We start from the raw sequence: 72,089 nt of genomic DNA, 5'->3' as shown, positions 1-72,089 counted from the left end.
CAGGCTCTCAGATGGAAATGGTTTCTTGGTCACTTTGGGAGGTTGGTCACTATCTGGGCAGACATTCCTATTCCCTAATTAGGCAGACAACAGCAGAGCTGTTCACCTTCAAAGGACAATAAGCAGGTCATCAATAACCAATGTGGACTAAAGGCCAAAGGCCCTTTCTAGAAACCTGGACTAGGTAAGGCCTCCAAGATTCTTACATGGCTCTAAAAGAAAAAAACAGCCTTCCCTAAACATGTCATGATAAACATTATACTTTTGCAGTTACCTTGACCAGTGAGGGTTTAAAGCAGATTGAATTTTTCTTAAAACAAGTAAGCGTTTTACGCTACCTTAGATGAGAGTAATAAAATACAGTGTCATCTAACACCTTCATCTTTCCTTATCCTACAGTGACTACCATACTGACTCTCTGGTTCATAATGGCTGCCCAATATATCTTTTGGGTCACTGTTTCAGGGATCGCAAGACCAACTTGAGTTCCATGATTCACTAGAAGGACTCATTATATTTATAGCTAAGGTTTATTAGAGCAGCAGGAGAAGGATATGCATTGGGTAGAGTCTACAGAGGTCAGACATAGGCTTCTGAATCCTTGACCATGTGGGGCTACACAAAACATGCTTTTTCTCTAGAAATAAATTATAGGTGCATGTGCAGAGTGTCTCTATCTAGGGAAGTCCATTCTAGTTTCAGGGACTGAGGCTTTTAGGGGGGGCTGATAATGTAGGGACACACTTGTATGTGACCAGTCATAGTAATCAAAACCCGGGACCCAAAATGAAACCAGGTACGTCATGAATCTTGGTAAACAACAATGACAAATCTTGACATGTACAGCATGCCCCCTTCTCCAGGCATACACAATATGAAAACACCAGGGGCTAGCCAAGTGTGAATCATGGTTTTAGGCCCTCTAGGGACATGCAATGACTGAGCACCCGGTTCTGCTGTGTTAATTCTTTCCTCATAGTTTCACAGTAAACATGTGAAATTTATAAAGATATATAAAGAGAATTATAAAATCACCAAATATTTAAATACCACAATCTCACTAGCTGTCTTTCTGTTTGAGGTCTCTTTACATGCATAAACACACGCACATATACAATTTTTAAAATTACTTCATTGCACACCTTTTAACCTTAGAGAACAACAGAGTTTTATCGAGATGTGTTGCTGACATCAAACATGCCACCTCAGTCTCTAGGTGACCCTCACAACTGCATTTATTACCCTCCCAAGTGTATTCATGGAACTTTATACTTTTATCCTACATCTTATCACTTTGCATAATCAGTGCCCATATATTGATGCTTCCCCTTATGCAGAAGGGAAGCTTCTTGACTACCTAGACTAAATATTACTCGTAGATATAATCTCAGTGCCTGGCTTATGACATGAGAGCTACTGGATAGTCAATAAATGTTTTTCAAATGAATGAATGAGTGAATGAATAAATTTTTGTCTGCCAACTTCGAACCTCCAGTTAAGATTCGTTCCTCAGCAAAATGTCTTCTACCTATTATGCTACTTTGCTTTTCAACCAGAACTGAATATTACATATAAAATCTCCAGGCTCTACTGCACTGTTATGTTGAAGTCTTCTCCCAGGCATTTTACAGTTGGTAGGAGAGCTACTAGATCTTTACATAGCATTAGGATGGGAAGATTTAGTCTCAGCCACCTTTTCACATGCCCGGAATGTGATAAGTCTGCATAAGATTCAGCCCCAAATTCAAGCATAGTTCCCCACCACCCTATCTCCCCCACATTTTATCCTCACTGCAGTGGGCAGGTGATGGCAAAGCTTTTGATACTTTCCTTCTCCCCACCCCATTTTTCTTTTTCTTTCTTTTTTTTTTTTTTTTTTTTTGACTCTATCTTTTTAAAACTTTGACTGTTTTCTAACATTTCTTTTTCCTGTTTCCTCATATATATATATATATATATTTTTTTTTTCAGTGAAGCACCCATCAATTTCCCCTTACTCTAGGGATTTTTGTGCTTGTTGTGGCCACTGCTCCCAAAGTGACTATAATACAGAGGATCCCATGACCCTTCAGAGCAGGCTGGACACCAGCACCAGAAACTCTGAAAACCTAAAAGTCAAGAATAATGTTTTTGCATTTTCCTGTCCCTCCCAAAATTTCATTTTTAAGTGGTGAAATCTCTTTAACAAGAGGTTTCAAAAATAATGTAAAAAGTATTGCTTGCAAGATTTGAAAATAAGCCAATTCAACAAATCCAAAATAAAAAGCTAAAAAAAGAACCGGTTTATTTTCTGTTCATTTGGCATGAGGGGGAGATAAGGCAATATACTTTTAGCTTCAGAGTATCATGAACTTGGCCATATTTCATAGGCCCTGACTAAAATATATTCAAAGTATGCTTACAATTCGCCCCTAAAGTTCAAGGCAGAATAGAACAGTCTGTGGGCCTATTTTCAGTTTTTAATTTTTTGAAAAAAAAAAAAAAAAAAAAGAAGGACAACAGATAATAGAATCCATATTAACTTAAGAAGTTTATTTTGTAAATATATTTCCCCACCATCACCACCTCACCACACCGAAACCCCAAATATATTCCAACACATTGCATTCAAAGCTCAGCCTTTCTAAACCAAGACCATTTTTAATTGGGTAAACATTTATTTTTATTTTATCCAATGTATAACCTTTCCTAAATGAAGATTCTTCATACATAATGATCTCATATTTTTTTCTATCTAAATCTTGGACTTCCAAGAAATAGAATCACAAAGACTCCTCTTGCCTATTTTAACCTGCTCAATATACAGATATCCAGTGGAGTGGATCATAGTAGCCTTTCTTGCAAGAAAACTGCCTAAGTCGTTATCATTTCATTATTTATGAAAAATTTACTTTGTGTCCAGCCCGGGCTGGAGGCAGCCTAACGGAGTAGGTGGATGGGCATTTGAATCCCACAGATCTGGGTTTGGGTTCCAGTTTTGTAATTTACTAGTATTCTCAAAGTTGGCCAAGATACTTAGCTTCTATGAGCTCCAGCTTCTTTCTTTGTAAAATGGATACAATAATAACTATTTTACCAATTAGGGTAAGAATTAAAATAAGAAAATGTATGTAAAGCTCTTAGCTCAGTTCCTGGTTCCACTAAAATGTAGTCAATAATTTTTAGTTATTGCTACAATAAAGATGAAATGAATTTCAAGGGATAATGTATGATTCCCACTTTTAAAACACTATTCTCATCTCATTCAGTTGAGACCAACATTCACAAAGCATGAAGAACACTAAAGGATAATGTTGAAATAAATACTAAATTATTTGATTTGGTCTGTATGGATTAAAAGTTTTGTTAATAGGATTGGAAACTCAAGCATACCAATACTGAAGATTTTTGTGGACATGAAATACACAATTAGGCTAATTACATTAATTAAAAATAAACTTATTATAAATTACAAATTAAATACAAAAAGCTTTCATGTATTTTTTATTCTAGTTTGTGTATTTCTGAATTCTTGGACAGCTAATGAAAGGAAAGGGGACGACTCTTTTCTGCCTATTTTGAAAGGTTAGCTATTTGTTAGTGCTGAGGGCATTGGCAGGCTGATGGACTAAAAGGTAGCTTTTTTGAACAGTTTTCTTGCTGGTCTAAGTCAGTGTTATGCTGTTGGTCCTAGCTTCCAAGGATGGATCACAGAGAAGAGGCAAAACTGCAAGCCCGGCTGCAACCCATAATCAAGCCACATTCCTAAATTCAGGCTCTGTTTCCAAAGTGAGTTTTTGTTGGGTGAGGGTTCAGGGAATATATTCATCAAATGCTCCAAGCACAATGTCACCCTCCCCATAATTTTAGAGTAAACAAAACCTCAGTGAGTGGCAGGTATGAAATATTGTAGACAGGGTCAAGACCATTTCAGAGGCTCTTGCAGCCCCTCATGTACTCAGTAGGATAAGAGGAGTTGTGGCTGGCCCCTGCCTGACAGAGAGGTCACTGCCTTGAGACATGGGACCAAAGCGCAGGACAAGACTTGGTGATTACAGCATGGTCAGGAATACAAGCTCTGTTCCCCTTTCAGGCTTCGACTTGGACTTCAGTTGAGGGCGAAGAAATTTCTGAGAAGAAATTTAGAGCTAGAGATTTGACATTAGAAGACATCTTAAAGATGATCCAATCCCAGAAACATTCTGAAGCTTGAGTTCCTTCTGTTCCATCTTCCCAAGCAGTTGATCAGCCTTTCTGTGAGAACAGCTGCTGATGGGAAACGGATCCTTCTCCACATGCAGACATTTCTTTCTCAGGATTTTTCTTGCAGATATTGATTTACTTTTAGATTAGAAAGTTCCTGAAGAGTGACTGCATCCTATTTACCTTTGTAAGCCCAACATCTAGTACAGAACCTGGCACATAGTAAGTGCTTATTGAATAATAATAGCTAACAGTTATTGTGTGCTTAGTATATGCCAAACCCTATACCAATAGCCATCCCTGCATTGATTCGTTTAATTTTCAAAATAGCCCTTGGGATAGGTATTATTTTTATCTCTATTTTAACAGAATTGAACAAAGAGACTCAGAGACTAAACAAATTGCCTAAGGTCACATACTAGCTAATGACAATGTAGGGACTTAACGCAAGTATGTAGCTTTGAGTTTGCCTGCTTAATTGCTATTTTAGATAGATGAAAAAAATAAATTAATAAATGAGAAAAATCAGCACACTTGTAATTTCTGCCATTGATCTTAATTTCCTTCTGTGGCTAGCTGAGTCAAATTCTTCTTCCACATGACATGAGTCATGTTTAAAGACAGCCTCAGGTTATCTTTCCCTTCTTCTTCCCTTTTTCAGGCTACACATCATTGTTCATATGAATGGTTCCTCATATGAATGGTTTCAGGTACCTTCATCCTCCAAATACCTTATATGGACTCAATAAATGCATTTCCTTAAAATTATTTTTTGGCTATTAATATTGCATCTTTTACCGGGGTAATAAAGTTCTGCCCTGATTACCTCCAGCACAAATGCCTGGCTTCTGTGCAGACGCTGCAGTAATGAGCCCCAACACCCTCCCTCACCTCATGGCCCTGGACCCAGAGTTCTGTCTGGTCAGCATGGATCCTCATAGACAATTACATCTCTAACAACTCTCATATACTTTGTATACTCTCCAGGGTGCATTATATGTGTGTATGAGTATTCATAAGTTTAGATGCTAATAATATATAGATAGATACACCAGTGCATAACTGATCTCTCTCTCTCTCTCTATATATATATAGCTCTCTCTGTATATATGTGTATATATAGAGAGATATATATGTGTATGTGTACATATACATATATATGTGTGTGTGTGTGTGTGTGTGTGTATATATATATATAGAGAGAGAGAGAGATCAGTTATCTTATCAGATGCTCATAACAGCCTTTCCTAAGGCAGGTGGATATAAACACCCTAACTCATGCTACATGACTTACAAAGGAGACACAACCAATCCCTAACAGATCAAGAGCCTGAACGAGGACTGGCTCCCAGTTTCTGGCCCCTTGTTTAGGGCTCTTTCTGTTGTACCATGCAGCTTTGTAATCTAGATGCCTCGAAAGCTACTTTCCACTCTTAGCCCTGCAGCCTTCTCAGTTGTGGATCTAACATGAAGGGAGTCTGAGAGCTAAGTTATAAGTAAGACTCATGTTGGCCCCAGGAAGGAAGGAAGGAGATAAATGGTCTGCCAAACCGCCATTCCTCACAAGGCCCCAGCCAGTGCACTGCATCTCAACAGCCCCTGGTTTCTCAAGGTAGAGCTCTTCTTTCCCTTGCCCTCCTCTCTTTTTTCTTAATGGGTGCTGCAGTCAGGTGCTTTTATACTTCTATGGATGCATTTCTATTACTTTTATATTTACATTGATGCATCTCTACTGCCACATCTCTCTCTTACCATCACCATGCCGCCTATATCTCCTATGAAGCTAAAAGGAGAAAGATGTCTGGAGAAAGCATGCTCTGCATATCCACAGCACAGGTAAACATTTCAGTGAGCATTCGCCAGCCAGAGAAACACTCTGATTGTTTACAATAACATCCTCCTATAAAGCTATCATCCGTACAGCAGGCCCTGTAAACTTCTATGCCGACAGAGTGGGTTAATGAATGGAGCAGTCCAGGTGTAAGCAATGGATGGAGGAAGGTAGGGACTGTGCCACATTGAAAGATGCATGTCCCATCCCAGAGGCAGCTGTTCACTCCAGCTCAGTGTTGCTGCCAGACCTTCTGACTTGTCAAAAGAAGCCAGAAATCTAGGTTTCATAGAACATTTCCCAAATGTTAAGTGTCTGTCATGAATTCAATCAATTAAACATGATAAAGACACCATGTGAGATGTGTGAGTCTCCCAGCTCTCAGTCTGTAGCCTCTGCAATACAAAGAGACTCTTACTGACACAGCAGAGGCTGCTATTCCATTGTACAGATGAAGAACTGAAGCCACGAGAGTTTAAGTATGTTGCACAATGGTACAATTTGTACCTGGCAGAACCAGGTTTGGTCTCACTGGAGAGCCCAACTCTTTCCACCAGGTTGTATTGATTCCCTCACAAAGAAGGGCATCAGAGGCCGGGCACGGTGGCTCACACCTGTAATCCCAGTACTTTGGGAGGTTGAGGTGGGTGGATCGTGAGGTCAGGAGATCGAGACAATCGTGGCCAACATGGTGAAACCCCATCTCTACTACAAATACAAAAATTAGCTGGGCGTGGTAGTGTGTGCCTGTAATCACAGGTACTTTGAGGCAGGAGAATCCCTTGAACCAGGGAGTCAGAGGCTGCAGTGAGCCGATGTCACGCCACTGCTCTCCAGCCTGGTGACATAGCGATACTCCTTCTCAAAAAAAAAAAAAAAAAAAAAAAAAAAAAAAAAAAAAAAACCAACGGCGTTGGAACAAGACACTCAACAAACCAAATGAGGTCTTGATACATGAGTCCTAAAAATAAACGATATGTCTACAAGTAACTGCCTCCCAGAAATGCCTTGTTTTGGTCGGGCCTTGGTGTCCTCATTTGCTAAGCAAGGCAGCAAGACTACAGCATAGCGAAGACTTCTAGAACCAGATAGCGAGTCTTGGAGCAGAGGCTTTGCCTGCTTTGTGAGGTAGTGTCCCTGGAACTCAGCGCAGTGTGTGGCATATAAAAGACCCTCAGAAAAGAATTCCTGTCTGAATGACAATTTTATAAAATACATTATAAAGTACCCCCAATGTTGAAAAGAGTTTCCTCCATTCTTTCATTTAAATCACAGGGAGGTATTGAGTACCTCCTACGAATGTAGTAATGTTCTATTGGCTCCATGAAATTGATTAAATGAATCATACCTATGTAAAGAGGAGAATAATAATAATAGCTAAGCTTTGCAATGCTGATTTTGTATAACCCAGTACTATTCTAAGCAGGTTGCATTCAGTAATCTAGTTAATCCTTATAATACCCTGTTGAAGTAGGTGTGATTCTTATCCCCATTTTATAGAGGAGAAGGCTGAGGTGAACAGAAGAAATGAATATAAGGTCACATAGTTATAGTAGTTTAGCAGAGCTGGATTTTAACTTAGGCTGTCTCAATCCAGAGTCCACACTCCTAACCACAGTGCTACGTACTAGTCAAGAAAGAAATGGTATTTATTAAATCCTCTGTGTGCCAGGTTCTGACCTAGCTAGGCTCATCTGTAAAACAGTAGCTATTTATTCCTTCTAATAATCCAGTAGGTTAATACGTTTATCCTCATCTTCTTATCAAACAATGTAAGCAACTTACTCAGTCACCCAGCTAGCAAACTGTAATAAGAGCTGGAAATGATGGCAGAGCATTTCCAGAAAAAAAGAAAAAAAAAAAAAAAAAGCCAGGGGCAGAATGGGGACAGCAGAGCAGAGGGGCAAGGACAGGGGGAGTTTCAGGAGGGAGATGGTGCTTCCAGATGGGAGAGAGAAAAGCCGGTTCTCTGCTCCTGTTATCACCTTCAGCTTCCTGTGGCCTTGGCCCATGGGCAGGGTCATTGTTGAAGGCTCAACCCTCTCTCTGTGGCCCAGAGGGCAGCGGTGGCCAGTTGTGTGTCCTGCACCTCAAGCCCCTTACTTGTTTATGCTTCTAGTAGATTATCTGGGGCAGATTCAACATGGCTTATCAAAGGCTCATTTCAGTATTATCTGGCATTTCAGTGACAACAGAGAGGAGCCTGAATTCCTAACACAAGGGTGGATTTTCTGTGAGACACACTTCCATGGAACTGGAGGACTGCTGCTTCCTCAAGGGGGAGGAGGCACCACAGGAGTCTGGTCTTTGAAGTCCTGCTGATTGCAGGTTTGGGGCAGAGAGGAAATGGAGTTCACCATCTGTGTGGCAGAGGAGCATATGCCCCAGGAGCCTGGCCTGGGCTTGTGCAGTCTTCGGTGTGGACAGTAAGTGGCAGTGGCAGGGCTGTCTCTCAGAATTAAGCTGTGTGAGTGGCCCAGAGGCTGTGACTTGGGATGGCAGTGCCCTTGGTCAATAAATGAAACAGAAAGCATTGCTCTCTGTGTCCCTCTGACACTGTGACTTGGTTGATTTTTCCAGAAACAAATCCAAACTACTACCAAAACCTACATGCAAATGGTTATCTCAATCCTAATACTAAATGCAAAAGTCATTTTGTCTAAATACTGACCAGATGTGTGACAAACGTATTTTAATGAAGGGCCTTGTGACTCACAAAGCAATAATGCATGGGTTCTGCTGTTTTAAATTACCTTTTGATGGTTTGAAAAATCCATGCATTGTTCTAGTGGGAAGCCCACAGTGGAACATTGGAATCTGAGTTCATGGTATGATTTTTCAGATAGAGTTCTTCTGTGCTTAAAGATCCCCACTCAGGGGCTTAGCAGGGTGACACTCTGCCCTATGTTCTGTCCTTTTTCTTTTTCTTTTCTTTCTTTCTTTTTTTTTTTTTTTTTTGCAGTCCTCCTCATGTCCTATGCTTTCTGTCCACTCCTTCTGCCACGAAACTCATCCAGGCCTCATCCTCGTGTACCTGTACCCTCAGGTTAACCTCCTAACGAGATTCCCTGATCTCCATTTCACTGTCACTCCAAGAACTGCTGCCACACAGCTACTCCCTGCCTGTCTTCCTACTCTGCCTATGTCCTTCCATTCTGCCTTCTTATTTTTTGTTTTAATTTTTCTTTCTTCCTGATGGATGCCCCAAACCCTGTGCCAGATATTCTGTTGGGGTTTTCAAAATGAAGAAGAGTGAGTTTCTGCCTCCAAAAGGCTTACAGAGAAAAGGGGAAGAAGGGCATGTAAACCACTAAGTGTGATGTAGATGCTGAAAATTCTGTTATATGCCAGAAATGTATACAAGGTTAAGGTGTAAAACTCAAAGAAGAGAGTGGCTAGTTATATTTAGGGCAGTCATGGGAGACTTTATGGTGGAGGTAATATTTGAGTTGAGTCTTTACAAAGCTGTATGGGTAAGAGAGAAGGCAGACAAGGACACTCCATGCAGAGGAGGACCTGAGATTTATAGGGACTTTTCACCTAACAGGACTTGAGGATAAGATGGTGAGAGACAGGACCAAAGAGTTAGAACAGGGCTAGATGATGTAGGATCTTACATGGCACACTAAAGGCCTTTAGGCTTAGGCCTCGGGGTGCCAGAAATGGATTTTATGAGGGGAAAGTATACGTCATTTTTTATTTTGATAGATTACTACACTTGTAGGTTGGAAGATACCTGAAAAGAGCAAGACAGACAGTGGATTTAAGACTATTAGTCCTGTACCCCAGTGGTCCATGTGAGAAATGACTAAGTCCTGAGTCAAGAAGGTAGCTGTGGATTTCAAGAGAAGGGACTGGATAAGGGAGGTGAAGAAAAGCAGAATCAGGCTGGGCGTGGTGGCTTATGCCTGTAATGCCAGCATTTTGGGAGGCCGAGGTGGGTGGATCACCTGAGGTCAGGAGTTCCAGACCAGCCTGGTCAATGTGGGGAAACCCTGTCTCTACTAAAAATACAAAACTTAGCCGGGCATGGTGGTGCATGCCTGTAGTCCCAGCTACTCGGGAGGCTGAGGCAGGAGAATTGCTTGACCCTAGGAGGCGGATGTTGCAGTGAGCCAAGATCACGCCACTGCACTCCCGCCTGGGTGACAGAGCAAGACTCTGTCTCAAACACAAACAAACAAACTAACAAAACAACAACAAAAACAGAACCAACAGGACCTAGAGTGTGATTGGCATTAATACATAAAACAAAGAGAGGAACTGAGGTCAACTTCAAGGTTTCTGGTTTAATAAATGCCACCAGCTTCCACTCAGCCATGGGAGGTAAACAAACAAGAGAGGAAAAACAGATTGAAGGAAAGAGAATCATGGATGGATAGAACCCGAGGGCCTCAGCAGATACTAGGCAGACATGTCCAGCAGGCAATTGGCAAAACAGAAAAGATACTCTGGTAAGCTCTGACCTCTAGCCATAGATTGAGAATCCTGGTACAAAAGTTGTGTTGAAACAAGGAGAGTGATTGAGATCCTCAAAGAAGAGCATAAAGAAAAGGTAAAAAGGGCCAAGTAAAACCTAAGGAATGTCGGCCTTTAAAGAGGCAGTAGAGAAAGAGAACTCTGCAAATAAAACTGGGAGGAAAACCAAGAATGAACTCTGTGATGCAAGCAAACAGAGAGTAATAATTGATGAAATGACCAAAAAGTGTCATAAAACTAAGAAATCATGGAAAATGAAGGCAAACTTTTTTATACCCTCTGCTCTTATCATTTTCAAGTTCTTAGAACACTTAGAACATCAGTCAAGGTCAACTATGATTGATACCAATTATATTGCCCAAAAGTATTCTTCAGTTTTTTCTTAGGCTGTTTTTCACAATGGTGCCTGACTCCTGGGGTCCTTACTCACACTCTTCTCTTCTGATGAAGTCCCAATCTTCTTTCAAAGTCCACTCCAAAATTATCTTTCTTGAAGTCACCCATGACTGAGACATCTCCCCATCAGATCTTCAGTGACTCTTTTCAGAAATTGCCATTAGGCAAAGAACTGCCAGGATCTTTACTAGCAATGGTCATTCTTCCTCCCAAAAATGTGGAAAGTCTTTGAGATAAAAGCACTTATCTTTACACCTGCAACGACTAGGACAAGAAAATCTCACTGTCAGCAGTTAATGCATCACCAGCGTGTTGTAATATATGATATACGTTTTACTTGTGGACTCTCATTTAAATTCCTAAAACATACCCATTAGGTCAAATAACATCATCTCACTTTGCATTGGAGGAAACCAAGTTCAGATAGGATAGATAGGATATACACCATTCAATGACAAGAGGCTAATAAATATTGATGATGATAAAGAAAAATTATTTCTCCTTAGCAGCAAGTACTAAAACTTTTTAACTGAGAAGATGTATTTCTTTTCTATTGCTGCTATAAAAAAATTATTGGGCTGGGTGTGGTGGCTCATGCCTGTAATCCCAGCACTTTGGGAGGCTGAGGTGGGTGGATCACGTGAGGTCAGGAGATCAAGACCAGCTTGGCTGACATGGTGAAACCCCATCTCCACTAAAAATACAAAAAATTAGCCAGGCAGGGCGAGTGTGTCTGTAGTCCCAGCTACTCCAGAGGCTGAGGCAGGAGAATTGCTTGAACTTGGAAGGTGGAGGTTGCAGTGAGCCAAGGTCGCACCACTGTGCTCCAGCCTGGGCAACAAGAGCGAAACTCCATCTCAAAAAAAAAAATATATATATATATATTTTTTATATAAAGTTATGTATATTATTTTATATATAAAATATATATTTATATATATAAAGTTATATATATATATTTATTAGTTCAGATGTGGTGGTTTAAAACATGTATGGTAGATACACCTGACAGCAATCAGTTAACTTAGGCATCCCCTGTGTCGCAGGCACACCTGGTGGATGATAGACACACCTGATAGCAATAACTTAAGAAATGAGGGTTGCCACATGGAGGTGGCCAGAGGAGGGTGCTAACTGAAAGTACTATATAAACTGCATTCTTTTTGCAAGCGCCTTTGGTTCTACCATTCAGTTTGCCACCACTTGACCGTCCCTGTATGTAAGTGCCCCTAAATAAAACCCTATGTCTCATTTGCTGGCTCCAGGTCTCTTCCTCAGCCTCTTGAAGCTGGTGCCATCCCTATTAAAATAATAGGGATCTGGCCTGACAACACAAATTAATCTTACAGTTGTTAGGTTAGAGGCCTAACACAGGTCTAGGTGGCAAACATCAAGTCGTCACAGGACTGTGCCCCTTTCAGAGGGCTCTAGTGAAGAATCTGTTTCCTTACCTTTTCTGGCTCCTAGAGGCCACCTATATTCCTTGGCTCATGACTTTCATCCTTCATCTCCAAGGCCAGCATTGTCACTGTTCTTCGAGCATTCCTCTGTAGTCATATCTGCCTGTGACCACAGCTGGGAAAGGTTTTTTTTTTTTCTGGAGACAGAGTCTCACTCTGTTGCCAGGCTGGAGTGCAGTGGCGCGATCTTGGCTTACAGAGACCGCTGCCTCTCTGGTTCAAGCGTTTCTCCTGCCTCAGCCTCCCGAGTAGCTGGGACTACAGGCGCCCGCCACCATGCCCTGCTAATTTTTGTATTTGTAGTAGAGACGGGGTTTCACCATGTTGGCCAGGATAGTCTCTATCTCCTGACCTCGTGATCCGCCCACCTCAGCCTCCATAAGTGCTGGGATTACAGGCATGAGCCACCACACCTGGCCGGTTCTCTTCTTTTAAGGATCAATGTGATTAGATCGTGCCGACCCAGGTAATCAAGTATAATCTCCTCATCTCGAGGTCTTTAACTCAATCACAATTCTAAAGTCCCTTTTCCTATGTAAGGAAATGTATTCACAGGTTCCAGACATGAGGATATGGACATCTTTGGGAAGCTGTTATTCTACCTACCAGAGAAGACTCTACCTGGGCGTTATTTAAATTCTTAAGCTGTGAAAAACATGAAGGACAAAATAATGTCACTTTCTCCAGATCTCAGGTACCTTATATTAAGAAGTGAAATATTTTTATATTTTATATAGTTGTTTAGATACTTTTTAATGAAAGCTGGGAACCAGTGAGCACATTGTAATATTGTGCTCAAATGTCTTCCAAGTCTCCAGGCCAGATGTGACAAATGGCTTAAGTGCCAGACCCATATTTCCAAATGTCTTCATCTGACTATGAGCTTGCGAATCCAAACTATGTTTAAAGAGCTGCACATAAATCCCAAACACAGCAGGTCCAAAACTGAATGCATCATTCCCCAGTCCTATTCTCTTTCCCCATTTCCAAATCCCAGTTAGCAGTGTCATCATTCCCTCAGTCCTCAAACATTAAGATTAACCTTAGCTCCTCTTCATCCCACACAGCTCATGGACCAATAAATCCTACCATTTCTTTAGGTCTGTATCTGGAATTTGGTGTTTCTCCCATTCCCAGTTGTTGTTATTATTATTATTATTAAAGCATCTTCATTTTATACCTGAATTTTTTCAGTAGGATCCTAACTTATTTCTCTTCTCCAGTTTATTCTTCTTTTTAGCCATGCCTTCCCTGTGCTACCAGCATTAACTTTCCAGAAAGACAAATCTGATCTTATCGCCTGTCTTCTGAAGAAACTTCTGCAAGTCCTCATAACTTACACAAAAGTATATACGGAAAACAATTAAAAAGCATACTCCAAAGAAAATGGGAGAGGGGGAGACAATGCCTCTCTTCTTTTCAACCCATATATCTGTCACAAGTGCTATGTGACTATAATCCCTGCAGATCTTTATGTCCTTGCCCAGGAGAAGACAAACTGTCTTATAATGGTAAGTCTGAAACTCGGACAAATGTGTCATTTTCTACTAGCTCCTCTACAGGCACAGAGACACACAGAATTTCAGACCCATAAACACCCCAGATTTTTGGATTACAAAAACAGCAAATATATGTAAATCAGCAGTACCAAATGTCTACACAGGGAATAACTCTCCCCTAGTCCTCACTTATGAGCCCACACAAGAAAAAGGAGGGCATCCGAGGGCTTGTTTATCCTGGCTGCCACATGCAAAGGAAGTATGCAAAGCCAATAATGACTAATGTCCTCAAATATTACTTATTACTCATATAGCATAATCACAATAAATACTCAGAGGCCCACACACTATTTGTTTGTTTTGCTGTTTGAACCACAATTTAATGTCTACTCAGTGTGGCATCTCCATAAAAGAACTATTAGCTTACTGAGCTAAACTATATTTAAAGAGCAGTCAATTCTATGGATTCTTTGCTCTTAATTTGCAGCTAAGTTCCAATTAAACCTGTGTTGTATTTAATCAAGTTAAATTGCAGAGACTGTTGAGATAGAAATAAATTTAAAATGACTGTCTGGAAGCAGTTAGACGGTGACTTCACCGATCCTGATTAGAGAAGGATGTAGAGATACTTAATTACAGAGCATAAATCAATACTCTTTCTATGAGAAGGTACCACTATGTATGTCTAGACAACATGTATTTATTGAAGGCTCACTGCCTGGGCATTGTGGAGATAGCTAAAAATATATACGACACAGTTGATTCCAATAAGAATTGAGCCTGCAGAGAGTACCCTTGCTGAGGGATATACCAATGATGCCAGAGACAGCTTAGGTAATTCCCATTGCCATAATGATCAGTTACCTAAGAGTAAACCAGGTTGCTTGATAATTGATCTTATTTCCATCTTGTAAAGGATAGTAACACTTGCCCCTTTTCACCTTTATAAGTCAGTTATACAATGGTTAACGTCCATAGAATGCCAAATGTGTCCCAGCACTGTTCGAAAGACTGTATACATATAAATTTATTCAGTCTCTGCAACATCCCTCAAAAGTAGGTATTGTTCTTCCCATTTTGCAGATGAAGAAACCAAGGTACAGATAGTTTAAGTCCTATGTTTATGGTCACACAGCACTTCCATTGGTGGAGATGGCTTTATGAACTGCCCATATCTTGTTATATAACGCTGATGATTAGAGAATTCTTCCTATGTTAAGTTCAAGTCTCCCTTTAACTTCTACCCAGCTGGTCATGGTTCTGTCCTCTAGATCCAAACAAAATAGATATAACTGTTTCTCCCCATGTCAGCCCTTTGATATTTCAAGACAGTGGTCGTATCTCCTCTCCAGTCTTCTTTATCCTAGACTAAGAAACCCAAATTCTTGAAACCATTTCAAATCTATCTAGTTTGGAGAGATCCTCATTCTGCTGTTATCTGAGTGATGGACACTTGGCTCTCGTTGTGCAAACAACAAGAAAGTAGCCCTAGTTAGCATTAAACAGACCATTCCCCAGCTATAAAATGGAGGGAAAAGGGCCATTTTTATAGATAATGTTTCTTTGACCTACTTATCCCATAGTCAAATTAGCAAGACCCATAAACACATTATCATATTTAATAAAAACAGCTAGTGTATATTATGGCTTATTACCTACCAGTCACTACTCTAGGATTTATGTTTGAATTTATCTAATTATCACAACAAATATATGAATTAGAAACTATTTTTATTTCTGTTCTGATGAAGAAACAGAGGCATGGAGAAGTTATGATTTGATACTATATTCTACCCCATATGACCCAATGAATAGCTCTTCATAAGGAATAATACCAGAGAAGTACCATAGTGACTTGAATAAGGACATATTTAAGGAACTAATAGAGTGTGGTCTTTAATAGGCTCTTAAACTTTGCCTTCTGTGTCAAAGCAACATCTTGCTTCATGAGTATCTCACAATTATCAGATTTTAAGTTGTGTATAGCAAGAATGAAACACCTCCTCAGACTCAGATGAGACCAACCACTCATGGGCCACTAGTCAATTTCCACCATCCTGGCTGATCAGAATCTGCCCCAGTGATGGGCCATGGTTCAGCTAGAGAATGAGCCCCAGGTCAGTGGGGAACAGGCTGTCAGCCAGGAACAGTATTATAATGTGGGTATGAAATGTTTGCCTTTGCCTCTAGGCTTCCTCAAGTCTGTTTCATGATAGCAACGGTGGCATTTTGTTGCTGCAAGACATTCAATATCCTGGAAACAGTATGTATATATGTGTGTGCATGTGTGTATAAAAGTCTGGCCTTTGTAGTTAGTGTCTATTTCACCCACAATGATGGGCTTTTAAAGTGAAAACATTCCTGTAGGTTGGCACAATTCCGACCTCGTAACATGATAGTACAGGGAGAAAGAGGGAGACTAGAATTTTAAAGACAAGTCCTTGGAGTAAAAAGTGAGCAAGGAGAGTGTTGGAGGTGATTTAAAAAATGAAGTTAGGGGTAGGAGGAGTATGGAGAGAAAGAAGAAAATGAGACAAAATTGGACAATCCTAGAACCAGAGAAAAGGGTAGCAAAATAAAATCCAGGTCCTAAAAACACAAAATGTCAGGGTCCTAAACACACAGCAAAACTTCAGTGCCCATAGGGCATGTGGCATGATCATGGGGTGGGTTAGATAAAAACTACAGATGATGGCAAACATACAATGTGGCTGAAAGAGGATGCAGAGATGACTCCCCTGCCAGTAGAATGGTAAGCCACGGATTCCAGCCTATTATCGCTATTGGTTTTAGGTGAAAGCCTGCTATTTAAACCAACGGGGAAAGAAGTTTTCACAAGGTATCAAGTAAGCACCTGCCAGGTGACATGATGGATTTTTTTCAGGCAAGGTAGAACAGTAGTAACCATGTGTCCCAATGATTCCACTCCAATATGGCCTTTACCCCCAGGTGCATGCATCTTCCCATTTTCCTTTTTCACTGGTTCTCACTGTTCTCTTCCCTGTCACCCAAGAAGAGAGGCTCCTCGTGGGGATGTCACATCATAGACATTTTCACGGTATGCCAAAAAAGGGAAAGCCACCCTTTTCTCCTGGACTGTACCTCTCAGCAGTATCTCCGTTGCTTATTCTAGATGGATGCCATTGGTGTTGGGTGACTACAGATGCCATGGCAATATATTTCCAGGCAAGAAAAGCCTATCACACTTTGCCTGGAGGCATCTGATCTTTCCATGCATTAAGCACTCAGCACAGCCTCACTGTGCAAGAGGGAATTGCATCTGTTTCTTTTCATGGCCACCCAAAACCAAGCAGTCATTCCATCTCAGGGCCCAAGCTGGCCAGCTGATAGGAGAATTGAGAATGAGCTGGGATCTGCTCCCTGAATCGTCCACCAGCTGTCTGCACAACCTCAGAGGCAGACCTGACCTGTTTTCATGACAAACCATGATGTTAGGAGAAGGGAAATCCAGCTGGGTGAGTCAGTCCCAGGTGGGCTTCTTAGCACCATCTGGAGGCTTCATCCTCCGGGCTGCACATGGAGCACGCTCAGTCTGGAAGTCATTAGGAGAACATAAGCCCAGAAAACTCTGATGTCATCTTTAAAAGTGTGAAAAGTTGACCCTAACACTACTCTCCCAAACTATACGCTTCTGGTTGACCCAAATTTTCCAGCATATGCACTAATCTTTTCACCATGGAATTGTCTGTGTGGCGCCAAAACACACTAATGAGATGCTGCCAAGCTTAACTCCAGCCATATTCAGCTATTTTGTTGTAGTCTCCAGGTAAATTTTACTGGCTTATTTCTATGTAAGCTGGGGTTACAGGGCCAGCTCTTTTCCACATTCTTGACACAAAATGGATGCTAACTATGGGCATCAAGAGGGCCTCTGGGATATGGTCAACAGGAGCTACCAAGAATGTGCCCACACCTGAGTTCAGATTGCTGCATGTTCCATCCATCTGCTGGCTCTTCCTTTTGGCAGGAGACCCACTGGAGCCTCAGCACTCTCCACGGGAGGCCCACTGACCCATCTGCCCTGGTGACATTGACCTTGCTGTATTGACCATCCCAGGGCTGAGGGACAAGTAGAACCTGGCAATCATCAAAGTTGACAATTTGAAGTTACCAAGTAACTTCAAAGCAATGCTAGCAAGTTTGCTGCAAAGGGAAAGGGCAATCTGCTTTTTTTTTCTTTTCTTTTCTTTTCTTCCTTCCTTTTGTTTAATACAGATTTTCAGGCTCTATCTTAGCCCTATTGATTTAGTTTTAATAAACTCTTAACTATTTAGTTTTAATAAACAGATTAGTAACCACTGGTCTAAAATGGTCTGAAATGTTTTACTTAGTTTTGATCTAGTTGTAAGCTTATGAATATGATTGCAGGTACAAACTTGGGTCTATAATTCTCTGATTGTTTTATTCCCTTGGCTGGGTTGACATTCTTCCTTCCCTTTGCCTCTTTGTAATGATTCAGGCATGAGAAAAAGTTGTGCTTTCATTGCTGTTGCACTTTTGCAGGCTAAGCATGCATGGAGGAGGTGACCAGGTGTCTGCACTTGTGCTTTCTCATTTGTAAAAGCAAGCTCCTAGAGCTCACCTCGGACCATGATGTATCCACAGACGTTTTCATGGAAACAGTGTAAGAGAAAATGTTGGTGATCAGTAAGTTCCAGAAATTGAGAATTTACTAAGAATGTTATGGCACATCCTTCAATGCAATACTGTGCAGTTTTAAAATTATATTTTCAAATTTTGCATACATAGGCTCTTTGCATGGTAAACATCTATAGGAGAATATTAGCTGAAAAGTAGTGTACAACTTTTATGCATCATATCTCAACTACTTAAAATATGCATGAAAATATATTGAAAATAGACTCACTAAAATATTAACAGTGGTTTTCTCTGAGTGGAAGGGATTTTTTATATTTTAATATAATTTTTTAGATTAAAAAATTCCCCAATGACTATATTATAACTTTTATATTAAAGTGTCAAAGGCTATTCAACAAATTTTACATGGATATTATGGGAATAAAATGAGATAAATGGAAAGCAGCTCAAAATATGTGGGTGAGCATTGTTGTTTTTGTGGTAATTCAACTTTAGGGGAAACAGTAAGGAAGTTTTAATTGAAAAGTTATCCAACAACAGATTGCACTTTCTTCATTGGTGGGTGATAGTTGCATGCCAAATTTGCACATCACTCAGCTCTTCTTCAAACAATGATGTCAGTTCTTAGAGCACTTTGGTATAGAATAATAATCTGTACCTCTATATCTCAAGGCCCTGACATCCATCGGTTTATTTCACATTGTCCAAAATCACTCCTAGGTAAGTGCACAGGTATTTTGCCCCGTGAATGTGTACCATAGCCTGACTCACTCTCCCTCCCTGGTGCAGCCCTGACTTTGGTTATCACCCCTCAGCTCTTTGGGCAGTAGAGAAACCTGGTGTTGGGTTAGCTGTGGGTGTCGCACAGTCCTCAGAGCTCTACTCCACACTGGTGTGAACCTGTCATGGGCACGGCCACTTTGGGAGATGACATTTGCCCAGGCCAGATGCTCAGGTCTAATCTCGCTTCCTCTTCTTTCATGTCTCCCAAGGAGTGTAATCCCACTCGCTAAATATAAACTGTATCATCTTAAAATACATATCCTCTGCAGCTAGCATTTTTATTTTTCCTCCCAGATGATATTACCAAAGTTTCTATTAATAAAGATAAGGCCAAGTGGCTGAACAAGGCTCTCTACCTCTCTACCAAAGGACGCACCAGGCCTCAATGTGGGTAGATGTGAGCTGCCCCTTTACTTTTCTCTGGGAATGGCCCACGAGACTCTGTCAGGTGGCCATAGCCATCTAAGACCACATGTGCCTGCTTCTTCTTCTTGTCATATTGCAACCAGCCTTGACCCTCAGCACTGCACCTGGAGAGAAGAATCCTTGAGAGACACACTGAGCAAGGTGGGATGAGTAGGAAGACCACAAACCCGGCTAGACCCCAGCTATCCAGCATAGCTGTTGCCTACAATTTCTGGTCTTTACCATCAAATGTCATACACTTCCTAACACCAGAAAGATGCAAATGCTGGAGCAACCTAATGGCCCATACTATCCTGTGTCCTCACTCTGGCAGTGGCCTCGGGAACACCAGGAAGAACTTGATACTCATCCTCACTGATCTCTGCCCACACCATCCAAGAACCTCTAATAAACCCTGCTTACTCCAAACCTAATAATAGCCACATCATATTGAGAGCTTACTACAGGCCAGGCACTTCAAACACATATGACTAATTTTCACAACAACCCATTAAGGTAGCCATTATTCTTTTTAACAGATGCAGAGACCAAGGCTCAGAGAGATGAAATAACTAGCCTAAGTCTGTCGCTCAACAAAGGATTCAAACACAAACCCACTAGAATCTAATTTTCCTAAGCCATTTCACTTTTTCCAAATTCCAGTGTACTGTTTGCAAGCGTTTTAAAGATAATTTGTTCCAAGGGCAGAGGAGCAGATCAAGGATGTGCTACACTTATTCAACCCAGGCTCACTCTACACAACCTTAGTGAGCAGGACATCAATTTGCAGTCATCCCTTATGAAATTGAGATGGAGCACAATGTTACCTGAGCCGTCCCAGTGGGGATTATCCTTTTTGGGACTTAGAATATCAAGCATATTTCTTATAAGAGAAATTGAGGCTATCTAGTATAATTCTATACCAAGGTTTATGAAGTTTGAAGGAATTTGGTTCTAATATTAACAGCTCAAGTACCTCTGGCCAGAAAGGATGACAAATATACAAATATCTTTCCTAAGATAACACATGGCTGAGGCATGTAAGTCTATAGAAAGAAAAGCCTCTACCAAAAGACTGAATAGTTGATGGCTCATGAAAGCTGCACAAGAAATGGTAGAGCTGTTTGTTATTCCAGGACTTGGGCAGCAGTTTGTCACTGCACTTCCATTGCCCAAAAATGAAGTTTAATGGATGTGGAATTATCTCTTAGTCTAGTTACATAAAGTGTGGGGGTTGGGGAAGCAATTGAGGTGACTTTGAGGGTATCAGTGTTGCACTGAGCTCCCTCAGGACTCTGCCTGGTAACTGGTACTGCCATTAAATTCAAATGGAAAGGCTGGGGGAGGAGGATCAAGTTAAGTGTGACGGGAGGGCTGGGAAAGGCTCAGGGTCATAGGTTCTCCTGGGTCCCTGTTTGTTCAGGACAACCTGATAAAGGCAGGTCTCTCTAGAAGCCCAAAGATGGTACTCTAAGCTGTTCTGCAGATCAGCAGCCAGAACTCAACTAGCAGCCTTGACTCTGCTTTCAGGGAAGGCATTTTTTTGTTGCACCTGTCTTTCCCTTCCTCTATCCATGTATGTTTTGATGTATGTTATCCGAATCCAACTCAAACAACATACTGTGAGTTAAGGCCTAAATATCAGGATGAAAAATAAGAGGATTCAAAAGGATATAGTCCCTACGCCCTGGAAAAGGTTACAATCTCAGGGCACAAGACAATTTTTTAGAGAAACAAAACAAAGTATGTGATGCTGCAAGGTTTCAAAAGAGGAAGAAGTAATATTCTTGCAGAATTCTGATTCTTATATATAATAATTCAATATATGGTAAAAAATAAAGCATTACAGTTCAATGGAAAAATGTGAGATTATCCACTCTCCATTTATAGTAGCATAAAAACTATAAGCATTTTGGAAAAAAAATAGTACAGACATACACAAAGTAAATTAGAACTGGAAAAAAGTGAATTAACTATTAAAAAGAAAACCACAGAAAAATGGGAATAATATAAGTCATCTAAAACCTTGAGAGGTAAGAACTTTTTCAGAATGGAAATAGTGAAAGAAGTTGCAAAGCAATATGGTGAATCACAGATCTGAATCCTTTAACATTGGAAACTACTGTGTGCTTAAAATCTCCACTAAAACATAACCCAAATGAAAAGGGTTTCTCCAACTTCTTCAGAAAAAACCTGCAGCAAGCCAGACTGGCAAAGATTAATATCTTTATTCACCTGCACAGCAATTTTACAGTCAAACCCTCTGAGGAGGGCTGCAATCACCCCATTTTGCAAATAAGGAACTTGACATAGAGTAGCAAAGTAACTCACCAAAGAGAGAAAAAGAGTTCATGGGAGGGTAGGAGCCAGACTCACAGACTCCTTGCTCAGGGACTGGACTTTTCCTGCTTTTTCTACTTTTAATCATCTACCAGTAGCCCCACATGAGTTTCTTCCAGCTGGGACTAGATAAACTATTCACCTTCTCCATATAAGAAGGAAGAACCATAGCTCAGGTGAAATTAAGTCTGAGACAAACTGAACATATTTTTAGAAAAGACTCTTTAAGAGGTGGTTATTTGTCCCAAAGAAAGTAGATATCATTCATTAAGGAGAATTGAAAGAAGAGGCATAGACTGAAAAAATCCACATACAGCTATTCTTTTCCATATAGGTATTCTAAAACACAATGCTTAAAAACAGGTGAATCGATGACTGATTAAAACCAGAATGCTAATAATTGTAAAGCAGGAACTTTCATTTAAATCCTCAAAAGGCGTTAGCATTTAGTTTTGATAATAAATAAGAAAATGATTATAAAATTATTTATTTATTGTTCCATTCATTTTTGAGAGAGTCTTGCTCTGTCGCCCAGGCTGGAGTGCCCTGGCATGATCTTGGCTCACTGTAACCTCCGCCTCCCAGGTGCAAGCAATTCTCCTGTCTCAGCCTCCTGAGTAGCTGGGACTACAGGCACCCGCCACCACGCCCAGATAATTTTTGTATTTTTAGTAGAGACAGGGTTTCACCATATCAGTCAGGCTGGTCTCAAACTCCTGACCTCAAGTGATCGACCTGCCTCGGCCTCCCAAAGTGCTGGGATTACAGGATTGAGCCACCGCGACTGGCCTATAGAAACATTTTCAAGTATTTCGAAGAAAGATACAATATATTCAAGGCATTATTATTTTTGTACATACACATATCTATATATAAATTTTGAGATGGAGTCTAGCTCTGTCACCCAGGCTGTAGTGCAGTGGCGCAATCTTGGCTCACTACGCCTCCACCCCCCGGGTTCAAGTGACTCTCCTACCTCAGCCTCCTGAGTAGCTGGGACTACAGGCACATGCCACAGCACCTGGCTAATTCTTATATTTTTTGTAGAGATGGGGTTTTGCCATGTTGCCCTGGCTGGTCTACGAACTCCTGACCTCAGGTGATCCATACCCTCACCCTCCTGAAGTGCTGGAATTACAGGCGTGAGCCTCTGCAGCCGGCCTACATACATATATTTTATGTGTGTGTGTGTATATACGTATATGTGTGTGTATATATATATACACACGCATATATAACCTTAATGCTAATGTTTTCCTATTCTGCAATTACTTTCAAGTTCCTAAACATTGGGCAAGGTTATTTGTGTTTTTAATGCCTGGGCTACATGTAGACACAGCCTACATGTAGACACAGATCTGTGCTAGAGGAGCTCAGAGGTAGGTGAGCTTCCTGGTGGCTGAATGGGGATGGAGAAGAAGTCATGGAAGGGATAAGGATGACAGGCCAGGCAGCTTCTACCCTCACAGAGGCAGAGGCAGAAATGGGCTCTACCCATACTACAGCCACAGGAATGGGAAGAAGGCAAAAATGGAATGTCAGGGAGCTATTACTCCTGCCTTCAGGCCAAAGTCAGGGATCCCAGGCAAGACTTGGGATGAGGAGACCTTGCTTGTCCCAATTAAGTTCCTCAGCAGGGAGAATTAGGCTGTGTGCACTGTAAGTTAAAAAAGTGGAAACATACCTCCTCATTCCCTCAGGCAGAAGCTTAATTAACACAGAACTATAAAATATAACACTCAGTTCTTCAAAAGATAATGTTAGGCAGTAATTCTCAATTTGCATGGCACTGGGTTTAGAAACTTCATGAAGATTTATAGAAAGGGTGAAGCACTGTTACAACTGCTAAATGAGAAAATCTAAATCTTGAGAATGAGTGGCAGGGGAGAATGGAGAAATTATAAATCTGCCAAATGTTTGAGTCAACATCATATTGGAAGATAAATTGAAAACATCTGACTGTGAAAAATCATGGTTGTAGACCGCACTGACAAGCTCTTGGCTAAGATAGTAGAGTATAAAAAGTTGAGCATCACTGCCTTCAACGGTTCTGTCTTTGTGTCAAATTCCCGCTAGTCCAGAAAGGATCGCTTTTCTTAGTAGACTCTATGAATTGGTGAAAAAAGGTCTATGTACAAAATAAACACAAAATGAAGATCAAATAATAAAATATAGAAACCATACATAAACATCTGGACCAAAAGTTTTTAAAAAAACAAACACAGGATCTCCTACAGACATTTCCAAATATGTAGTCACTTAGTTGATTGACAGAATTACAGATATTTCCAAATATATAGTCACGTAGTTGATTGACAGAATTCTCATTTCTTTCTAAGCGCTGAGTATTTTATAGAAGTCACTTCCGTTGTAACACATTTATTCATGTATATTTGCCCTACATAATTTTCATCTTGGTAATATTTCTCCATCTTGAAAAAGCAGTCAAAGGCGTCCTTGAAGGCTTCTTTTAGAAAATGCCCTTTAACAGTACAGCCATGATTAAATCAAATTGTAGGCAGAGGCTTATCCAAGCAAGGCCTGGACAAAAAAAAACAAGTTATGTCACTCTTCTACTTTGGACCAGGTGTCCCTCATGCCACACCTCCCCACTTTCCAAAGCTACTGGTTATTCTTAAGAACACTTTCCCAGTGCATAGAAGTATTTAGACTCTAAAGTTTAGAGTTTATAAATTATAGAGACATGATGGCAGTAGAGCATTGCCTTCTCTTTTTCCTTGATAAAATATTTAAGTGACAAATTTTAAAACAGAATAAGAGGAAATCTGACAGGTAAATGCTCTGTAGCCATCTCAAGGGAGACAGATTGTTTTTGAATGTGGCCAAAAAAATAAAAATAAATGAATAACCCTAAATATCTTGTTTAAATCAGTTTGGAAATTTTGAGATAAAAATACCAAAGGAGGAAATGATGGATGTAGTCATCATACATGATCATTCAAATTACCTTAGTAAGAGAGTAATCCACACACTTCCCTCCCTAAACAGCTGAGAACATTATGGATCAGTGATGTAAAGTGACTCATCCTGACACAAAATGAATTAGTAGCAAAGCTAGGGTTAGACCTCAGACCTTTTTTGCTTTTTTTTTTTTTTTTTTTTTTTTTTGCATTTCCTCACCATACAGTACTCTTTAATATGCTGGAACGGAATCCATCTGCTATGGTTTGAATGTTTGTCTCCTCCAAAACTCAAGTGGAACTTTAGATGCTGTTGCACCGGTATTAAGAGGTGGGACTTTTAAGAGGTGATTAAGCCCTGAGAGCTGCACTCTCAGAGGTGGGACTGGTGCTGTATGAAAGGGCGAGTTTCACCCCATCCTGCTCCCTCTTGCCCTTTTGCCTTCCACCATGGGATGACAATTTCAATCATAGGATGACAATTTCAATCATGAGATGACACAACAAGAAGATGACCCCTTAAACTTGGACTTCCCAGCCTCCAGAATTATGAGACAATATATTTCTTTTCATTATAAGTCACCTAGTATCAGGTATCAGGTAGCAAAAAATGAACTAAGACACCATATAAACATCAAAGTAATTTATTTGATTTATTTGAAATTGAGTCATTTCTTTCCCCACCACATCCCCTGTACCTGTTCTGCCCCATCTAAAGTGTCCTAAGGCACAGATCTGATCATCCTGTTCTTTTGATAAAAAACAATAACAGCTCCTTCTTTGTGACTAAAAGAGGCAGCCAAACTCCATAGGTTGGTTCCTCATTAGCTCTTCCATTCTTCACAATGCTGTTTCACTTGGAGTGTTTTCCAACCAAACAAAGCTACCTGCTGCTATACAGCCTCCTCTACTCTTCCTATTCATTCCCCCTGAAAATCCCCCATCACAGTCTTCCCTGGTGAAAATTCCATTTGTCCTTAAGGTGAGACCACATACTGCCCCCTATAGGCAGCCTTCCAGGACTCAGCTTCATGCAATTGCTCCTTCTGCTTTGCTTGTTTCTCTGTATCAACTTTTATTACTGTCTGCCACTTGCTAGTTTGTAAGTTCTTTGAAGGAAAATTCCTCTCCTAGTTATGCTACAATTCCAGTGCTTTGTACAGCACATACAGTTAAAAACAATTGTTGAAAAAGTAAATGTGTAGTTTAATTAAAACTATAACAATCTCACCTTCCCCTACCCAAGAATCAGTGAATTCCCATGAAAATAATCCAAACTTGAGTCTTGGTAAATAGGTAATTACCTTTTTAAATAGTAAACTTGTTTTGCACAATCTCTGCATAACCCTAGTCTCTCAGCAAAACTCTCAGTAACTGGAAATTTAAAGTCAATTTTAGACTCAAAAGCAACACATTCCTCTGGGGAAAAAAATGGACAGTTCTACACCAAATTCCCCAGTTATACACAGAGTCATGGTTTGTCACCATTCATTCATTTCAATGATGCCACAATGCCAAAGAAATGTTCTATTCCAGAACTTATTAAATGTCATTAAATATACTATATGCTTCTGAAAGTACTTATTAACATTTAATATCAAGACATGTGCTTTAGATATTACCAAAGAATAGTTTTTGGAAGAAAAGACCAGATAAAGAAGGGAGTTGGGGTGGGGGGAGGGGGCATGCACTATACTGCCTGTTTAATATGAGGCTACAATGCTACCAAATTCAACAGTTAAATTTCTGGGGACACAAAATTATCCTCATGGCACATCTATTTTGCAGTTAATAAATATAGATGGTAGACAACAACTATGCATAGTAAGTCTAATAGAGAAGCATTTAGTACCTCAGAATCAGGGGTTGGCCCTCTGTTTTATCCGAGAAAAAAGACAAGACCTATAAAATGTGGCCTGGCTGGTCATTTTCCTCTTTTTTCATTTTTATCCTTTATGATGATCTTATTAATCCCTATTTTCAGGTGCCTGGCCTGAGAAACATTCTGTTTTTTAAATGGGTGTGTGTGCTTACAAATTAGCAATACTGTTGTAAGATATAATCTTCTTAACATTTAAAAAAAGTTTAAGTGCAGTACATCTAATCCCTCCTCCTGAAACATTTTGAATTTTACATACTTCTTAAAATGGGAAAGAAAGAAAGAGAAAAGGGAGAAAAGAATGGAAGGAAGGAAGGAAGGAAGGAAGGAAGGAAGGAAGGAAGGAAGGAAGGAAGGAAGGAAGGGAGAAAAGGAGGGAGGGAGGGAGGAAAAAGAGAGGGAGGAAGAAGAAGGAAAGAAAGAAGGGGCTGGGCATAGTGATGCATGCCTGTAAGTTCAGCACCTTGGGAAGCTGAGGCAGGCAGACTGCTTGAGCCCAGGAGTTTGAGAGTAGCCTGGGCAACATGGCGAAACTCTGTCTCTATAAAAAAGAAATACATAAATCAATAAAATTTTACAAATTTTAAAAAGGAAGGAAGGAAAGAAGGAGGAGAAGAAAAGAAAAAAGAATCCATGGCCCAGCAAGACAAAGTTAGAATGGTGTAGGTGTACCATCAGCTGTCTGGAGTTAGTGGGTTAAATCAGCGGTTATTCAGTTCACCTTTCTATAAGGCATATTTTGAACATGGAAAATAGGGCTGAGAAAAGCCACTTCCTGATGGGAAGTGCTTGTGGGCAAAGTTCTTCCACCATCCATTGCCCTAATACGTAAGGATGTAAGGAGGCAGTAAATGAAGACATGATGTGTCACTTCTGAAAGATTGCCAAGGGCTGTGTCATCCCTAGAGCTCTAGGTTTGCTGTTCTGCCTCATCCAGATGAATGCTCTCTTAGTGGGACTTGTAAAGCCAGAGCTTTCATGCACACTTTCCTCCCAGATCTGGCAGGCCAGCTATACCGCATCCAATCAATTGTGATCCAAGCTGATTCTACTTAAAAACACCTTCCAATTAGCATGCAGCAACATGGTACAAGAAAGAATTCCAAATAGATCAATTAGAGAGCTGCATTGTGAAGAATTCGTTTCCCAAGGGTCTCATTTTTTTTTTGTCCTTTGTGAGTTGGAAAACAATTTATATATTTTTTTCTGTAAAAGATGACTTCTCTGTAAAAATATGAAATGATCTAATTAAAATATTGATTTTGAATGCTACATTTTTTTCTCTGTCCAACAGTCATTATCTATCAGACTGTGAATTGTATAACTCACCTCGTCACCCTGTACTCTTCCCCCAGGATAATGCATACATCACAGACTATTATGACCTACACCATCAACCCTTGCCTGAGAGCTTTGTTTGTTTTTGTTTTTTGAGACAGAGTCTCGTTCTGTCACCCAGGCTAGAATGCAGTGGTACAATCGCAGCTCATTGCAACCTACACCTCCCAGGTTCAAGCAATTCTTGTGCCTCAGCCTCCGGAGTGGCTGGGCTTACAGGCATGTGCCACCATACCCAGTTAATTTTTGTATTTTCAGTAGAGACAGGATTTCACCATGTTGGCCAGGCTGGTCATGAACTCCTGACTTCAGGTGATCTGCCCACCTCAGCCTCCCAAAGTTCTGGGGTTACATGCATGAGCCACCGCGCCCGGCCTGTTTGAGAGCTTTTGACTGGTTTGTCCACTGGTGCAGCAGGCCAGAAATGCCAGGGACTTAATTTATATTTCACAAGACCTCTCAACCCATACTGGTGGGGTTAAGGTGTCAATACCTTCCTTTCCCACCTTTCTGGTTGTGTCCTCTGAAATGTATGTTTCATGGAGTTCTCCTGGAGTTCCCCAGAAGGACTAAACGTCAGTTGCCCACAATGGTAGTTTGCTTCAATACCTCTTTACTGGCTGCCTTAGTTTCCCTGTCTCACATTCCATGCCCGCAACACCAGTGCTTCCTGTGACTGTGTCCCAACGAAACTACTTGTACCCTAATCTTTGTCTCAGCATCTCCTTCTGCAGGGAGTGGAAGGAACTCAAGACAAATCCTCAGCAAAATGTTGTGAGATATCTGGAAGCAGGTGGGCACAAGAACAGATCATACCTTGAAGCCATGGGATGCCCAATGATTGTGGGTTGGAGACTCAGCACTGTAAATGGCTTCTGTTACCACCATGATTTTCACCTTTGTCACTGCTTCCCCTTCCATAGGAAGGCATGACCTAGAGAAGCAAGGGTGTCAGAAAGTGTACACAGTTTATTATGGAACCGTCAGAGGGGATGAGGTAGGACAGGAAGAAGCAGCTATCTTGGTTGCATGCCTGCTGCATGCTTGGCTGGACTGGCTGGGGAGAGAAAGTGTGGTGGATTCTTAGTACAGTAGCATTTCTCTACTAGTATGTCCCTGTCACAGCTGTGATATTTTTTACCTGTACAGCAAATCTGTTTACAGGACAGGGTTGGCAGTTTCTTCCACCCCAGACTTCTCCTAAAGCTTCCACATCCCTTTAGCTTGGAGGCTTCTGTCTGGGGAATTGGGTCCTCAGAGCCATGAACCTCCCTAAACAAAAATCTCAGGGCATTTGGCTTTCTCAGCTCTTCCTCTCCCAGTATTCTCCTCCTGGGACTTTCAGTTCTGTACGTAGCTTGGATATTTCTTATATGAGTTATGCTATAACAATAAACTGGTGATGACAACGATAAGAAATGCAGACTAAAAACATGGCAAAATCAAATTGGTCCATTTTTTTTTCTGTTTAGAATTCTCCTAAATCTTATCTGAGGAAAATTATTAATAACTTCCTGTTCAATAGCTTCCACGAGGCCATACCCCCAGGTCTCCTCACCAGCTATGGGTAACCTTTCCTTCAGTTGGTTACTCTTTCATTCCTATAGGTCTTTGCTTTTCTTTCTAAGTCAGAAAACCCTGATAAGTGTGTTTGGGCAACTCCCCCTGCCCCAGTCTGCTGGCTCTCAGTTCTGCATGGCCTGCTTGCCGTTCCTAAACCTGGTTGATTGTAGGCAGGTGTCTGAGATCCAGTCATCACTCTGCGCTACCAGCCTGGAAGGCTGGGCCTCATGTTCCATGTCAAATTACTGCCCTCACTGAGGCTACTGAGGACACAGCTTTCATATTCTGGTTAATTAGGGTTAAACAGAATTCACAGAACAGCAGGTATGGGGGCTGGAATCCGAGAACAAGGGAGGTCAGTCAAAATTGATGTATTAACACTGCTGCTTCCAAACAAAATAGGTTTCATTGGTACTACTTTCTAGATCTGCAGCCTTCAACAACAACATGAGGTGGAAGGGTTAGCTGGCATTCTGCACCTGGCTTACCAACTGAAAATTGAACGTAACTTTGTTTAAAAAAAATAGAGGAAAAAATATTTATTTTTGAGCATTAACATTACCCTTAAAGATGTCAGAAATGTGGGCTTATCTAGCTCTTCTGTCTGCGACACCCTAGGGTCATAATAACAGATATAATCTCATGTTTTCTCATTCTGTCCCAAGGGAGGCAAAGAACTGTCTGATTAGGACATTTTATAGGTGTGTGACCAGTGGTGCAGAACAGCCAAGCCACTCACCAATGTCACATAGCCAAGTTAGTGGTTCCATTGAGGGAAAATATAAACAAAGAATATTGTGAGACTTTTACATTTCCATGACTTAGATTCTTTGAGCACTATGCTTTCAGGGTCATTTAATTGGATTTTTCGGTTGTGAATTACAATTATTTTCTAGAGCAATGATAACCAATTAGAAATTTATATAGAGATTTAAAAATATTTTTACTGTCAATATTAATCCATTATTTTAAGTAATATGTTATTCCTGGATTATGGTTATTAGTAATTGCTGTGGTTTGAATGTTTGTGTCCCCCCTCCAGATTCCTATGTTAAAATATTAACTTCTAAGGTGATGATATCAGGAAGTGGAGCCTTTAGGAAGTAATCAGGTCGTGAGGGGAGAGCCCTTGTGAATGGGATTGGTGCTCTTACAAAAAAAGACCCCAGAGAGACCCTTGTGACTTCCACCATGTGAGGACATAGCAAGATGACATCATTTCTGAGGAATCAGGGCTCACCAGGCATTGACTCTGTCAGCATCTTGAATTTGGACTTCCAGCCTCTAGCACTGAATGAAATAACTTTGTTTTTTATAAGCCACCCAATTTATGTTATTTTGTTATAGCAGCCCAGATGGACTAAGACAGTAATTATAAATATGTAAGAACATATTTGAACTTTTACAAGTGTATGTGAATTTCACTGACCTGGAATTGTATACCAAGGACCTAGGGCATTAATATGACAGTATCTTATGACTGAAGAATTTTTTCAAATGACAAAGTGCTTTTGCATACATTTCACATTCAAATACATTGTATTATTTTAATTGTGTGAAGTCGAATAGTAAAGTATAGAGTGATAAAGCCAACCTGTTGGTAACAGGTGAAACCAGGTCTCTTTCCGCATCCCTCCTTCTCTATCTCATCACCCACTCTAGTACTTGATATTAAGAAATTTCTCATTCAACCAACCTCTGAGGATTCTTCATGCTAGTAGAAACTGGATTCCTGTTCTTTGCATTGTTCCTAGGGCCAGAAATGAGTTCCTATTTTAATTGTTAAAGTTGGTCCAAATATCTACCACTTATGCCTGCTTTGCTTGTCTCCATACTAGTAAGGCTCATACAGAACTTGATAACTGTTAACAGCACTGTCTCCCAGTTTTGCAGTACTCTCTGAAATAATAAGGAAAGGAAATGTATTAAGTCTTTAGTTATCAAGCACCTGAAATCAGGGCCCAAACCAAACCAGCTGGTTTTTCAATCAAATGTGATCACACCTGTCAGCAATTTCCAACACATCATATTTTCAAGGGTAAGAAAAATACATTTTCAACTCTCCGTCCAATAGTCACAGAGGTAGGCTGATGGAAGTATAGCAACATAATTAAACACTTGTGGTAGATGAGGTTAAAAATAGTCATTCATAATTTTTAGACCCTGACTCAAAACTCACACTCATTTATGGCATCCTTCTGGATTAACTGTGTACATTCAGAACATATGTGTTTAGCCCTCTACTCTTGACTGGTGCTTTAATCCACATTATATTCCTTTGCCCTGGCTCAGGAGCTACTTCCAATTGTTCCAGAGTTATTTCACTCTCAGTCGTCTCCTGGAAGGCTAGAATCACATCTTTAAATTTTTTTCAATCTTCCCTCCTCCCAGAGAAAGGAAATACTGAAAAGGAATAAACAGAGAATCTGCAGTTAGAAGATGGGGGTTAAAGTCCCAAGTTGACCGTTCACTAGCAGAGAGAAGGTGGGCTCTTGCTGTTTAGCTTTTCTTTAAAGAGCCTTGTCTTTAAAATAAAAATAATAATATATTCCTCCCTTACAGACTAGTTGTAAAGATTAAATGAGATGGTGTATGTAAAACACTCAATCTCATGCCCAGAACCTCGCAAATCTCATGTAAGGGTCATTTGTTTGTTGCAAGACTACTGATGTACCCTGCACTTGGTAGACACTTGGCACATAAATGTTCACCCTATATGTGCACCTTGGGCTTAGGCATCTGTAGACATGGTTTCTTGGTCATTTATGGCTTTTCTCTTAACTAAGGAAGAACTGCTGTGAACATTTCAGAATAAGAGCCATCTTCCTTCTTGTCATTCAGTGGCTTTACAAGTGGGTCATCTATATACTGGCTCCTGAAGGCATTTGGTCTTCTCAAGAGAATGTGATCATGTCAATGAAGTAAGAAAGCAGCCACTGCTGTCCAAATGGCATCCCACACAAGACTCCATCTTTTAATTACTAGGTGGTTTGCTGGTATAATTGCCCAGTAATTGCCTGAACTTGTGTAGCAATGAAGTGTGTTTATAAGTCATCAACCATGCAATAAAGGCCCACTAATTCACATTGGCTGGGGTTTGGAAGGTTTGAATGCCAATTGCCTTGATATGGGGCTAAAAGTGCCTGATACATTTATCTTCAGTGCCTCCTTGAAATATGTTTCTTCTTGTATTCTTTCTATGGGCATTCTAATCATGGTCTAAAGTCATTTACTTGCTTCTTTGTTCTACAAATCTCAAGTAAGCTTTACTTCAGCAAGTATGTAAAACAGTTCACTAACATACTGAGGTTTATTCATCTACTCTTAATAGTGTATTAATTAGAATAGACCAAGCTAAACAGAAAGAAGAGTAGACAGTGCTGAGTAGGCAATGCCTGCTTGTGTTTCTGTGACTTTAACATGACTATATGTTACAGACATTGGTGGGATGTATCATTAGGGCTAGACATAAGAACGTTTTTAAGTAAAGACTAGTCAGAATGAAACATGTCAGAATTTTTCACTCTTTATGCACTTAAGTATGGCTGTTAGAATGACTTATTTCTGATAATAAATTGTTTTTTGCCAATAGAAGCCATTGACTTTGGGGGCATCAAAATGTGGGTTTGCAATTGAACATTAACAGCACCTAGTCCTTGTGATCAAGTTTAACTTTTGGGGATATTAAATGTATAATGTAGTAGAAAGTCTGGAGAAATATTTTGGGTCTAGGCGCTCCCATTTGCAATTTCTATGACAATTTACTTCAATTACTTATGTCCTAGCTTCTTCATCTAGGAGACAATGAGTTTGGAAAAGATTGGTATTTCCATAGAAAAATATCTGTGAAGCCCTGGAGCTCACATTGGGCAAAGTTCTGGGCCCTCCCTATGAGTCTTGATAAGTAGAAAGGGACCTACTTTTATCTATCTGGCATACTGGCTTTCAAATTCATTTTTTGTAAAGTGCCTGCTAAATTGTATTGGAATACCACTGGACTAGATGATCACATTGTCACTCTGAATTCTCACTTTCTTTAGAACTAAACTTTCACTCTAGAATGTTAAACATTGTGAGGCTCTTGGTTTGCTCCCTGTATGTACCCTGAGAGATGGCAGATTCATCCTTCCCTGGGCGCAGCCCCATCAAGGTCAGCTTGGGCGTACTGCATGGTCTGGTTGCTGGATGCCTTGAAGCTTAGCTTTCTGGTTGCTACCCTTGGTTCCTATGTAAAAGGCTGTATAAATGATCATATGCAACTAGGCTTGAAATTGGTGGGGTTCTAAATTATTCCCCCACTCCAATCAGTCAGTGAACCCTCAGAAAAGAAACCATCATTTTTACAGGCAAAACAAATAGTGTTTGTCATGTGTGTGCACATTTGAGTCATGTTAAGAATTAAATTTGGGGGCTCACTGTACTTAGAAACTGTTAGAGCATTTTGCTGATGACCATCTATTCTCTGGAGTTTGAAGGACTCCTCTGAGTTGTTCAGGCCTATCCTTCCTGTATGTCTTCACCTCCATAGCAGAAAGCACTTTCTCTGCTTTTTCCCACTCTAGGAGTGAGATTGATTTTCAGCATGTATGTTTTATTTGGGCCCCTAAAAGGTAACGTTACCCGAGAAGCTCCTTTTGCATGGATGTCATTGTGCCTGCCCTACGCATATGTGTTGGTTGCATGGGGGATTTGCTCACTCTGGCCTGTGAACAAGACAGCAATTGGTCATTCTCCTCCAAGCAACAGCACAAACTAGACTGAGCATGATGGGTCATTCTCCTTCTTTGGGAACTGGATGTCCTGCCAAGAGCGGAAGAGAGCTCCCCACACACAGGTATCCCATCACGCTGCGCCTGGCTCCCTGCCCCCTCCCCTCTCCTCTTCCCAAGAACATGTCCACACTTACCTTGGTGCCAGCAAGAGCCTTGTTCTTCGACACAGCCATGGCGTTCCTCACAGGTTAATGCGATTGTAAACACTGAGTCACTGCCAGAGAGTTTAAATGCTGAAGGAACAGCAAGTGGTGTAAAGATGACCTCACAGCCTGTGACTGCCAAGTGGAGGCATCAGACGTTGCTGCTGGCAGGCAACATGGCAGAGAGACAAATGGTATAGGGGGGCTTTTGAACAATGATCTCCCCAAGAAAGAGCCACCCTCTCCTGTGTGTCCCAAATGGTTAGGCTGCAGGTGGCGGTCATGATGAAAGCCACAGGGGCCAGATCTCCACCCCAGGCAGGATGACTTAAGGGAGAAATTAGTCCCACCCAGTCCTCTCTGAGTGTTCATACTTGGAGAAAAATTGCATTTGCTAAGTTGTGTTGCATTGGTGGGTGAGGGTGGGCAGGGAGTAAATTTTGTAAAATGTACTCAGGGATTTCTTTGAAGTATCCTAAAGGACTGCCTTTAAAAAGATGCATGTGGTAAAACAAAAAATAAAATAAAATAAAAAAGTAGTAAAAGATCTTGTCATGAGTTTGCCTACTGTCAGAGGAAGATAAAGCTTAGTGGTGATGTCTGTATTATAGTCTGTACAATTACAAAGCTATTACATTACACACTAGATGCTCAGCCTGTGTCATGATGAGTAGAGGGCAGTAGACAGAAAGGCGAGACAAGGAGTAAAAAGGGATTTTTGCCTTCAGTGTGCTCAGAATCTATAATAGTTCCGGAGAAGTAACTAACTCTTAAACAACCAAATAACATGGTACAGTTCTCATTATCACATAGGCTGAAAACCGAGGAAATGTTCAAAAAGGATGTGGAGGGATAAGAGCTGGATTTCAAAGAATGGCTGGATGTATGTGTGTGCACATATGTACATGTGTGTATGTGTGTGTCTGTGTATGTACGGTGTGTCATGCTTTCAATGTGAACATGGTTAGTTATTTAGGATTGCTGGGGACACTGGCTCTGACTGGCCGCAATCTAGCATAAGTGGAAGAAAGTGTAAACCAAATGTCATAAACAAAGTATAACTTAAAAGCTCTCTTTTTCAAATAAACAAAGTTCTCCAATCAAAGTTTTGAAAGCAGAAATACTTTCTTCCCATAACCTCTAAGTGCTTTGGTTTTATTGTTATTATAGTTACCTGGTTTATGATGAAGGGAAGATATCCACATTTGGGTCATATCTTACATATTAGTAACTAGAACTTGGGCTTTTTTTTCCTGCAACCAGGTTTAGAAAAGAACAAACGGGAAAAATATATGCATCTGCTGGGTGGGAGGTTTTCTCTTTCTTCTCCTTGTTCCTAAGCCCCAGGCTTCTCTCTCTACTCTCTCTTCTTCTGGAAGAGTTAGTGTGCAATTTAAAAAATCATCTGAACTACCTTCCTTTCTTCATTGACTGCTTTTTCTTCCAGTGTCTCTGATCTCCCTGCCTCTCAGGCCCCAGGTCCCTCCAAGCTGCATGGCTGGGGTTTCCTCGAGGGCTCTATAGCCCAGGATCTATGCACAGTCTTTGTACTTATGTGGAAAAAAAGAAAAAGAATTGAGACCCACTGTAATGTGAGGTAGATGTGGTTAGGGATGGAGATGGGAAGAATCAAGGACTATGGGGGGTGTGTGTGTGTGTGTGTGTATGTGTGTGTGTGTGTGTGTGTGTGTATGTGTGTACATCTCCATTTCCTTTTCTCCCTCATCTCCAATCCACAATTATTTCTTGCCGTTACAGAGCCATATAATCCTAATTTTACAATAGAACCATTTGCCTTAAATAGTTGTCTCTTACTCTAGACTTAATCCTATCCCCAAAGTAGGGGAAAGTAGGGAAAATTGCTTTGCCTGCATAATTTGTAACTAGGAGCGCGCGTGCACACACACACACACACACACACACACACTTTTTCAGATGCTTTAATACAGTAAATGCCACTGCCTATTGATAATTCAGGGAATTTTTAAATAATTTCAGTCTAAAAGTAAAGTATTTTATTGGGTGATAAACTTAATTCTTAGGTACAGCTTCCTTTATTCTCATTTCCCTCTTCACTATCTCTTTCTCACCTTTTCCAGAATCATTGGCACTGTAAGGAAATAATGATATGTGGAACTCCGCAAAGAGCACACTCTTATGGCTGCAGAAACCCCTTACTTTTTATCTAAACTAGAGTAAAATTAACAGAGGCCTGAAACTGCAACTTGAAAGTAAAGGGTATTCTAAAAATCAATGTCTAAATTACTTTATGGATTGGTTTGTCTTTTATTCTCCTCAGATTTTTTCTTCTTATAGTCGGTGTTTGCATGTCAACTTGTCTCTCCAATACTATCACTTCAATCATTGCCTAGAGTCTTTTATCGATTGTTGGTGTTGCTATGGGTATTAGTGTTGCTATTGTTATTAGTGTTGCTATTATTACTGTTGTTATTATTATCCATTTAAAGATGGGAAGAACCAAGACTCAAACTTTAATTATTTTCTTACAACTTTTCTCACCTCGAATGGTGTTAAGAAGAAAAACGCCAGTGTAAGAGAGAGAAAGAGAAAAAGACTAGATTAAGTCTAAAACATATGGCAAGTAAATATATCCAGAATTATAGTACAAACACCAGAAATTCTGCTGTTGTGATTTTGCAGTTTGCAAAGTGTGCTGTAGCCCAGGAGCTTCTTGCCAGTGATCACTTAGCAGTGCCCTTCTCTGCTTGGGGGAAAGATACAGGGGTCTCCTAGAACTTTATCTTCTGCTAATTCTGGGAAGCATTAACTTGTATCTAAAAATATTTTATTTTCTATGAAAACTGTTTTGCAATGTTTGCCACACACTTTTGATTTAAATTTTTTCTTATGCAGGCACACTGATCACTGATACCAAGTATGGGTAAGCTACGGCAAAGAAAGGAGAGACAGGTAACACCAGGAAAGGCACACTGTCTGGAGGGGACCGGGACAAACTTTATTCGCCAAAAAGATTTAAAAATGTTTTACATTAGTTTAAAGCTATCAGAAAATTAAATGCAAATATAGATTTCAATGTATGCTTAATTGTTTTATAGAAACTTTTATACAGATAAAATATTTTTCTTCTAAATTGGTTCTGGCAGGATTTGGAGAGCACAGGTTTCTAGCTTGACTTATAGTGAGGGATGTGTAAAAGACAGCAGAGGAGGTAAGGTCAAGAGGGGCCAGATGCCGGGAGCACTTCAGTGCCTGAGTAAAGAGATGGGACCTACGGGCTGTCTTTATGAACGTATAACTAAACAGCAGCAGGTCAAGCAAGTGTCATCAATAGAGATCCCTATATCAGGGTCCTGTCTACACCTCCAAGTCATTTCTGCAGAGTCGGACATCAATGGAAGCTTTAGAGATGAAATATTTTAAGTACAAGAATACAATTCACTATTGAAAAGATTCCCTTGATAGAGAAAATAATCCTTACTAAAACGATACTATCTCATCCAATATACTAGCCCAAAGGCTCAGATTTGTGAGTGTATCAGTGGAAGACCCTTGTAGTCTTGAATAAACTCTTCTAGAAACCATAAAACTGAGCTTGTGGCTGGTGATCGACCATCATAATCAATCCATCCATCTTCATGATGCCAGCCCTGTGCTCTGGGTGCTGAAGTTTCCTCAAATATGCCAGGCACCTGTCTGCTTTAGGCCTTGACTCTGACTTTCCTTTCTGCCTGGAACACTCCCTTGCCCCCAAACTTAAATATTTTCCCTAGTTTGATCGACTTGGATTAACTTATTTTAAATTGCAACCACCCTGTGGCCTGCAATCCAGATCCTTCTTGCTCTGCTCTACACCTTCCTCTTCCCAAAGCACTTACCACTAAAATATGACATACTTTACTCACTTACTATTCTTATTGTTTACTGTTGTCTCTTGGGAATCAGGGCTTTGTTTGGTTTGTTCATTGATGTATCCTCAGCATTGGGTCAGTACCCAGCACATTGTAGATCCTCAATAAATATTTCTAGAGTGAAGGAATCAATGCCTGGTTTTTAGAGGTTCTGCAGTTAACACAAAATCTTTATAATGTTACATTTTCGAGCTCATCCTTTCGGTGCCACACCCATGATGCCGCATGATGGGTGTGTGTTCATGACTTGCAACTGCTCCCTCATGGGGTAGCAGAAGGATGCATAGGACTTGGGGTCCAGTTCCAGCCTTGCCCACTGTGTGGCCTTGGGCCTCAGTTTCCTCATCACTACAATAACTTCCTTAGAGGGTTTCTGAGAGGAAGAATGAGGTGACATAAGTGAAAGTGTTTGTACACCATAAAATGGGATACAGGTGTTTTCCTATTGAGAAACACACAGAACTTTGGGCTGCAGTTTTCACTGTTCATAAAATTTTCTGGCCTGGCTTGCTGGACCTTCACTGATGATCTGCTATGTGACTAGAACTCTCCTAGGCAATTACACATATTATCTCCTCACTGAGCAAATTTACCTTCGTTATCCCACTTTTTACAGGTGGAAGAGAGAAGACTCGTGAATTGTCAAAGTCACCTGGGTAGTGAATGTCAGGCTGAGACCCAGATCCTCGACTGTCTGATATGATTGTATTCTTGGTCATACTGCCTGTTTCACTGCTCTCTCTCCATAGCAACATGTCCCATCCCTCTCCCTACTCAAGTCTCCCACCCAGTCTCCCACTCTTTCACACTAACACACATATGTACATATACACCCTGCCCCATGACCTGGCGTAATGTGTATCTTGAATCAGCAACTCTCAGCACTCAGATCACTGCCAAGTCTCAGCATCTCAGCTCATCTTGCCTTTTGTCTGTTTGTTTTGTTTTTTCACTTTAACCTCATTAAAGGTCAGCAAGGATCACTTAAATTTTGGGTTATGCTCTGTCACATATTATGGGGTAAAGGTTGCATCATAACAATGTTTTGGAGAGTCTTAGAGACCTCTGGACTATCCCATGTGAATGATGAGGTCATAGTACATATCCATCCTGCAGGCTTTCAGCCTTGACCAGAGGTTTTCATAATTAATGCAGCATCCTTGGGGCATGATCTGAAGCTGGTGAGCCAATGAGGACACCCTGGCAGGGCAGCTGAGCTGCATGGATCCTTGTTCTGTCACCAAGCCTTTAAGTCATGTGCTGACATGTTACAGTCCTGCCTGGGACCCTTCCCACAAATACTTAAGATACACGGTGAGCTCACAGTCTGCTTGTCTGAGGTGGAAGAAATCATCTGTTCCATTCTTAAATTCCTCCATTCTCTTTCTTTCCCCAGACTTTGGGAATCATCCAGCTGATGGAAAGAACCAGGAAAGGAGTCAGGATCTGCACCTTGGCGACTTTGAAGAACACCCAATTTGATGAATGAAAACTCCTCACTTGTGCTCTGGTGGTGTTTTGGGACAATGGGGCCCTCCTGGGTAGTAGTTATTGGTGCAGTCTCTATCAGTAACCACCCCAAGTTTGAGATCCTTTACAAGGGAAGGTCATATTTCCAAAACTGAAACCTTGACCAAGGACCCCAGAGAGAAAGGAAGGAGACACCACTCAAGTGTGTCATGGGCCTGTCCTAGGGCCTGGGAGTCGGCAGTCAGTGGCCTGGGATCCAAGGGTTAACAGCATGACCTGTTCTGGCTGATACCAGTCACATGGTGTGCTCAACCTCACTGTTATTATCTGTTTCGGGTGAGTCACTGAGAACACAGACAGGAAAGACCCATGAACTTAGCTGGTTTCGCCCCAGGGTCTGAGACTCCACACAGCTGAGTCTGGGCCGCTGGCAGTGACTCATGGTGAGCCTCATGGGATTGCTGACGCAAGGTTGGAAGGGCACGTGGTCCTTCCCCCCACCACTGGGTAGAATCCCCACTAAAGCCATCTTGGTCCACGGGGACAGAGAAAATAAAACAAAAAGGAATCATTTCTGATACTATAGCAAAGTATACAGGTGGATTTGGCAGGTCCAACTGACAAGTCTTCCACATTCTGAAAGGACTGACTTTCTCACAACGTAAGAGTCTCTGGGAGTACTGGGGAGTGCATATTCAACTGTTATAACTGGCATGTGCAGAGAAAACATCCGTCCTATCTCTGTTCTATGACTAGTGAGGTCTTTGTCCTACTCCTGACCATCCTCTTTGGGCCCCTGGGGGGTCCTGACTGATTTAGCCTCACCTGAGCTCTTGGTGTCACTAGAGACACTCAGTGTGGCTATGAGTCCCATTCATTCACTTCCTGACTGGGCTATCATCCTGCCCTGTTCTACCCTTGCTGTTGGAGTTCAGGACAGGCTGCTATAAAATATGGCCCTTTGGCATTTTAGAAAACAGTAGAAGCAGTAAGGACACTCTCTGACCTTCTCTTGCCCTTCTTCCCTTAAGCAGGCTATAAAACCTAGACAGAATTTTCTGACCACCTGAAGGAGGCCATAAGATCCTCATTCAAGAGGTGTCTTCAGGCCATGTGCAGTGGCTCATGCCTGTAATCCCAGCATTTTGGGAGGCTGAGGGGGGCAGATCATGTGGTCAGGAGATAGAGACCATCCTGGCTAACACAGTGAAACCCCATCTCTACTAAAAATGCAAAAAATTAGCCAGGCATGGTGGCATGCGCCTGTAGTCCCAGCTACTCGGGAGGCTGAGGCAGGAGAATCGCTTGAACTTGGGAGGCGGAGGTTGCAGTGAGCTGAGATCACACCTCTGCACTCCAGCCTAGGTGACAGAATGAGACTCAGTTAAAAAAAAAAAAAGTGCCATCCCGATACCTAGAGGAAGGGAACTTCCTTATCCTCAAAGACACGGAGGCCAGGAAGAGTCTGAACAAGGAGGCCTTGCTAAGTTCCCCTCAGGTTGTTACCATCAGGTCACACCTTTTTGTCCTCCAATCATATTTCTCCATGACTATCCACTCTTCATCAACCCAAAAATAAACACACTTCTCCCTTTCTTTGGATCTTCATTTCCAAAGGCTCCCCATCCACATAAAACTTATATTAATACCTTTGTATACCTTTCTCTTGTAAATCTGTCTTTTGTAAGGGGCACCTCACCCATGAACCTAGCGATGGATGTGCGAAGAAAATAAACCTTTCCTCCCCTCCACCAGTAAGCTGGACTCTCAGCCACCTCTAGGTCCTGATTCAGGCACACAGGGACCCACGGCATCTCATGAGAGTTAAATCTCAGGAACTCCCATTCTGCTGCCAATCTGCTATACACAAATGGAGTCTCAAAATGGGGAGCAAAGTCAAGAGCCACTCTCTGCCCTTGGTGTTTCTTTCATTTATCATTATTTTCTCTTCTTGTTGAATTTCTGTTGCGATTCATTGAAAGATCTATCACGTACCTGCTATTTGACAGGGTTAACTGTGACCTCAACGACGATGTTTTCCAAAAACTTCCCTGAAAAGTCACTTCCTGCTCTGTCTTTCCAGGGCACTTTACTCCTACCTCTTATTCTGCCTCTCACATGTATTGCAGGGATCTATCACTCCCCTGTTCTGTAGACCTCCCATGTTCCTGCTCAAAAGGAGAACCAGTCTTATTCAGCTTCTCGCCACCAGTGCTTGACACTCTATGAATGTCTGTTGATAAAAAATGAATAATGAAAGGAAACAGAAGGGCAAACTTAAGTACAGAAACTCTTCATACTCAGAGAGACAGCATGGTTTTGTGATTCAGGGCACAGGCTCAAGTCACACTGCCTTGGTTTTAATCCTGGCTCTAAGATTTAGCAGGAGTATGAGCCTAGGCAAGTTATTTAACTGTCGTGTGCCTCACCTTCCACATTTGAAATGTGGCAATAATAAGTACCTGCTTCACAGTGTGCTTGTGAGGATTAAATAAAATAATCTACAGTAAGCATTAGAATAATGACAGGTATGTAGTAAATGCTCAATAAATGTAAACCATTACGGTTTGTTCTTCCCCAGTGGATTTGAGTCTTTGTGGTGAAATGCATATGCGCTTAGATGAACAAATGGTTGGATTTAGGGTGTGAAGAAGAGAGTAAAATTCAAATTCCATTTTCAGTTAAAAACAGGGGAAAAGTCAATGGATTTTATGCTTTGCCGTCAGACTTCCCCAGGTAGATGGGAGATAATCTAATTTTTATTCTCTTTGCTTTACATGGAATCCGATGCAACAAGAAGGATGCAGGGGCATAGCAAAGTGTAGCTGTGTGTAACAAAGAAAATATAGTTGGAGGGCAAAGTGTGTCATGAAACAATTTTTCTTACTGAAAAAATGCATACTTTTTTCGTTGTTTGCTTCAGCAGCACATATGCTAAAATTGGAACGATGCAGAGAAGATTAGCATTGGCCCCTGTGCAAGGATGACATGCAAATTAGTGAAGTGTACCGTATTTAAAAAAAAATCATGAAGGTAGGATTTGGGACCGTTTCCACCATATGAACTGCTAAAATACCCATAAGATAAATGGTTACTTTTAGGGAGCTGGCAGCAATCCCTGGTCTGAAAACATATAATCTGAGACAATTTAGTTAATCTTGAATTTATCAAGCACCTCAATAAACTCTTTTAAAAATGCCAAGAGAGCTTTCTCTAAAGATTCCCCCAACACTCACCTTTGGTCTAGTGGCTCTCACTGGTGTTTCAGCTCTCTGTTCAATGTCACAGCTTTGCTAGAAAGTGTAGTGGTCCCCCCTTATCCATGGGGGATATATTCTGAGACCCCTGGTGGATGCCTGAAACTACTGATAGTACCAGACTCTACATGCTATGTGCTTTCCTATACATGTGTATATATGATAAAGTTTAATTTATAAATTAGGTGTAGTAAGAGATTAACAACAAGAAACTAGAATAGTTGTAACAATATACTGCAATAAAAGCTATGTAAATGTGATCTTTCTCTCTCTCTTTCAAAATACCTCGTCGTACTGTTCTGCAGGGTAGTTAAAACTGCAGAAAGCAAAACTGTGGATAAGGGAGGACTACTGTAGTCACAGACTCTTCCAGAAACAGTCAGATGAAGTCTTGAAAAAATGCCCATGAACATGGGAACCACTTGTAGCAGATCATGGAGACCACAGGAAGAGTTAAAACATGCAAAATGCTGCCTCCAATCCCCAGAGCACTGAAGAGAAGAGTCTCATGCTAGGTTGGGGAGTTAGGGAAAATGTGCCAAGCAAAAGGAGGCAGGAAAACACACACACACACAAACACACACACACACACACACACACACACACACACACACACACAGGGGAAGGTGACCAAAAGCACAGGGCAGCATGAGGGGAATTCGGAGCACGCCAGGGAAGTGAAGTCTAGACTTGCTCGCACAATTGCAGCTCCCTAATCCTCTTCCTGGATCTCTGGCTTTCCCTGGATTTCCCATAATGGGATCTTCCATTTTCACCTCTTCTTCTACTTCCCTTCACCCTCTGTCTCATTTATGGAACTGAGACTGGACTTAATCGGCCTGGGACAAGAGAAATGTTTAGCCCAGTGGTTCTCAAGGTTTGCTGTGGGTGGGTCAGGGGCCAGGCAGTCTCCATTTGTCCCGCAAATCCACTCACCATCCTTCTCACCCAGGGGTGGCCTCCTGTGTAGCAAAACCACAGGCTCTCTTGCTTCTGGCTTCTGGTTTGCAGAAGATTGGCAAAGTGGGGTTAGGTGCTTATACCCCTATCAGGCCATCAAGCACTGGCTGTGTCCCTCCATGGCAAAATCCCAAGCACATACTATCTTATGGCCCTTCCCACAGTCCCTCTGCTCCAGATTCCAGTAACCCACTTGCTGCGCGTGCACCTGCATAGCTGCACCCAGGCTCTTAACAGCGCACAGCACTTGTGACTTCTCCTTACCCTGACTACCTCTCTGAAATGGTCGCTTTATTAAACTCTCCTAAGACTATCCTAATTTGAGTGTGTCATCAGTTTCCTGCAGGGGCTCTGACAAAAAGGGAGCTTGTCTAAAATTCAGATTTCTGGGTATTGACTGCAGAAATTCTGAATAAATAGGAGGTCCTGGGAAAGGCAGGGAGATTTCTAAACCAAGCCCTGGAATCTGTGGGAGGGCTCTGGTAGCCAGAAAAATAGAATTACAGAGCATCAGAGTATGTGCCATAGAGATTCTCAACACCTCATGGATTTATGCTGGCACAGTTTACCTATAGCCTAGGGCCCCTGAAGTTTATTTGTATTGATTGCAACATCACTCACAGGACAGGGAGATGTAAGAGATGGCATATGCTCAAACATGAAGTTGAAGAGTGGGATCTATGCAAGCCAGCCATGCATGCCACTGGTCTACCCAATGGTTGTTACTAACACGGTGTGAAAACGAGGCACTTGGCCAAAGAGAAAAAAAAATCAGAAAATGAACTGGTGTTAGGGAAACAACGAGGACCAATCAGGCATACAGAGAAAACCCAAAACTTACTTGCATCTTAAAGTCCTATGGACAGAAACCTGTCCTGTTTTGCAAGTATCAGGTGTATTCCTGGAAGATGACTATTTCAGGTATTTAGAGTAATATTGTTTAGGTAACAGGGTAGACAGCAGAGGCGGTTGGAGAAGAACAATGCCTTTTCTGGGAACTGCAACCTCCTGCTGTTTGTCTGTTTCCTTTCTTAGCATAGTAACTCAGAAGGTAGAGGGGCCAGCTCAGATTCTCCTTCACAAGGACATGCTGCAGACGTCAGGCCCCACCACTAGTGCCTGCCTTGAAGGTCTTCAAGCAAGAATCTAGTCATGGACATCCCCTTAAAGAAAATCTAATTTAAATCTTCTGCTATTGCTAACTGATGTGCCAGAAGAGATAACGCAAATAAATTAATTTGCAATGACATGAATGAAGTTCACATTCCCCTGGCATTCTGCTTCCCGCCATAGCACACCTAGGTGTGATGTGCCATGAATCCCTTGGTAGCTCTAGAAAAAGAAGATGGGCTGTAATATCAAAACCCTGGATTCAAATCTTGACTCTCTCACTTGCTTTGGAAGAGTTATTTAACGATTCTGATTGTTTCTTAACAAAATTGAAAAAGTCTGGGAACCTCATAAGAAGATGAAATCTTTAATCGTATTAATGTATCTAATCACAACACAGCAGCTGTTATAGAGGTGTCAAATGAGAGTGGTCATTCTTCCTACTCTTCTAGAAGCTCTAGGGAAGCCCCACATCACCTTTTCCTTTCCTGTTTGCCATGGCTCCAAGTAAGAGACACTGCAGTCAAAATGACAATTTTGATTTCAGTCTTGAAATGTGCGGCCTAAATATAAAGCTCATCTATTTGGTTTGAGGTTCAGAGACCCGAGTAATTCATTCTGAGAGATCCAGGTTCTAAAGTAACTTGATCCCTGCACAGGAAACAGTCTCAGCAATGACCTTGTCATCTCTCATTCACTCTAATTTCCTGGGCACCAAAGACTTCTACTTCCTCAGTGGAGAGTCAGATCAGAAGCTATAGACTCAATCCACTAAAACTCAATGGCCCTCTCTCAGTCTGCCGCCTGTCTGAGGTGAATCCAGGCAGCCTGTGAGAAGATGAAACTCCCCTGCATGAGTTTTTTTGGTGAGAAGTTTTAAAATCACTAATTCAATGTCTTTACTTGGGTGTTGTGCCATGTGTAACACTTAGAATCACCCCTGGTGCTCTCCTCTTATGTATTTCCTGAATGAATATGAAAATATCCTGTATCTACTGAACTTAATCCCTCAAACCTGCCATTTTGTCAACGACCTACCCTGAATTACTATCTGGGCCCATTCGACACTCATGAATCTAGATTATTTTTCACCTAACTATACTAGCAAAGAACTTGTGTCCTGTGGCTAGCTATTGGCATTGACATTCCTCCATCCATCCATAATAATATATACATTATTGGGTTCTCACTACATGTTAGTGCCCTCTTAAATCTGGAAGTTCTTGGGTGAGTATGAGGAAATTTGGTCTATTGAAAGAAACATCTTTCTTTCAGCATTGAATTGAGGATTAAGCACTTGACCTTGGTAGCCTATATCTGTCCCCAAATAGCCAATGTCCCTATGGAAGGTAGACTCCATCCACCTCCAAACCAAGCCCCTGGAAATGCATCCCTTGTTCTCATTGGTGGTAACAGGCACCTCCTTGAACCTCTCCCCAGCTTGGCCTCTCAAAGCACCAAACAAACCTGAAATTGTCTCAGGGGAACCCCTGTCTCTCTGACACCAGGGTACTAACAAATTGGACAGGAACCCCACTAAGCAGAGTCAAATCTAACTCTCAGCCTAAACCTGATAGTTTCTTTCTCCCCACCCAGATACAAGGTACCTTGACAACAATCCTTTAAAAATCACATAATGTCTCCCTTGTTCTATATTAATTTTTAAATTTTCATAGATTTCTCCTTTTGCTAAAGCCAAATGTAGCTGCACAACTGCTTTTATGTTACTTGCAAGAAGCTATTACATTCAAGAGAAAATGAGAACTCCAGGCTGTGCTGCCTAATGGCACCTAATATCTGCATTACACAGACAGAAAACTGAGATTGGATCCTGCCCGTTTTTCTTAAGGGGATGATGGTATAGAATCTATTTAGTCAAGAGCAGAAGGTAAGAGAGGATAACATTTTTCTCCAAAGGAAGGGCATGTAGCCCGTAAAGGTTCCTGCAGCCAGGCCTAGGAATATCACCAGTGACCTGGCTTGGCTTTCAGTGGGCCTGTTTGGTTTTGTCCTAGCATAGAACATAAACAGCATCAAATAGTCTGGGACATCCAGAGGCTAAAGTGCCTGAGAGATTCTCAACCCTTTCTGTAATGATACATTTATTTTAAGTTCACTCCATGGATCTCCTCTCAACCACAATTTTAACTTGAGTATCTTTTCTACTCGTTCTGTAGGTTTATATGTCACTGCTGTTTTATGCTATGAAGTTAATTTTCCTTTAACTTTCTTTGTGTCATGATGAATTACTTACATTTAGGATCACTGTACTTTTCTTTCTTTAGACAGAGACAGGGCACCCTAAGTAGTTGTTCATAACACCGGAACCTAACTGTTGCTAATTTTCCTTTCTGACATCACAACTTGGTTCAGATTAACAAAACAGTGGTCCCTGTCTCAGAAAGGTGATTAAATTCCCAATGACAGCAAAGTTCACACAAAGCAGGTCTAACAGGAAGCCACAGTGTCTAGCGGCAGCCTGCAGAGTCGTATGTGACAGGAAGCAAGGAGAGGGCTGGAAACTCCAAATGGAGCAGTGCCTGACGTGCCTTTACAGCCAGAAGTCTTCATGTTTATTGATGCTAAGGAAACAATTATAATTAGTTATGGCTAAGGAGGCAACCTGAAATACCTTTCCATTTATTCTTAATTCTGTGTCTGTTCTTAATACCACCACCACTACCACTGATGGAAATTCTATGGAAAGAGGAAGAAGGGAGAGTATGTGGGAAGAGGGAGGGATGGAGGAAATTGGGCAGCTTGGAACTAATGAAGGTAGTCTGAGGAACATCACACTATCAACAGTCTTTCAGAAGGGAGAGTGATGACAACAGTGAGGACCTTTGTGGAGTGCTTGCTCTATGCTGGGCACTGTTGTAGGTTCATTACCTGTATTATTTCACTGAATCTTCACTACAACACTATCAGGTAGGAAGTATTATGATCCCTTAGAGTAAATGGATCGCTGCCACATTGCATGTAAAAGGGTGATGTTACATATACAAAGTAATATTGCATATAGATTGAAATCACATGTAAATTAAGATTGATATTGCATGTATGTAGATCATATGTAGAAGAGTGCATTGGAATCAAGGCCATTTGTCAAGATGGCAGCCATCATTGGAAACTTTTTTCCTAGGGGTTACCGGTGGCCTAGTTTAGAAAATAACCTTGTGCCTCTTGGAAAAGGAGTTGGGAGCAAAAGAAACTAGCTGCTCATAGGAAAAAAGCAGACACAAAGAGGTTCTAAGATCTGCTTCAAAAGGCATCTGAAATAAAGACTAAGTGAGTGGTCCTTCAAGAGGCAGCAGGCAAAGCTCACCTTAGGAGGAAGAAGAGGAAGCAGCCATCTATGTGTCACAGGTGCTGAGGTGTAGGAGACCCCAACCCTTCAATCATCTTCCCTATTTAATTTGCTAATAATGCGTCAACATGGTAGACCCTGGCACACATTAGGAACTCAATAAATGTTACTTTTTTTATTTATTTGATAAGATCCAAGTGCTTTATCAGTGAAGTACATCTTTCTGTAAATTTAGTTCTACGATCCATTCTTAAGAATTGATTTTAGGGCTGGGCACAGTGGCTCATATCTCTAATAACAGCATTTTGGGAAGCTGAGGCTAGGAGTTTGGGACCAGTCTGGGCAACATAGTGAGACCTCATCTCTAAAAATGTTTACAAATTAGCTGGCCATGGTGATGGGTGCCCACAGTCCTAGCTTCTAGGGAGGCTGAGGTGGGAGGATCCCTTGAGCCCAAGAGCTTGAGGCTGCAGTGAGTTATAATTGCACAACTGCACTCCAGCCTGAGTGGCAGAACAAGACTCCATCTCACACACACACACACAAAAAGTTTTTGCTAAAGAGAAGAGAGATTTTGGGGATATGTGGCAATAAAAGAAAATACTCTAGGGGAGATGGATATGGGAAGGACAGAGTGGGACACCTAAGAGAAACCCCGCATGATTTTCCCAATATTGTCTGGGCAGCCTTAGGAGCTGAGGGATGGAACAAGGAGATACCAGCAGCCTGCAGAAAGCAGTAGAGCTGACCTTGCACACACACCATCCACGGACACCTGGATGCAGCCCATGTTTACACCATAGCATGCGCTCTCACTTATATGCCTCATGTACCTGCTCTATTCCTTTAGCAGGAAAGCTATACATTATTTTTCCAATGAGTGGCCATTTGGAGGGAGATGTGCAGATATTTGGTTTATAACCTATCCCTGCTCGTTGCACAGCATAGGAAGGTATGGAATGGATGATGGCACAAATAGTAGAACCTCGTCAAAATACTCTGAAACCTTTATCCTTTGTAAACCCAGAGGCTCCTTCCATCCTCCACTCTCCTCTTTCAGAAGTCAATCATTTTAATCATGGCAAACCTTTCTCGGCCTATATGTGTCCCAGCAGCAAAATGACAGTCTCAACAACATTTACCTGTTAGCTATGGATTCTAGTCTAAAAGGACTCATATTGCTTTCATCTTCCTAGATCCAGTGCCTGGCACAGTGAAATTATTAAAAAATGTTTGTTGAACCCTTAGGTGATTTTACTTTGTGCAGAAATATATATCAAAATATTCATTGAAACATCTCAGCCCTGGATCTAAGATTGGGTGAGGTATAGGAAGAAAGGGTAATGTACCAAAACAACAACAACAACAACAACAACAAAACTAGAGTAAGATATGGTTTCTGTCTTCTAGAAGTTAAAAAGATAGATAAGTAGCAACAGGCATGGTATGGTTAAACACTAAAATTAGTCATTTATATATTACCTGTTTTTCTCATACCCTCGCTGTGCATTAGAAGCTTTGTGAAACTACAGATGCCTGCAGTTCACACACAGAGATTCTGATTAGGTCTGTCTAGTCAGGGTCTATATTTTTAAACAGTCCACAGGCGATTCACATGCATATCCAGGATATGAATCACTATAACAAGTGCTAGAGAACATAATTAAAAGAGCTACTAGCAAGAACCAGAGTGGGGGGAGGAGTCTCACGGCATGATTGGAACCTCTTTTGAACCCTGAATCATACAGAGAATTTGGATGGTAGGGATGGAGACCAGAGAGCCTTCTGGTTGGGAGAAAGAATTGAAGACATGGTGAACAAAGGAAGTTGAAAATTAGGGAGAATTAGGGAGATATTGTTCAAGGATACAAAATTCCAGAGAGGGGAAATAAGTTTAAGATATCTATTGTACCACATGGTGGCTAATCACAATGTATTGTCTACTTGAAAATTGCTGAGTAGGTTTTAAGTGTTTTCACCACAGAAAACGATGTGTGTGAAGTAAAGTGTATGTTTAGTAGCTTCATTTCCCGGTTCGATAATGTATATATTTTGTATACCATACATATATATTTTTTTGTCAATGAAAAAAGCAAATTAAAAAATGCCAATGTTAATTAAAAGAAAAGAGTTGGAAGTCAAATGGATACATATTTGCTCAGTGGCAACCACATCTTAGAGTAAGGTGCAGAAGTGCCCATGTGAAGATGGTGGCTCTGGTTGAGGTAGTACCACCTGGTTACCCGATGGCAGAAAGAATATCCTTAATGACCAAAGGAAGGCCACAGAGGGAAGATATGCTTTGGCCGTGTAAAACCAAAGAAAATGACTGAGGCGACTCAATCAATCTAGAGATTTATTCTGCCAAGGTTGAGAATGCGCCCGGGAAAAAGGCACGCAAAGTCACAGGAACATCTGTGATTCGGGAAAAAAAATAGGGAAGAATAGGCAAGCAATTGCATTCTTTTGAAGCTAGATTGGTGTTCACTGAATCCACATTTTAAATGTGAAAAGAAGGGATAGAGGAATAGTCAACTATGTATTGGCTCCGGCTCAATGAATCTGCATTTTTAGGTAAGATAAAGTAAACATAGAGTAAAGGAAGTATTCAAATGCATTTGTCTCAGGTGAGCATAGGGATGACTTCTAATCCTGCCTTTGTTCTCTAACTATGAAGATAAGCTGTGCTTTTAACTTCTAGAAGACAGAAACCATATCTTACTCTAGTTTTTTTTTTTTTTTTGGTACATTACCCTTTCTTCCTATACCTCACCCAATCTTAGATCCAGGGCTGAGATGTTTCAATGAATGTTTTGATATACATTTCTGCACATTGGGGTGCACAGAGAATTTTCTTGTGAGCGAATTGTGAGGGAGGCTCCCTGGGGAGGCCTGTAACCTTCTACCTTTGTAGCTATCTATTTAGGAACAAAATGAAAGGCAATTTTGAGTGACTCCGTTCCCAAGCTTAACTTTGCCCTTTGGCATAGTGAGTTTGGAGTCCTGAAATTTTTATCTTCTTTTCACAGCCACAGCCTGGGAAGTAGGGCCGCTTTCTTTGTGCCTACAAAACAGCTGTGGATGGCTACAAAAATGGTCTTGAAAAAAATGTTGAGATAGACAAAGAAACACATGCATTCCCATTCCCAGATTTCATTATTAAGACTCTGTCTCAAGAAAGGTGCTTGAGTTTGAGGTCCCATATTCTTGGAATGGTGACTACTGGGAGCTTCACCTTACGGGTTGAGGATATGTTTCCCTGGCTTCCCTTAATTCCCAGATTATCAGGTTTCTTTCTTTTCAGTGACTCAGTGGCAAAAGTCTTTTGCCTTTCTACTTCCTTTCTAGGGAGTAATAAAGAAGAGGGGTGTGAGTGGGACTCAGGGATAACTGGAGGTAGAAAGGAGGTTCAAGAGATGAACCAAAAATATCTTAAATAAAAAATGCTCCCAGCAGAGGGTCAGGGGTGGATGTGCCTGATTCCCAATGCATGTCAAATATGCATTTGTCTATGCAGAGGGATGACTTCTAGTTCTGTCTTTGTCCTGCACCTATGAAGATAAGCTGTTGCATATAAGATGTTCCTGCCTGTTCTAGGGCAAAACAAGATAGTAAAAAAAAGAGGTAATTGTAGCTGCTATCCCAGATGGAAAGGTGAGGGGTTATTGATGGCACACACCAATTTAGTAAGCTCACTTATGACACCAAGTAAGGACACTTTCATTGTGTGAAGCACTTTTCATACAGGTGTAGGGACAGATCAGAAGATTCTGGAGAAGGCAGATCACCAAAGAACTCAAGATGTGCTGATATTTTGCCAATTTCCTTCATCAACAACTTGTCTTCTTTACCAACTAAGGGAAAACAAAGAGAACAAACTTTGTTTGAAAGTTTGAAAAAAAAAAAAAAAAGAAGAAAAAAAAGTTGAAAAAAAAAAAGAAGAAGAAGAAGAAATAATTAAACAAATAACTTAAATAAGAAGGTAAGACCCCCCCAAATCTCCCAAGATGGTGAGAAGTGTATTTGCGTCATGTCTGCCTAACAATGAGCTATTATTAGGATGGTAGAAAACAGCAGCAAGTAAGGACTACAGATTTCACCCAGAGGCAGAGCAGACAAAAGACACAAGTTTCCCAGGAAAGGAAGATGATTCCAGTTTAATTCATTCAACAGAACTCTTCCAAGAATGAGACCAGAAACCCTAACTGCATCTTGGAGGGAGCTGGAGGCTTTCCCATCACAGCGAGGCCAGCTGCTACCATGGGTGCCAGTGCCAGAGCCGCTGTCTGCAGGCACTCTCATGTCTGCTTGGGCCAAGCAGCAATCTAAATTAAGATGATCATCTGGGTCCTCAGGCCCTCAGGGTGAGTATATATTGCAGCAGTTTCAGCCTGTCTCATACCCTCCCTCTGCAGATCTGCAGTGTCTATAGCCAGATTCCCTGACCCCCAACCCCTCAACTTCAGATCTCAATCCCCAGAACAATGTGGGCTTGAGACAGGAAATATTAAAGCAGGTTTAGCACTTCCTCCTCCCCCAACAGCAGTGGCATCCTAGTGTTGAGTCATTCTCCAGATTAGGTTGAACCAGCTGGCCACTGGGCTCCCTGTGTGTCACCTGAGTCATCCTCACTCTTGATTAGGCCTAGGGGTCCTCAATGGGCTTCCGCCCTCACCCCTGGGTTGCAGCTCTCTAGTCTAATAACATTCCCACTGTAATTACAAAACTCCTATACCCAAACTTCTTCCTGGGAGACAGTGAAGAGTGTTGCTCTTTCTTTCCTTCCTTCCTTCCTTCCTTCCTTCCTTCCTTCCTTCCTTCCTTCCTTCCTTCCTTCCTTCCTTCCTTCCTTCCTTCCTCCCTCCCTCCCTCCCTCTCTTTCTTTCTTTCTTTTTTTTTTGAAATGCAGTTTCGTTCTGTTGCCCAAGCTGGAGTGCAGTGGCGCCATCTGGGCTCACTGCAACCTCCACCTCCGGAGTTCCTGTGAAGAGACCACCAAACAGGCTTTGTATGAGCAATAAAGCTTTTTAATCACCTGGGTGCAGGCGGGCTGAGTCCGAAAAGAGAATCAGTGAAAGGAGATAGGGGTGGGGCCGTTTTTATAAGATTTGGGTAGGTAAAGGAAAATTACAGTCAAAGGGGGGTTGTTCTCTGGCAGGCAGGAGTGGGGGTCACAAGGTGCTCAGTGGGGGAGTGTTTGGAGCTAGGATGAGCCAGAAGAAGGAATTTCACAAGGTAATGTCATCAGTTAAGGCAAGGACTGGCCATTTTCACTTCTTTTGTGGTGGAATGTCATCAGTTAAGGCAGTAACAGGCCATTTAAATATCACTTCTTTTGTGATTCTTCAGTTACTTCAGGCCATCTGGATGTATACCTGCAGGTCTCAGGGGATATGATGGCTTAGCTTGGGCTCAGAGGCCTGACACCGCGTTCAAGTGATTCTCCTGCCTCAGCCTCCTGAGTAGCTGCGATTACAGATGCAAGCCACCATGCCTGGCTAATTTTTGTAGTTTTAGTAGAGACATGGTTTCACCATGTTGGTCAGGCTGGTCTCGAATTCCTGACCTTGTGATCCGGCCTCCCAAAGTGCTGGGATTACAAGCGTGAACCACCATGCCCAGCCGTGTGTTACACTTTTCGACCTTGGTTCTCATCTCTTCCTTGGTTCAACCGTCTCCTCTTGCTCTTGACTGTCCTGAAATGGGAGAGTTTCCTGACCCCATCACAGAACATGCAACAGGGGTGTGGCTTATCTGTTCAGCTGCCTTGCTCAAACCCCTAATGGGCAGGGAGCATGCAGATGGGCAGGTCCAAGAGCTGGGGCCAGCACTTTTGGGCTCCGGCCCTATGGTAGCATCTAGGGGTGGGTGCCTGCAACTCCCAAAGCCCAAGTGGGAGTGTTACAGTGCTCTTTTTAGCTCTGCTGTCTGCAGAAGGCTTAAGTGTTAACCAGCTCAGTACCCTCTTGGTACCCGAAACCTTGTCCAGCATCCAGGAAGAATTAGGTCACATGGACGAAACAAAGGATGGTAAACGCAGGGGACTTTATTGTCAGATGGAGGTGGCTCTCAGCTGGAGGGATGGGGAGCTGAAGAGGGGATGAAGTAGGAAGAATGATCTTCCCCTGGAGTTTGGCTGTCCTGCAGCCAGTCTCCTCTCCAGTCATCCCCAGATGAACTCCTCTTGACATTCAGACATTCCTTCTTTTCTCTCCTTCTCTGCCGGGCCCGCTTTTCTGCCTCTGCTCATCTACTTGTGGAGCATGGGATTTGGGGTTTATATGGGTATGAGACAGTGGGGCATGGTGGGCCAAAAGGCAATATTTGGGTGCAAAAACAGGAATGTCTGTTTCTATTTAGGGCCATGGGTTTCTAGGCTTGAGGGTGGGGCCTTTGCCAGGGAACCACCTTCTTCTACCCAGTATTTCCCTGTCTCTTGTCCATATCAGTACCTCTCTCCTTATCTGAGGTTAAGATCAGGGGAGGCTTTAGCTCTGTATCTTAGTTTAGTGTTGGGGTCTGGATTTCTGGGGACAAATCTGCCAGAAGCTGGCAGCCTGCCCTGACTTCCAAAAATTACCTGTCCCCAATTTTCAGTGGGGCTGCTCATGTTTTGGCATAGTTTGCAATTCCACTTGGAGCACCTGGTGCCAACTACTTAGCTGAACCGCTATGTGGAAGGCTGAACTCCTTGCACCTGTGCCTTCTCCAGCTTTTCCTGTTAGGTTGACCTGTCCCACTCTGAAGGGCATGTCTAGTGCTAAGTCTCAGTCCCTTTCCTGCCGACACTGTCCTGCTCCCAATAAACCTCCACACCTCCTGATAAATCCTGGCACAAGAGAAGCATGTATGGGAAAGTGTCAGCCTCAGAACTTCTTGGGAATTGAGGGGGAGGGAGTGACTGGGAGGAGGGCTAGTCCCAGATCCTAATGCCTACCTTGCTTCTCATTGAGGATTCCGGTTGATAAAAAATACACATATTGTTAAATGAGGATTGCAACATCAGTTCTGTTTGACTTTCTGTAACAATTAGAAGACTAGAGAATATCGCTGGGTTTCTGACCTCCCACTCAGAATTATAGAGAGCCAAGTCTTCCCTACAAGGTGGACTTATCTACCCAGTCCCAGGCTGAGAAGCTGGATATCAGTCCTCCCTGCTCTGAGGTGGTCCCACCAAGGGGTTGACCTACAGAGACTGATCCATTGCTCTGAAATAAAGGCTAGTTCAAGATGAATCAGGAAATGGGGAGCATGTAGGAGAAGTGAGGGACCTTGAGTTTTTACCCTGCCCAGTAGAGGAATAGAAAGTGATTATCAAGCTCTCATCAATGTGTCTGATAACCAAAGTCATTCTTCCCTCTTTGGAGTGGGAAAGGTATAGGAATGAGGTAGGTGCTGAAAATTCCCACTCCATCTCTTCCCGCAAATGAAGAAGGTGTTGGTGGAAGCACCTTCCTTTCTGGGTTGTGGAGGAGATGATTCAGCTGAGTCAAATGACACGTGAACAATAGGAACAGCTCTACCTCCCATGAACTGTTGGCTTGCTGTCTTCCTCATGAGTCAGTTTCAGCAGAGTGTGGCCAAGAAAATTCCCCTGATGGAGACTGGGTAAACAGTCTACCTCTGTGGGCCACCTCCCTTCCATCCTCTACCCAGTGCAAGTCAAAGCTGCCCATCACTGGGCACTGGGCAGTCAGGGGACTCCTGATGACTGACTCAGAGCAGAGTGATGTCGTGACAATCAGGCACAGAAAATCAACTTCTACAAAAGCCTGACAAGTGAGTGCTTTTCTCTGCTCTCAAATCCTTTTCAGAGTGGAAGCTTTCTCCAGCATTCAGGCGGCACCTAACGCTCCATGCCGAGACCACAGAGACAACTAAGATGTGCCAAAGGTTTTGAGGAGAAGGTGACATCAGTGCACTGTGTCTTAGTTCAGAGGCTAACTGTATGTGTCACAAGTAGCATCTGTGGGTAAGTGGTGGAGAACTTGGGAAAAGACAAACATCTTGGGAAAAGAAAACCCTTCCCTTGCAGCCACACACCAGAGACTATTCACAAGAGTCAGCTTCAGTAGTGGGCAATTTCTCATGCACCTGAACAGTTTATGGCTAACTTTGGAAATAAGCAGCCAGGTTGGCTGAATTCCAGCTAAAGAGCTATCAGGTAGGGCAGACACTCTCAAAGACAATTTTATGATCCTTGTCTTGATTCTTGATGAAATGGTAACTTTTAAAAAGCTACCATAGGTGTAAGGAGATCTGACTTCATTTTTTACGTTTCAGAAGTTATTTCCTGTAATCATCCAAAGCTTGCCTGGTGTCTCTCATTCCTGGATGCCAGTTTCAGCTTTATGCAGTGGAGTGCTTCTTTCTACTTTCTGCATCCTTCCTATGGCGTAATCTTCAAAATGCATCTCTACTCTTCAGTGGTTTTTCTCCTCCTGTGGTTCTCAAAGCGTGGTCCCTGGACCAGCAGCATCAGCATCACCTGAAAGTTTGCTAGAAATGCAAATTCTCAAGCCTACCCAAGACCTACTGAATCAGAAACTCTGGGGGTAGAGTTCAATAGTCTGTGTTAACAAGCCCTCCAGGGGGATTCCAATGCACGCTAAATGTGAAAGCCACTCTTCTAAGGCAACTTATCCTCTTGATTAACTCCTACCACTGATACACTGGGCCAGAGACCAAATGGTGATCCAATTCTGTTAGATATTTAATCAATAAACAACTAATATTTAAGTTATTTTTGGAGGCTGCTCTGATCACTGGAATCCATGGCTAAAGCCAAGTTGTCTGAAAACTTATTTGTCACAAGCCCTCACAGTTATATTTTATCTTCTTCATGTACTCTAGATTCCGTAAAGTAATTTGGTATCCTTGGCATAGTTCTCTTTGTCAAATAGCTCTCTACTGCTATAATAAGATCTATTGAGAGAGGCATCAAATGCTTTGTTAACGATCTATTCTATTCACACTAATGAAACCTCCATTGTCCACCAAAATTGGAATGGTGTCAAAGAGTCATCAAGTTTTTCTGAAAGGTTTTTTTGTTCCCCTTATGTGCTACCCAGAGCTTACCTATTTATACCCTATGAGCTCAGTTTGATTAGCTTTCAATGCATTGTCTTACAAGTGAAATTAGATGAATGAAAGGGTTGTTTCCTTTAGGCTCCATCTTCAATGAGATTCTTCCTGTGTCAGAGACCTCGAGTAACTTTAATGTGTCTTCAGGCAAAAGATATCAGGAAAAACCTGGCAGGAAAGGGAAAACTGTGTCTAGTCCCATAATTTTGTCTGTCTTCCTACCTGTACCTTCTGGTTCTTGACTTGGCTTGACTTGGAATTGCACTGCTTTTCCAAATGAAAACTGGTTATTAAAGCCCTTTTGCTTGAATTTCTGTTAGCAGCCTACTTCCCAATGTTGTCTGTCTCTCTCTGCCTCCAAATCTCAGATAAAACCTGATACCATACTCACCTCACGATTCTATTTCAGCAAAATTTGATTGTTTTGGCTTAGCTTTCTCTGACTTCAGTGTATATCTGAATCAACTGGAGGCCTTTTTTACCACACAGACTGCTGGGCTCCACTCACAGAGTTTCTAATTCAATAGATGTTAGGTGGGCCCAAGAATTTGCATTTCTAAAAAGTTCACAGGTCAGGCTAATGCTGCTAGTCCAGGGACTACAATTTGAGAACCCCTGCTGTACACCAGCACATGGCAATATCTGGATTCTTTCTGATTATTGCAGTCCTGACGCCCTTCCATTCTCATTGCAGTGTTTCATGTTTCTGTTTCATTTATTCCCAAAGCATCGTATTTCTTGCAGGCTGCCAGGCAACTGTGATCTATTGCTTGGGCAAGAAAAGGTATACAAACCTCACCATTTTCCCATAACTTTTATTTGGTACAGTGGAGTGACCTGACTCCAGGAAAACAACTTACTTCTTTGCTAAAAGTAAAGTCCTTGGAGGGTATTAAAACCACGCAGTATCCTTTAGAAACTTAATGCAACCCATGGTATTTACTGATGGACACCCAGACATGTGTAATAGGATTATAGATCAGCCTCATTTAAGACAAAGTTTGCTGGGGGAGATCAAAATTACTCCCTGTGGAACCTAAATTAGGTACAAAGCAATTAACTTTAAGCAACCAAAAAATTGGTTCTATAAAAATTCCATTTCAAATCAGCTCTTAACTACAAGCTCATTACCAGGTACCTTCACTAAATAAGAGACAAATAAGTCTCTGGAGATGGAAAATATGAACTAAATTTTGAGACACCTCATTGAATATGAAAACTGATGAAGTCTTAGATCTAATCTGTAAGAACAAGGATCAGCTATTTCTACAGACTTTCTGACTTTTCAAATCACTTCCACACCCAGAAAGACAAATCTTCTCATTCCTGAAAACAAATACATTTATGTTTCAATTCCACTGATGGTTCAGTTGGTGAAATATTAAATACACTTGATTTCATTTCGTTTCTTTTTGAGTGTGAGAATTTCAAACAACTTTTATTGAGAGCCAACACATCAGCTCAATAGACTTTTATTTTCACAAAGTGTGTTTCTTTGCTTAGCATATGGTAAGAACTTTATAAGTGTTTGTCAATTAAATATTAACAGATCATTAATTGTTGAATGAATACATTAATGAAAGTTGTTGACTTAATATATGATTATGAATTTAATGTAAGTGCTTTAAAATTAGAAAATACAGAAAAATATAAAGAAATAAAACAATCATCCATAATCTCACAACCTGAAGCAAACTACTACTAATTTTTGAAACATTTTTCCCATCACATATGCCTATGTGTGTATGTAGGTATATATAGTTATTACCATATTAAACATAAAATGTCACATTTTGTGAAATTTACTTTTATAATGGAAATCTGTAGCAACAGAGATGGAGCTGGAGGCCATTACTCTAAGAGACTTAACACAAGAACAGAAAACCGAATACTGCATGTTCTCACTTATAAGTGAAAGCTAAACATTGAGTGCACATGAACATAACGATGGGAACAACAGACACTGGGAATGGGACCATTAGTTGGGGGAGGGAGGAAGGGAGGAAGGGACTGAAGAACCACCTGTGGGTATTATGCTTACTACCTTGGTAATGGGATCGTTGAGACCCCAAGCCTCACCATCATGCTATTTACCCATATAACAAATCTGCATGGATATCCTTTAATCTACAATAAAAATGGAAAAAAATTTTAAGTCACATTTGTTAATTTACTTTTTTTTTTTTTTTTTGAGGCAGAGTTTCACTCTTGTTGCCCAGGCTGGAGTACAATGTCACGATCTCGGCTCACTGCAATCTTTGCCTCCTGGGTTCAAGCAATTCTCCTGCCTCAGCCTCCCAAGTAGCTGGGATTACAGGTGCCTACCACCATGCCCAGCTAATTTTTGTATTTTTAGTAGAGACAGGGTTTTACCATGTTGGCAAGGTTGGTCTCAAACTCTTGACTTCAGGCGATCCACCCACCTTGGCCTCCCAAAGTGCTGGGATTACAGGCATGAGCCACCATGCCCAGTCTTGTTAATTTACTTTTATAATGAAAATTTCCTGAAATCATTAGCAATTCACTGAGAACATCATTTTCATGGTCATGTAATAGTCCAGTGAGTGAATATTCTCAATTTAATACTTCTACTATTACCCGATATTAGGGTATATCTAATATTATTTCTATGTGCCTAGATAAATATGTTTCTAGAAAAACATTTTATTTATGATTAGAATCTACTTCTTAGAATAAAATCATTGGATGAAAAGACAGAAATATTTTTAAAGCTCTTGATACCTATTGAAAAACAAATTGTTTTTCAGAAAGGTTGTACCTGCCTACAAGATTATCAACAGTGTGTGAGAACATCCGCTTTGCTGAACTCTTTCTCACATATCACCTTTAGAGATGTTATGTGGTATGTTTTTAATTTTCATTTAATCTTTTGCTAGTTAGATTAAACATGGCAAGTTTTGCTAGCCATTAGTACTTCCTTTTTATGTGAAATGTCTGTTCATGTTCTTTGTCCATTTTTCAATAGTATCTTAGAATATTTATTGTTCACTTGCATATGCTCTTTATACATGAAAAATATCAACCCATCATATATCATCTCCCATTATGTCAATTAACTTTTAACTTTGTTAATGATTTTTTTATATATATACATAAGTTTTGTTCTACATGTGTTTTCCATAGCTTTTAAACCTAGAATGTATTTCCTTAGCCATAGACTAGATAATAAAATTCTATTTTTAAATAAAGATTTCTAAATTGGTTTACATGTTAAAATTAGCATTTTAATTTTTCTAAGAAAATATTTGGCATAAGAAGCAAAAACTTTGCTTTGCCAAAGAGACTAGATAAAACAAACCATGCTTCTTCATTTATGATTAATATATATTACATGTATATATGTATGTACCTTATATACAGATAGATATATACAAAAGTGTGTGAATATGTGTACATATATACATGTTTGTATATGTATATATATACACAATGTATGTATATATACACACATATGTACATATACATGTATATATTTATACACACACACATACTTCTAGTACAGTGTTACCCCTTTTCACTGAATTATTTATCAGCTTCTGCAATTGCATTACAGTTTTAATTATTATAGCTTTACCGTATGTTTTAATAACTAAAGCAAACACCATCATTAAATCACTTTTTAAAGTACTCTTGGCTATGCTTATCTATTCATGTTTTCTCAGATATTCTCAGACTGATTTACTTGTTTTTCCTCAAAAATTTCAATAGAATTGCATTAAAATATGTTTAAAATATTCACATTTCATATTGGAGTATATGATAAATCTATCCATTTATTTAGAACTTCTTTTATATTTCTCAGTAAAGTTTCACAACTTTCTTTATATGTATGTTATCCATTTCAGGAAATATGTATCCCTCATTGCCTTATATTTTTATCCTTATTGAAAATAGCATCTTTTCTCCTTGTTATCATTTAGTTGATTTTCAATGGCATACCGAAAAAAAGAACCCGATTAACATTGATGTATTTACTTTGTATTCAGTGACTCCACTGAAGTTCTTTCTTAATTATACTTTTCTCCAATGATTTTCTTGCATTTTCTTTGCAAACATGGAAAAAAATGATGGAATTAACACCATTATGCTCACTAGCAAACTTTAGCAAGTCTTAACTTTTTTCCATATTTGCCTCTACTGTTTTTTTAATAAAACCATAAATTAAACATTATTGACATATTTGAAAACTCTGCATACCCCTCCCTAACAGTAGTCCTTTCTCTTTTTTTCCCAGAGATGTCTATGAACGCAAAGTTACTTTCTGGGCTCATAACCCTCCCTTTTATGGGTTTATACTTAGTAGTTATGTGTTAGTAAAAACTATCTGATTATTATGTTTTAAAACATTATGAAATTATATTATAGTGTATATATGATTTACAGTTTTTCTCAATAAAATACTGTAATATTTATTCATGTTGATATAGTAGTTCTATGTTAGTGATTTTCACGGTTATATTGAATTTGATTGTGTGAATATACAACAATGTATTTATCCATTTTTCTTCTGATAGGCCTTTGCTATTGACAATGCTTCCATTCCCACATGTGTGGCCTTATGCAAATGTGCAAGAGTTTCTTTAAGACATATGTGGGTATGCTCACCTTCCACATTACTAAATATTGCCAACTTGCTCTCTGTAGTCTTTGTACCAATGCAAGCATCCTCCAGATAGCTATCTGAGCAAGCTCTCCTTCCACATCCAACCCTGCAGGAGGTACAGTAAGACTTTTATTTGCCAATCTGAAGGGTGTGGAGTGATATCTTAATTTGTTTCAATATGCGTTTACAACAGGCTTTTTTGGTTAAGGGCCAGGTTTGTTCTTTGGGTTTCTTTGGGTTTGTTGTTGTGTGTTTTTCAACCAACCATTCAAGAATGTAAAAACACATTCTTAGCTCTCTGGCTCCGCCACAACAACTTGTGGGTTAGATTTGACCTGCAGGCCATAGTTTGCAGACCCCTTTCTTTGTGAAAACCAGTGTTGAGCATCTTTTCAGAGGATTATTGACCATTTTCTTCTTTTTAATTGAAACACAAATTTTGTGATTTTGGGGGGTGATTTGTCTTTTCTTATGGATTTGTGGGACTCCTTTGTAAATTCTGAATATGAGTCTTTTCTCAGTTATATGTATTGCCAATATCTCTTCCATCCTTTGGCTGTTTTTCAATTACAGCACAATCTTCACTAGAAGTCATTTCTTGGGGTTTCTGAGTAGAATTTTGGTCCTCTACAAATAATATATCCTTTCCTTTTACCTACACAGTCATTCCTCTTATTTTGATTTCAAGCTTTATTACATTGGCCACAATGTTCAGAGCAATTTAAAATAGTGATGATTATATATGGTTACTATGTTTTATTTTTGATATGTTAAAATGTATGTTGGTCATGTGAGTTAATATGGCTGTTTCTGAGTAAGAACAGAATCAGGCTTTTTGTGCCTTCCATTATGGTAGTCCTCAATCCTTTCAAGCCATGGACTCTCTCTTTGTAGCAAAAGACATTTTTGCATTTTCTGCTAAGCCGATGGGCATTTATCATTATGTAAATTAAATCCCTGTGCTTTATACTGGATGATTAGCCCATCTTCAAGCTCAGTGGTGAAGAGTCACTAGTAGAAAATGCAGTTTCTAAAGAAACACATTCTTGTAGGTCATGAGTAAATGAGTGAATGCATTAACATGTGAAATGAATAACAAGAAGACCTCAGACAGGGAACAGAGCACAGGCATGCCTGGAAGATATTGCAGGCTCAGCTCCAGGACACAGCAATAAACTGAATCACAGAGATTTGGTTTCCCAGTGCATATAAAAGTTATGTTTACACTATACTGTAGTCTGTTAAGTGTGCAAAAGCATTATGTCTGAAAACAATGCACATGTTTTAACTAAAAATACTTATTGCTAAACAATACTAACAATTATCTCAGCCTTCAGCCAGTCATAACCTTTTTGTTGGTGGAGAGTATTGCCTCAGTGTTGATGGCTACTGACAGATCAAAATGGTAGTTACTAAAAGTTGAGGTGGTGTGGCAAATTATTAAAATAAAGCTACAATGAAGTTTGGTACATTGATTGACTCTTTCTTTAAGGAAAAAAATTTCTGTAGTAGGTGATGCTGTTTGACAGCATTTTACTTATAGTGGAACTTCATTCAAAATTGAAGTCAATCCTCTCACTCCCTGCTGCTGCTGCTTTAATAACCAAGTTAATTTAATATTCTAAATCCTCTATTGTCATTTTAACAATGTTCACAATGTCTTCTCTAGAAGTAGGTTCCATCTCAGGAGACCACTTTCTTTTGCTCATCCATAGGAAGCAAGTCCTCATCTGTTCAAGTCTGATTATGAGATTGTAGCAATTCAATCTCATTTTCAGGCTCTAGTTCTTCTAACTCTAGTTCTCTTGCTATTTCTACCATACCTATAGTCACTTTTTCCATGAAAATCTTGAATTCCTTAAAGTCATCCTTGAGGATTGGAATAAAATTTTTCCAAACTCCTGTTAATCTATATATTTTTATGTCTTTCCATGAATCATGAATGTTCTTAATGGCATGTAGAATGGTAAATTCTTTCCAGAAGATTTTCAACTTACATTGCCAGAACCATCAGAGATATCACTATCTATGGCAGCAATAGCCTTACAAAAATGTATTTCTTAAATAATAAGACTTGAAAGTCAAAATTACCCCTTGATCCATTGGCTGCAGATGGATGTTGTGTTAGCAGGCATGAAAACATTAATCTCCTTGTATATTTCCGTCAGAGCTCTTGCATGACTAGGTGCTTTGTTAGTGAACAGTAATATTTTGAAAGGAATCTTTTTTGTTCTGAGCAGTAGGTCTCAACAATAGGCTTAAATATTCAGTAAGCCATGCTATAAATAGATATGCTGCCATCTAAACTTTGTTGTTTCACTTATAGAGCACAGGCAGAGTAGACTTACCATAATTCTTAGTGCCCTACAATTTTTGGAGTGGTAAGTGAGCATTGCTTTCAAATTGAAATCATCAGCTGCCTTAGCCTCTAATAAGAGAGCCAACCTGTCCTTTGAAGCCAGGCATTGACTTCTCCTCTCTAGCTATGAAAGTCTTTGATGTCATCTCCTTCCCAAATAAGACTGTTTTGTCTACACCAAAATGTAGCCACCTTCATCAGTGATCGTAGCTGGATCTGAATAACTTGCTGCAGCTTCTTCATTAGCAATTGCTTCTTCGCCTTGCACTGTTTTCATTTCTTTCTTTCTTTATTTTTTTTCAGATGGAATCTCGCTCTGTCTCCCAAGCTGGAGTGTGATGGCATGACACCTTGCACTTCTATGCTACGGAGATGGCTTCTTTCCTTAAACCTCAGGAACCAAACTGCTAGCTTCCAACTTCTCTTCTCCCGCCTTCCTCACCTCTCTCATAGAATTAAAAAGAGTTAGGGCTCATCGAACTGAAGGGAGTTAGGACTTTGCTCTGGAATAGGGTTTGGCTTAAGGAAATGTAGTAATTGGTTTGCTCTATTCAGATTGCTCAAACTTTCTCCATATCAGCAATAAAGCTGTTTTGCTTTCTTATTTTCTTTGTGTGTTCACTGAAATAACACTTTTCATTTCCTTCAAGAACTTTTCTTTGCATTCACAACTTGGCTAACTGGCAAGGGCCTACCTTTAGGACTGTCTCACTTTTGACATGCCTTTCTCACTAAGCTTAATCATTTGTAGCTTTTCATTTAAAATGAGGAACATGCCACTCTTCCTTTCACCTCTTTCCCTTTGCTTCCTTTCACTCTTCCTTTCACCTAGAGACCATTGTAGGGTTATTAGTTACCCTAATTTCAATATTGTTGTCTGTGGGAATAGAGAGGCCAGAGGGGAAGGAATGGCCAGTCAGTGGATAAGCAAGTATACACACAACATTAATGGATTAAGTTTGCCATCTTTTATGGACTCACTTCATGGTGTCCTGAAACAGTCAATGGTAACATCAAAGATCACTGATTACAGATCACTATAACAACAGTTATAATAATGAAAAAGCTTGAAATATTATAAGAATTACCAATACGTGACACAGAGACAAAAAGTGAGCATATACTGTTGGAAAAATGGCACAAATAGATGTGCTTAATTCTGGGTTGCTACTAGCCTTCAATCTGTTAAAAAGAAAAAAAGCAATATTTACAAAGCACAATAAAGCAAAGCACAACGAATCAAAGCACAAAAAAGGTACTACATTTAGAAGGAGGCTTATATGGTTGAGGTTTATAAAACATGAAAGAATATTTTGTAAAACCAAATAAGTGATATACAATGGTAAGTTATTATTTAAGTTAGCAGCAACCGTGATCACCATACTATCAATATCTCCGTGGGAAACTTCTAGCTGCAAGGTATTTTAAAGCTCTCTTGAACTTCTCCATGGGTACAACTGTGAGAAAAATTGGGATCAGGTTGTTCATGGTTTTGCATGTGGCAGGTTTTCCAAAACTACTTGAGTCTGAGAACCATGTTATGAATCTTTATGTTTGTCATGTGAATTACATAATAATGACCCATGGAACTAGCTTGATAAATGTTTAGAAATTGAAATCATTGAAGTGGGAGAATTTCTAAAGAACCCTGGGCTCAAAAATGATTCACTCAGCAGGGAAATACAAAGGGAATCATGTTACTTCTTCAAACAGATAAGAGGCTCTGCCAACACTGTGCTACCTGTGTTTCCAGAATCTGCTGGTAAAGTTTCTTTTGTCTGGGACCTAGAAAGAGTGAAGAAGGGAATATTAGAACTCAAGTTGCAATTCCCAAAAACATACTTTGCAAATCACAAACTGAAGAAGCTGACACCACTACTTACCTTATGGGGGCAGGTGGGAAAAAGTGTCCTTGTTTTTGAAAGGTGACTTCATTCCAGCTTTATTACCTCTTGTAACTCTACTGTTGAATAAGAAATAATACAGTGAATTATAATAGCTCTGTCTGGAGACTATCTTCAGCCTAAAAATATTGCTACATTCTAATGACAGTAACTTGAGGTCCATTCTGGAAAGACAAGACACACATCTACTGCTCCTGTTCCTGCTCCTGCTCCCATCCCCACCTCCACCCCCATCATCTCATGAACACCTTTCCTGGCATCTACACAGAGACCTTGTCAGGATTTAACCACCTCATACACCTTTCCCCTGGACATTTTTTACCCCATAAATGTTCCCAGATTGCTCTTTGAGTAGATTTTCTCTGTCCTTTGTCTCTGCTTCTCCCTTGATATTGATGAAAGGGACCACCTCGTAAGATGCATGTTGGCTGGACAGCTCCAGCTCCCTGGGGACCTCACAATGAAGACAGGGTTTGACTCCATAATTTTATTACAACCATTATTCACCTTCAGGGCACAGAAGCCAGGGAGGTGTGCTGAGACCTCAGGAACCACTGACAAGTAGGCATGTCATTGGTTTAATTTTCAAAAGCCTGAAGACACAAATATACTGCCTATCTGGTGGCTCAGGCCATCGGTGTCATAGCAGGTCTATTACAGATAAAAGAAACTTGTGACACCATGTCTGTCAAGCTGGAGAAAATGGTGCAGAAGGACAGCTACACCAGATGAGGAAGCACATGGAGGGATGCACACAGCAATTTTTCTCCAGGGGGAGACTTTCCTAAGAAATATCACCACAAGAGGGGAGAATATTGGAAAAATGTGACATACAAAGCATCGGAAATGATTCGCAAAATATGGGACAAGTGATAATGAAAAAACAACAGTCATTATTCTCTGACCCTGGGCCATAAAGCCCTCTGATTTTCCAACTCTACCTGCTTTGGGAAACAGAAAGTAGAGAGGCGATAGATTGTACTGCGACATTGATCTCTTTCAAATATTCAAAACAAAATCCCTGCTTTTTCTTTCAGAGAACAGGCTGGGTCAGGGCATCTGTGTTTAATTGTGTCCACCCTATTCTCTGTTTAGGTGACCAGTTGTCGTTAACTTCAGATGTTTTTCCTTGAGGAGAGTGTGCAGGAATGAGAAGAAAACACCATCAGAATCATGTGGACCCACATTCATCCCTCCCTTCACCCCTACTGGGAAGGAATCCAGAAGGCTCAAAGATGTGGAAAAAGCTACCAGAAAAACAGTACCTGGGACAGAGGGTAGAGATTCCTATGGCAGGAAGGTGACTACTTTTAATCTTTCTTCCATCATCTCAGCTTTTAAATTTCTCCCTAGAGAACCTTTCAGTAGTAAGATTCAGAGGTGCGTGTTAGGGTGTCAGGTGCACCCTGTGTTCCAGAGGTAGATGGTACAGGCTCCCTTGTCTGGAGGCAAAGCAGGGCCAGAGTTGGCAGGTTCAGTTTCAAGGCTTTGGGAAAGCAGTGGCCCAGCAGTATCTCTTCTGGCTCTTGGAAGCAGGAATGCACACTTGATTCAGGCTGGGAGCAAATCCCTGTGTCATCTTTCAGGAATATCAGGAGTGTGGCAGCAGGTAACAGGGTGCTTTGCAGAACCAGCAGAGGGGTGTACACCTCAGGGCACACCCCAGGGAGCCATAGTGTCCCAGTGTGGAGGCAGAAAGGTAGAGAGGAGACATTGGAGAAGCTTAGAGTAACCTTGTGAACTTTAGCCTTAAATCAGCTGACTGAGCAGGGTCTTCTCTTAACCCTGTTCAGGATGAGGCTATGCCTGGGGTAAAAAGAAAAAGCCTCCAACTCTTTTACATTGGCAACTATGAGGATGGAAAAAATGATAGTGGTGGTGTATGTTTTTTCATTAACAGGTTAACCTGACCATTTCGGGAATGTCATTAAATATTTTTCTAAGATAAAATTTTTTACTGAGTAATGCTTGTGCCACTACTTAAACCATTACCTTAAATTGTTTTCTAATATAAATAATTCTGGGATGAACACCTATGAATATATATTTTCTCCCATCACTGAAGTGAGATTGCTGAATCAAAGGATGGAAGGTTTTGAAGATTCTGGATACAGCTTTCAAAGTTCCTTTCTAGAAAATTGTGTTAACAAAAGCTCCCACCAGCAAAGCAGAAGAAGACTGATAAATTTGTTCTTGTGACTTTCTCAGGATGTGGAATTTGGAGAAGTAACACCTTCTGATCCTGGACTTCTGAGTATGGGTGTTTATGGGATAGGATGGGAAGGTTATCCAGCCTCCTTTAGGGAGGTCATTACCTCCAAATAAAAAAGAAAAATTGAGGTCACACTAGATGTACATACACATAGAAAGTACGATGAGGAAATGAACTTCAAGTAGGAAATCAAGCAGGAAAAAAGCCAATGATGGACTAATCTCTCAAAGTAAGCTGTTCTGGGAGCTCCAAGAGAAGACATAGGGGGTGTGTATCCAGCACCTGATGCCAAGACAAGCTTTGCTCAGATGAAGACAGCACACAGCCTTTCCACTCCTTTTGGGTTGTGTCCCTATCTTCATTATTCTTTTCTCCATTTAACATTAATTGAGCACATGGTGGCAAGCACTGTGAAACAAAAGGGGGTGCAAAAGTGAGGAGTTCTCAGTTCAGTGTGTCTTTGAGTAAAGACAGGACTAGGAGTAGATTCCAGATGTGCTAACAACAGTTCCAGTATGATACCATATCTCTGGAGATCAGAGCAATTATCCCAGCATAAATTTAGGAAAGGCTTCTGAGATGAGGACACTTGAAAGTAGTGGAGGCCAAATCATCTTTGTTCACGAGGAGAAAAAGAGAGAGGGCATTCCAGAAAAGCACATGCTAAAGCATGGAGAAGTCAATGAGTCACATATGTTTGGGATTGTGGCAGCATAGATCATGGTAAAGGTGGGGGCAAGGGGACAAAAAAGGTCAGAGGCACAGTGACAAGAAGTGAGACTGTGAAATGAGTCAGTTTCTATTGCAAAGTCTTTGTATTCCATTCAAAGAGATTCAGCCTGTCCTGCAGGAATGAGGAAGCCAGGGAATGTCTTAATAGATGCCATTTATATAACCCATATTTCTGCTATAACTGGTGGCAGAGGAAATGGGCTGGAAAAGATGAGAGCCTGGAATGGGAAATGACTAAAGTCATGACATAAAGACATTGACATGCATAGATTTTGTGGCTAAACACATTTTTTTAAACAGAGGCAGAAAGAAGAAAGTGTACGGCAGAAATGACCAGAGACCGCAGATGAGCTCATGGCAGACAGTGATGAAGTTTGAATCCAGGGTAGCTGTCATTGCAGAGAATGAAACATGGCCAAGAACTTCCTAAATATTAGACTAATGTCATTATTGTTTCCTTACCTATGACAGCTGATGAACCAGCATGATCTATGATCTTTCTGGGTATTTTATTAAATTTTCATCACTGTGCTGCCTTTGCAATCCACTTGCCTCAGGGAACATTTGAGACTTGAATTTGAAAATGACATTCACGAAATTAGATATTCTTTGTGTGTGTGTGTGTGTATGTGTGTATGTATGTGTGTCTTTTTTTTTTTCTTTTCTTTTCCTAGCTCCAAACTGTCTTCAAACAAAGTGTTATAAAGAATGGAGTCTTCGAGTCCTTTAACTGTTAGCTATGACGTAGCTAATTTTTGTTCCCCAAGCAAATATGTCAGAAATGACTCCCTGTTTCTTTATTATTTGCAAATATATGTTCTTTTATCCCACCCCTTGGGGAAAGAAGAGCCTGCTTGGATGGGCCTTAGGCCCAGGCTCTCAGAAAGTTAAGAAGGCTTTGGAGGGTATTCTGAGGGCAGATAAATGGACAAAATAATGGTGCAGGGAGACTGTGTTGGAGAAAATTCAGTAAGGCAAGAAGCACCGAGGAGTTCGACCCAGGAAGAAGCCCAGCGAGAGCTCTGGCAATGTGAAACCAGGAAGTGACCTTTAGTTAATCAAGTACGGAAGATGAGAGGGCAGAGATAAGACTCAAACCAAAAAAAGAAACTGATAACAATCATTCTGAAAAGGGAAATTCTAGTTCCTTGTTCTCTCTTCTTATCATATGATTTCTTAGGCTATTCCTCTGTATCGCTGGATCACTGGAGGAAACATGAAAAATTTAATTAATGACTTGAACATTTTCATGTAGGCAGAGGTTTGGTTTCCTGTAGATAAGACATCTGGTTAATTAAATGAACTTTCTCCTTTTCATCCATGTTATGACACTTGTATATTATGTGGCCACATGGTATTTACTAGCTCACTTCCATCTCTATAATTTGCTTTGCTCCGTGTTATTTGATCTGGACCAGCAACTTTAAGACATCATGTCTACCTCATCAGTTATGTCTGTCCCCAGTCAAAACCAACTGTGGGCCTCTGACACCTTTATATTGTTCATAGCTTGAGACTGTAGCCCGTCCCTGTAGCCAGGCTAACGCTTTCTTCCTGCTTTAAACCTTGCCCACAATTGGGATTTTCCTGTAGGTCACACTAAGTCCACAACTCATGAAGTGCTGTTCAATGAGCAGAGTTTCCTGTGGTCTCCCAGATGACAGTTGAGCATGTCTCACTATGGCATGGATGATTTCCCAAATCCAAGTTGGGGACATTTGTAGAATCTCATGACATAGGCAGACCCCCTACTACTGGCTCTTCCAAATTGTGAACATGTAAGTCATACCACAACCCACTTAGCAAATATCTGAGTGGTCTCAGGGCTGTGCCCTTGAATGGATTACACTGCTCTGGGATGTTCCATAGGATAAAAAAGTCACAAGAGAAGAAGAAAAAGTCTGGAGACTTGGAGAACAAAATGCCGTAGAAACAAGAGTCTCTTCATCATCAGGAGCTCCATAGCTGAAATCTGCTTCCTTCAACTCTCAACCCAATGCCCTATCCCCAGCTGCCAATCCAGCAAGAACACATTTGTACAAATGTGACCTGGGCTCACTCCTTGGGGGGAACTTGCTAGAAATCTCAAGCAGTGAATAGTTTCTGAAAGCTTAAGAATACCCCTTTTAACTTTACCTCAAAAAGGTGAAATGATAGCATAACACGGACACAGAACAGCCTCTGGGAAATGTGCAAGAAGTAAGCTCTCTTTTTGTTTTATTCAGATATGAGTTTTCATTTCACCAGACCCCAGTGGATCTGATCCAATGACCTAGAGATTCATGAGATTGAAATTACCCTGGTAAACAACATGATCTTTCTAAGATTCCAGGCATTCCTGGTACTAAAAAGCCTCCTAAGCTATTGACAAATTTTTTTTTAATTGTGGGTAAACTACACATAACATACAACTCAACAATTTAACTATTTTTAAGTGTACAGTTCTGTGGCGTTAAGTAACTTCACACTGTTGTGTGACCATCACTGTCATTCATTTCCAGAACTTTTCTTCCCAAACTGAAACTCGGTAACCTTTAAAATCGAATTCTCTATTTCCTCTTTCCCCTCT

At 40.8% G+C, this 72,089-nt stretch overlaps 3 long non-coding RNA genes and 1 other non-coding gene across 4 annotated transcripts; 3 read left to right on the top strand and 1 right to left on the bottom strand.

The window, feature by feature from the left end:
* The first annotated feature begins 39,684 nt into the window (after positions 1-39,684).
* On the top strand, positions 39,685-52,558 carry LOC106993368 (uncharacterized). Its single transcript, XR_001439595.3, has 4 exons — positions 39,685-39,815; positions 39,898-40,042; positions 45,751-45,805; positions 52,353-52,558. It is a non-coding gene; the product is annotated as an uncharacterized LOC106993368 (long non-coding RNA).
* LOC114674841 (U6 spliceosomal RNA) lies at positions 42,886-42,989 on the top strand. The gene has a single exon (XR_003725924.2). It is a non-coding gene; the product is annotated as a U6 spliceosomal RNA (small nuclear RNA).
* A 167-nt stretch (positions 52,559-52,725) lies between the features above and the next one.
* Positions 52,726-65,274, top strand: LOC144338312 (uncharacterized). The gene is made up of 2 exons (XR_013412317.1): positions 52,726-52,969; positions 64,976-65,274. It is a non-coding gene; the product is annotated as an uncharacterized LOC144338312 (long non-coding RNA).
* Positions 65,275-65,628: 354 nt separating this feature from the next.
* Positions 65,629-66,684, bottom strand: LOC144338302 (uncharacterized). Its single transcript, XR_013412304.1, has 2 exons — positions 66,556-66,684; positions 65,629-66,457 (listed from the first exon to the last, which is right to left on the bottom strand). It is a non-coding gene; the product is annotated as an uncharacterized LOC144338302 (long non-coding RNA).
* Positions 66,685-72,089: the final 5,405 nt, after the last annotated feature.

This window comes from Macaca mulatta, chromosome 1 (assembly GCF_049350105.2).
Source record: "Macaca mulatta isolate MMU2019108-1 chromosome 1, T2T-MMU8v2.0, whole genome shotgun sequence".
In the NCBI taxonomy this organism is placed as follows: domain Eukaryota; kingdom Metazoa; phylum Chordata; class Mammalia; order Primates; family Cercopithecidae; genus Macaca; species Macaca mulatta.
This window is presented reverse-complemented; position numbering and strand designations above follow the sequence as displayed.